Genomic DNA, 72,089 nt, shown 5'->3' on the forward strand with positions numbered 1-72,089 from the left:
CGTTTTAAGTCATTATCACTGTTTGCATGCAATGCTGTTCTTCATGTGATGTGTGCTTTTATTTTGCCAGTGTGTCTTAATTAGTTCATCACTGACTCTTGAAGTGTTTTCTATAACATTAACTATCTTTAGGGTACATTTTGTTAATTTTTAATGCATTGCCATTAAGTGGCCACATAAGCAATGTTTCTAAATATCAGACCTTGTTTTGATGTTTTATGGTGTGTGGGATAAGAAAGGTTTGAAGCTTACAGAGAACTTTTAGTTTCTAAAGAACATACTTTCCTTCACCCTACACATATTACTGAAAAGTTAAATTTCGGTATTTGTAGTAGCCCAGATACATCCAGAAAGAGTACCTCTGTACAGGTACTGGGAGTTTCATGTACTTGTAATGTATCCTGCTTGTCATCTTTGAGACAATTTTCATGAAAGTATAACCTTGGTCTTTTTCATTTAGGAGGAATTTGCTTTTCCTGTCCTGGTCCAGAAAGACAATAACCACCCCTTCTGCACTGCACAACAGTATACAGAAAACAAAATTACATATTTTAAAATACTAAGATTCTGCACAAAGCTTAGTGCTGATTTTGATAATTTGATAATCTATTTCTACTGCATTTCCTTTATCAGAAGCAAAAATAAATAGTTTTCTTGAAGCAGATGTTTGTAAGACATTAATACATGTATTTATGCAGTTTCTTTAGTATGTATTAAATTACATTGAAAATGACTTTTATTCAGCAAGACTGTTTACCCTTATGTTTTGAACTATCATACTGTTAATCTGGCTTCTTAAGTGGTCTTCCATAACTCAGACACTTTAGGTATGTTGACACAAACCTTTGTGATCTGATTAACTGATATACTAGGAATCCCACCTTTATGTGACTAACAGTTGAGTATTCTTTCCTGACAGTCTCTTTGGATATCTCAGTGGATGTCTGTCTGGACATGTCCCCAGATACCTCTGCAATCTTAGACGTGTCCTGAACATAGTCCGGCCATGTTCTGTTTGACATATTCACCTGGAGCAGATCACCTTGCGATTTGCATTTTAAACAACAATGGACATTGTTTACTCACAAATCTTAAAATAACTCCACTGAATTCTCAAGGTATTAACTTCCTTCATAACAGAAAGAGCTGTTAACATGCTTATAGTAGAACATTTGTCTTGGCGTATGTTTCGGTCCCTCTAGAATCTGATTTTAATTTTCTGGAGTCATAGTAGTAGATGAGCAAATCTTTCCTTTTAATCTATGACTAGTTAGTAGCTGAACAGGCACCTTGCACATAAGTATATATATTTATATTCGAACACTCTACCACTTGTACTGCTATCTCAACTTGACCATTAGGCTGTGAGTATTTGGAAATGTATGTAATATTCTGAAATTCCCGTTCCTCTGAAACATGTTTAAACCTGTCACTGACATGCTGAAATCATTGTGATGAAATGACATCTCAAATGCTATGTCTTGAGTACTCCTTTCAGTGAATTGATCAAATCATATTGCCACAATATGACTTCAGGAAACAAAGTAACACATTCTGCTGCTACTGAAACTTGGTGAAGACACTCCATTTTCAGCCAGAAGCTGAGCAGGCGCGCACTACTTCTCTTGGATATATTAAGTATAACACACGGTACATATAAACATGTTGCTCTATTTGTACAGATGCCTTGCCAAAACAGCAAAGCACATCAAGTTTTTTTCCCCCCTGGCATTTGATTATATCCATGAGACTAATCAATTCATTCTAACATTTTTCTAATCAACTGATATGACATTTAATAAATAGTAAAACTGACAGACTGGCAACGATCGCACCAAGAACCAAAAAATGCAATGCTAAAAACAACCAGGCGAACTCCAAGACTGCTTCTTCAGTGTTTGTGCTTAAAGCAATGGAGTTACACTGTTATGTCTGAAGAAGCAGTCTCATGACTGAGGAAGCGCTTACCGATTTCACTGTTTTTGTATTAAAAGTTAATTAAAAGTCAGTCAACAGTTATTTCATTCATTTGTTTTGTTCTTAGCCTTGGAGTTCGCCTGGTTGTTTTTTAGAATGATATGACATTTAGGTTATTTCAGAAGTGTAGCTAGGACTGGTGAAGAAGGTGGCGGTCCCATGTGCAAGAGGTTGGGGTGTACAATCATTTGCTAATGGGACGATGTTGTAGTACTGGTATTCAGAAAGCTTTCATGTGTAAGAATTACTTATTAAATCTGTAGCAAGAAGTTTGCCACATTTTCAGTCAGAAGACCGATTTTGTAACCTCATGTTAGAGAGGACATTTTTTTGGCTGCTCCACAGCTTAAGGGGTGCCAGATCAGGGAACAGGACCAAGCACTAGTTAAGTTAATTATGGCTCAGCTTTATCTGTCTAACAGCAAGCTTTGTTTGCAGCTAACTTTCTTTAAATGAAAAGTAAGTTTGTTTTTCTTAACCCATGGCAACCTTTTACTCTGGCCAGCATTTCATAAGCGCACCTCCTTTCAGCATATACATTTTTTTTACTTTCCTCAGTACATTTTGTCTTTTAGGATTAACTGCATTGTAACCCAGTTAACTTACAATTCATCTGAGCCAGTGCTGGTGTAGAGGAATAGTGCTGACAGTGGACCATGTGACCAGAGTTTGATTAATAGATCAGGCATTAGATATACTATTGACAGAGAAGGCTAGATATGCCCATCGGTTGGGGTTGGAGAGCAGAGGCGGCATGCAAACTGCAACAAACCATCAGAGGAGGGCTGGCAATGCAAACAGCATTTTTGGGGGTGGCTTTTCAGTTCAAGCTACTGCTTGATGATAGCCTTCAATATTAACTAGACAGGAATATGCACTAATAAAGTCAAAAGTACCGTGGGTCCCCTTGATGCACTAACAAGGGAGAAGGCATAGTGGGTGGTCTTGGTGCTATGGGTAGCTTATAACTGTATAGGAGCAGGTACTAGTAAGGAAGAAGGCAGAGTGAGTCCCCATTGAGCTGGGGTAAGTGTATAGGAATGTGTACTAACAAGGGAGAAGGCAGAGTGAGTCCATGTATGCTGGGGTAAGTGTGCAATCACGCGCATTCATAAGGGAGAAGGCAGAAGCAACCCTCATGGCTGCTTTTTTGAAGGTTCATCTAGATGGCTCTTGTCCTTTATAGTAGTAGAGTATAATCTCTCATACAGAGGAACAAATGGACTAAGTCTGACTGAAGATGGCTTTATGGTCAGACAGCCACATGGGCAAAATTGACCTAGAAATAAACTTGGAGTTCAACTCCAAGCAGATTTTCTTACTGTGGCATCTGAGTGTCTCAGTCTATCTACTATATATATCTGATTTCCCCATTTCAAACTCATGTCACATTACTGTATACATAGCAGCATTTTCTTGCATCCTGGGTACTGCCTTATGTGACATTATGAATGTTCTTCACAGTAGCTTATGGTCATGATTTACTTGCAATTGTTTCCATAAATACAGTGATGAAAATTTTCATTGCTATACACTAATGCCTCTTTTTCCATCTGAGCATATATTTTCTGAGTAAACAATCCATCTATACCATCCACCAGTTGCATTTCAATTAATTTACCAGCTAAGTATTCACATGAAATGCTGCAGTGTTGTCATTCTGGGCACTAACAGAATAGCTCAAAACTCTGCTCTTGCTCTTCCTGACCAGTCATGTTGTTTTGCACATTTTATTGATTTGACTTCCACATACAACCCTGCATACTGCTAATCCATCATTTAATTTTTTTTTTAATGAAGACAAAAGTAATTCACCTGCTGTTCAGATGTCTGCTTCATGTTATGCTTTCTGTTTATTTCTTTTGTTCCCTGCAGTACCTCATATGATGGCTCTTCTAACTCATGCAATCAGACCATTTGTTCCAGAATGAACAGAACCAGACATTTACAGGCTGGTGATAGCCCTACAGCCCCATCTGTTCCATCCTAGGATTCCCAATAGTCCTGACTCAGGGGTAGGGAGCAGGGCAGATTACTAGTGTGTGGTGTCCTACCTTCTCCCATCAATAGCTCTTCCAAGATCTATTACTGCTGTCTTCCAAGGGAAGTATGCTTCTGTACATGGAGTTCCCCATGGTAGTGGCCACCCATTCTCATCCTCCCTGACCAGTTACTACAGGCACCCAAGCAACTAACTGAACTTGGGTTGCCTGCTTCCACAGTCAAGAATTTATCCCTCTAAATCATGGAGCAGATGTATTAATATGCATCTTGTGTGATTATTGTATACTGAACTTTCACTCACTAAAGTGAGTCTGTGCTTCAGTATCATATTTTGTTAACGTAACTATCCATACTTTCCACAAGAACTTATACCCTCGTAAAGAGCAAATGGATGTGTCAGATTCTTTTCTTCTCTTTAAATGGCCGTTTCCCTACAACATGCAGATATGTGGCATGTTGTACCTTGTCAAGTTTTTCAGATATTCCATGCAGTCAAGTATGTCCATTTTTGGCCCCACTGTTTCTAGTTTTTAGGGAAACTGTCCTGCAAGGAGTACCTGGAGGTAGTAACTACCCTATTTGTCAAAAGAATAATGAAACCTCTCCTGGTTCACCATGCAAGATCTAATCAGAGCAACAGGTCCATCTTCAGTAACCTCTAGTACTGATGCCAATGCAACTGGGACCACTAGACAGTTAAACCCCCCTCAGACTGCTTGGAACCTCCCCTTTCCATCATGCTTCACTCATGTCATAATCTCCAGCTTTTCTTTGTCTCAGTAAAAAGATGCTCAGAGAAAAAATATCAGGTTTACCCAACTGTGTTTGCTGATTTTTTGCAAAACGTTTGCTAGGTATTGTGTGCCAGTCCACATTACTTCCTGCTTCTTTTCTACTACTTCTGTTTTTATTCACAATAACCAAAAATCTATCAGGACATCCTTTTCACTTTTTGCACCATTGGACCCTGACTCATTTGTTCAGTTATTTCTAAACCTGCATACAGATAGGATATTCCACCTTCTGGCAGGTTCATAGATGGTTACTAGGCTAATGGTCCTAGAGCCCTTACAGGCCTAGGCATATTTATCACGGATTGCCCTAATTGTCCTTGATTAGGTGAGTGATGTTCATGGAGCTGAGACTCTGTGGTTAATACCTACTGCCCCTGTCCATGAGGGACATGGTGCCACCCCCAGAGTGAATTTGCAGTCACCCATTCATTTATCTAGGTTGTGTTTGAAGAAGGTCATGGTGGAGCTTTGCTTCACGTGAATTGGGAGTTTATTACAGAGAAGTGGCAGTCTCTGGGAGGTGTACCTGTCTCTCTAGCAGGATATGTTCATGTCACAGGCTAGGTTAAGATCCCTAGAACAAGTGACTTTTGTGCAATTTGATTTGCAAATGTGCAGCATTTCCATTAGGGCAGGGTTGGAGACTGCCTTTAGGCCAGGCATAGGTCGCCTCTTAACAGCCTGTAGGATACAGAGTACAGTAACAGGGCTTTCAGTCTTTCCACATAAGTCTTGGCTTGTATGCCCTGTATTTTCTTGGTGAGAAACCTTTGGGGTCTCTCCAGTTGTTGGAAATGCCTGGTGAGGTACATGCAAAAGAGAAATTTGTACTCAATTATTGGTCTGATGAGGGCAGAGTATAATGGAGTTATAACATCTCTAGATCTGGATGCAATGCCTTTACTTATGAGAAGTGCCTCATAGAAGGCTTTCCTTACCACTGTGGGAAATTGGTGGTAAAAGTTGAGATTGCTATCAACCTGTTTACCAAGATCTCATACCACTGGGTTAATACTTATGGGGGTGCTGTCAATAATGTACTGAAGAGGGAATTCAGCTTTTCCAAAGGGAATAATAGTGCATTTTGTTGCATTTACCTTTAATCCATGGCTTTGGCACCAATCATTTGTCTGTGTTAACCCTTTCTGCAGTATGTTAACATTGCTGGATTCAATGATTGCACCCAATTTGCAATTATCGGTGAACTTGGTCAGCCATAGGCCATCCATGTTTGTCTGGACTTCTAATAAATTCCAAAGAGTAAAGAGCCCAGCACAGAACCCTGTGGTATGCCACTGGTGACTGTTCTTCTGCTAGAGGAGAAGTCGCCTACTTTGACAGTATGTGTTCTGTCAGTGAGGTAATTGGCTGCCCATCTAGTGATTGAAGGGTTAATTCTCAGTTGGAGAGAGTTTCTCTATAATACCTGAGTGGGAGATTGTGTTGAATACCTTGGCTAGGTTGAGGTAGGTGGTATGCTCTCTTACCCTAATCCAGAGCTTTGGTGACTTCGTCGAAGAAGGCATCCAGCTTTAACAAGAATGATCTGCCCTTAATGAATCCAGACTAGGTATGATCTATAGTTTGAACATCACCAATGTCCTTGTTGATAAGTTCCATAATGATTCCTTCCATGGCCTTGCAGATGAAACTGGTTAGGCTTATGGGTCTATAGCTCCCAGGCTCGGTTGATGGCCCCCCCTTTGTGTAGGGGGAATACAGTTGCTGTTCTCCATTCCTCTGGAATATAGCCAGTTCTCAGACTGTGGTTAAAGAGGGCACCAAGAGGATCTGCTAGGTCATATTTTTAGATTAGCAGGTATACTCACTGACATGTTTAAGGGAAGCCCATAGTTCCTGATGGACTTTTTGAGATTACTTTAACCAGCAGAATTAAGATGTCATCAAAAACTTCAAGCACATTTACTGTCTTATGCTTTGTTTGCCACCCATTCAGAAAAAAGTTATTGAGCTGTGAGGCATGGATCTGCTACTGGCACTTGAGTCCCGTGTGTTCAAACCCATAGCACAAAGCCAGGGACTAGAACACATTGTAGTTCAGCTGTTGCTAACACTCAAACTCAAATATGAGCTTGGGCAGTCAACCGTGGGAGGGGGATTTCAGGATTAGAGAGCAGGAAGGGTGATTTAAGTTTAGGAAATTATCCTGGAAATTCAGTTTAGGGAGGGGAGTTGGAATCTTAGGTTTAGGATAAGGGAGTAGAGGTTTAGGGTAAAGGGAGTGAAAGAGACAGAATTAGGAACTGGGTGGAGATACAGGCTTAGGGTTTAGGTATGGCTATGGACAAAAGGGAAATTATGCTATTGGGAGTTAGAGCACTTGTTTTTGAACAAGTGACAGTGAGCAGGTGTACCTTGAGCTATGTGCACCTGTAGTAGACCTACCTTGCTCTTCTCTTGTAGGTTCATAGGAGGTTACTAGGCTAATGGCCCTAGAGCCCTTACAATTATCCTGAGTTGCCCCCTGTTGTCAGTGGTTAGGTAAGTGAAGTTTCCAGAAGTATGGGTCCATGGTAGTTAATACTGACTTCCTCTGTCTAGGAGGGACATACCACCTAAGGAGTGAATTTGTGGCCAACCATCCATTGATATAGGTTGCATTTGAAGAGGGTCAGGGAGGGGCTCTCGTTCACATGAACTGGAAGCTTGTTTCAGGGAAGTGGCAGTCGCTGGGAGATGTATGTATCTCTCCAGCATGACCTCTTCATGTCAGAGGCTACGGTAAGATCACTGGAGCGACTGACCCTTGTGCAGTCTGATTTACAAATGTGTAGCTTTTCTATCAGGGCTGGGTCAGAGACTGCCCTCTAAGCCAGGCACAGGTCACCCCTTAGCAAGCTGTAGGAGACAGAATATGGTAACAGGGCCTTCAGGCTTTCTGTGTAAGACTTGTTTTGTGTACCTTGTAATTCCTTGGTGAGAAATTTCTGTGGTCTCTTCAATTGTTGCAGGTGCTTAAATGCAAAAAGGAGCAATGTACTGTATTATTGGTCTGATGAGGGCTTAGTATAATGGAATTATAACATCATTAGATCTAGATGTGATAGAAGGATTTCCTTACTACTGTGGATACGTGGTGGTAAAAGTTCAGATGGCTATCAACCTGAGTACCCAGATCAGGTACCACTGGGTCTACTTGGGGGGGGGGGGGTGCTGTCTATAATGTGATTAGCAGGAATGTCAGCTTTTTCAAAGAGAATAATGCATTTTTTTGCATTTAGCTTTAATCCTTGGATTTGGCACTAATCATTTGTTTGCATTAACCCTGCTTGCTGTATACTAACATCATTGGGCGAATCAATGATTGCTCCCAATTTGCAATCGTCAGCGAACTTGGTCAGCCACAGGCCATCCAAGTTTTCCTGGACTTCTGAAAAATTCCTAACAGTAAGAGGCCAAGCAGAGAACCCTGTGGTATGCCATTGGTGACTGGTCTTTTGCTAGAGGTGAAGTCACCCACTTTGACAGTATGCTTCCTGTCAGTGTCATTTGTCTACCCATCTGATAATGTAGGGGTTAATTCCCAATTGGGAGATTTTTTCTAATACCTTTGTGGGAGATTGCGTCAAATGCCCTGGCTAGGTCAATATAGGTAGTATGCATGGTCTTTCCCTTGTCCAGGGCCTTAGTGACTTTCTTGAAGATGTCAACCATGTTTAACAGGCATGCTCTACCTTTAATGAATTCAATCTTACTGAGAATGCTTTTTGTTTTCTTCTGGCACAGCAAATAGTTGCTTACAGCTTGATTGCATTCTAAACCGAGATACTTTTATTTTTTTAATGTCATGAAACACACTGCGCAAGGAACAGGAAATTGCATCAAGCATATTATCATAAGTAAAGTGTTCACCAGAAAACACTGACATCTTGTGGCTAAACATATTACACATAACTGAAATATATTATGCACATGTCAATAGTAGTTGCTATATATATATATATATATATATATATATATATATATATATATATACATATATATATATGTCTAACACCCCCCCCCCAGCAACTACTACTTAAGTCAACTTCATTTGTGATCTAAAATCTAGAAACTTTTTTACTGTGAGTGTCTTTGCCATAGCATTAGCAATCATTTTATCAGTTTCACAATATGAAAGCACAATCACTTTTTGTTCAACCATGTCATGAATGTAATGGTATTTGACATCAATATGCTTGGCTCTTGCATTGATCTTCTCACTGGTTGCAAGCTTAATGCATCCCTTATTGTCCTCATATAAGACTGTAGGCTTGGACACTGCTTCTCCAAGACCTTCAAGTAACTGCCACAACCAAATGGCTTCTTGACTGGCATAGGCAGCAGAGATATATTCTGCCTCTGTAGAAGACAATGCCTCTGAAATCTGTTTCTTGTTGGACCAGGATATAGGACTGTGTCCTAATTTGAACACGTAACTACTTGTAGATTTGCATGTGTTGAGGTCACCCACCCAATCAGAGTCCACATGTTCTGTGAGGTTTAAGTCACCAATTAAAACACAAAGAGCAGAAAGAAACTCTTAAGACCTGAGGTTGTCCCATAACCAAAAAAATAATAGTAAAATAAAAATATACTTGAATGACCACCACGGCTGATAACAGAGTTTAATAGACTAAAACGATGTAACTTGTTAATACAATAAAACAATAAAAAACACCATAGAGCATATAAGAAAACAGGTAAGCGCTTCCATGGATAACACATCCGCTTCATCAGCATTTATGTGTTTCTAGCTGCATACTACTGTTTTTATTTCTGTTTTTCATCTTTAAAGCAGCCACTGTACTGGACATACTTCAGTGTATATGCTTTTTGACTTGCACTTGTATTCATCCAGTAGCTTGTGTTTAACATACTCTAATGTCAGTTTGTCATCTTGATGTGTATCAAGTGCTGTAACAAGTCTCATAACTTTCAGGTACACCACTAAGTTAAAGTGCTGCAATGTAAAAGTCTTTTATATCCTCCCCGATACCTCTCAGCCTTTCACCCATTATTTTTGGCTTTCTCCAGATTTCTTGCTCTGAGAGATTGAGAGGTATAGTTTGTGTGTGTGTGAGATGTTGATAACACAGCAGAAAAATACAGCCAGTGTGCAAGAAAATCCAGTGACTACAAAAATAAAAACAAACAAGTAAAATAGAAGTCACTGGAACCATGAGCAGCTGGTAATGAAGTGTTAACATTTTGCAACGCATTCTAACCTAGTTGTGTCATGTTGCAAAACAGCACTGTTAACAGGTGAGTGTGAGCAATCAACATCAAACAAGAGTCAAGAATAGTAGTTATATATCTGAGTTTCACATTTTATTTCTGACAAATAAAAACATACATCTTGGCTGGATTTCCTTTGTAGTTGGTGAGGAAAATGTGGCTTTCTCACCATGGTTAGCAACTGGTTATCCCGGGATAAACAGACACACACTAACACACATATATCCAGCTGCCAGTTCTGTCCCCTATTCTCTGAGACTGACAGGCAGTCAGGCACTGCCTCACAAAACTAATGTCATCATGTTAATGACATTGCGGGCCATGCTGACGATGTGTGATGACGTTAGCCATAACTTAAAATTGTAAATAAAAATAAACAAAAAAAAAAAAAATCAGGAATTGAAGGGGCCACTTGGAAATTCATGGCACCCCATTATTTTGGGATCTATATTAGATCACCAAACGCTTAAAAAAGCGAACGATGATTAATCGACCTTATGTAAGTGAAAGCTTACAATCTCGAACTGTCAGAACAGCGATTTTTTCCTAGGGAAAAAAATCGCTGTTCCAAAACACATACACACAACACAAGCACACCAAACAGACAGCAATCCACACATACACCTAAAATCTGACACCTAACCCTACACTAAACTATACACACACCACTAACTATCCACTTACCTTAACCCAAACCCTAACCCTAGGGTCCGTCACTATCGCACACTCACCTTACCCACTCCCTAACCCTAACTCACCTAACCCGCCCTAACCCTCACATCCATACAATCGCACACTTACCTGAACCCGACCCGTAACTTTCCACCACAGCACTGAAAATACCGAAGCAACAGAAATGGACAACCAAATTCTTTCCCTAGGAAAAAATTTGGGTTTCTGTTGCTTCGATATTTTAAGCTTTCGCTTACATAGGGTCGATTAATCACCGTTCGCTTTTTTAAGCATTCGGTGATCTAATATAGACCCTTAGTTTGCCCTCAAAACTGGTAAATACTGAGGAATTCGGTATGGTTGAGAGGTATAACCACGTTATGTTTATTTTTATTAATGTCATGAAACACTGCACAAGGAACAGGAAATTGCATCAAGCATATTACCATAGGTGTCCACCGGCAAACACTGCCATCTTGTGGCTAAACATGTTACACATAACTGAAATATATTATACACACAGTAGTTGTTGCTATATAGGTTCATAGGTGTGTACTAGGCTAATGGCCCTGGAGCCTTTACAAGCCTAGCCCAAAAAAATTGCTCAGGCACAGTGCCACCCAATGTTAGTTCACAGTGCCTCTATCCAGTAGGGCAATTGGAATGATCCCTGGAGTGAACTTTCTGTTACCCATCCACTCGTTAAGATTTCTCTTGAAGAGGGCCAGCAAGGTGCTCTGCTTGACATGAATGGGAAGCTTATTCCAGAGTATGAGCAGTCTTTGGGAGATGAACCTGTTCCTCCAGCATGTTCTGTTAATTGTGGTAATGAGGTTATGATCTCTGGAGTGTGTGGTGTCGGGGGATTGGGATTTCTTTAGGTGTAGCATTTCAAGTAGGGCTGGGTCGGACATGGCTTTGTAAGTCAGGCAGAGGTCACCTCTAAGTAGACGATAAGAGACTGAGAACAGCTGAAGTTTCTTGAGTCTGTCCATGTAGGACATGTGTTTAAGACCTAGGATCCTTTTTGTGAGGTACATTGTGGCCTCTCCAGCTGTTGTAGGTGTCTGGTCAGGTACATGCCAAACGGGGCGTTATATTCGATGATTGGTCTAATGAGGGATGAGTAGAGAGGAATGATGAGCTCTTTCTTCCTGGATGCGAAATTTTTGGTTATAAGATGTGCCATGTAGAAGGACTTTCTGACCACAGTGGCAATGTGGTGGTCGAAGGTGAGGTGGCTGTCAACCTGGGTGCCCAGATCTCTTATGGCCCCTTCAGTGTTCAGTGGGCTCCCATCAACATGGTAATTCATGGGAACTAGGTTTTTTACAAAGGGGATGATAATGCGTTTTTTTGGTGTTAAGCTTCAGGCCATGGTTCTGACACCAGTCATTGGTCTCAGAGAGGCCCTTTCTTAGGATGCCTGCATCACTTGGGGAATGTTGATAATGACTCCTAGCTTGCAGTCATCGGTGAACTTGGTTAGCCAGAATCCTTCTGTGTTGGCCTGGACTTCTGAGAAGTAGATGCCAAACAGGAGAGGGCCCAGGACCAAGACCTGTGGGACTCCATTCGTGACTGGTCAACAGTCTGACTTGGAAATTGCAACTTTTACTCTGTGGGTCCTGTCTGTGAGCCAATTTGCAACCTACCTAGTGATTTAAGGATTGATGCCTAGTGTGGAGAGTTTATCAATGATACCTGAGTGTGGAATGGTATCAAAGGCCTTGGCCAGGTCAAGGTAGGCTGCATGCACTGCCTTACCCTCATCCACAGCCTTGGTGACTGCCTTGAGGAAGCCAACCAGGTTCTGCAGGCAGGATTTCCCCTTGACAAAGCCAAACTGTGTGGGGTCAAGAGTTGGAGATTGCCTATATCTTTGTTAGGCAGGTCCATGATGATGCACTCCATAGCTTTGCATACCAGACTTGTCAGGCTAATGGGGCAATAGTTCCCAGGGTCTGTAGTTGCTCTCCCTTTATGGAGCAGGATAACTGTAACAGTGTGCCATTCATTAGGGACATAGCCGGAGGTAAGGCTGTGATTGAACAGGGCACAAAGATGTGCTGCCAGTTCATTTTTAGCTCATGTAGGATGCAGCCAGGGATATGGTCAGGTCCCATGGATGCTGTATTCTTGGCTTTGGACAATGCAGTTTTTAAATGTGCCACGGAAATGGTGGGTTCCAGACTTTCTTCTGGTATTGTGATAGGGCCCTTGGGGGGGAAAGAGGGGGAAAGTTGGCACTGAATCTGTCGGCCAGAATGTTGGCTGTATCTGTTGGCTCAGTATAGGAGGTGCCATTCTGCAATGACTCAGAGAAAATCTGGGTATTGCCTTTGAGTTTTTTGATATAGCTATAGAAGGCTTTGTGGTTGTTTTTGGTGTCAGCCAGAATTCTGCCTTCATAGCTGGCTTTAGAGGAGTTGATAAAGGATCTCAGCTTTTTGTTGAGACTGATAAGGGAGGTTTTCCAGTGTTGTGACTTCATTTTTTCTGCAACAGTTTCTTCCTTCTGTTGTAGAGTTTATTGATGGCTGGGGACCACCAGATTGGCTTCATTTTTTGGAGGAGAGTGTCTTAGTTCTATTTGGAATGGCAAGGTCCATGCATTTGTGTACATGCTTGTACAGTGCATTGGTGTATGATTCAGCAGTCATGCAGCTATTTTCCATTGGCATAGGTGCTGAGAAGTTAGCCACCTCTGTTTTTAGGAGCCCAAAGTCGGCTTTAGCAAAGTTTTTCAGGGTGGTCACCTTAGCAGGAGGTGTAGGTGAGATAATTTCCATGTTGATCAGATTGTGGTCAGATTTAACCAAGGAGGAATTGACTATAGGTGTGGAGCAATGGTCTCCCATGTTGGTGATAACCAGGTCGAGGATGTTGCTTCCTCTAGTGGAGGTCAGAATGATCTGGTCCAGGGCACTGGAACTGATAAATTCCAAAAGGCATTAGACCTGTATGTTGATACTTGAAGTCACCCAGTATGAGAGTATTGGGTTGGACCTTGATAGATTCCAAGGTGCTTAGGAAGTTGGAGTGAGAATCTAGGGATATGTTTGGGGTTCTGTAGCAGGATATGGCTTATATCGCTGTCTTATCCAGTGTTAGTTGTACATGAAGTATCTCGGACGCATTGTGCTGGGCTACCAGTCTAGAGGTGTGTGTATCCTTTAAGGATATGGAGTCACCACCGCCTTTGGAGCTTCTGGATGTATTCTGGGGCTGAAAGGTATGGAATGTGTTGTAGCCTGGGATTGCAGGGGTGCTTTCTGCCTCTTTAAACCATGTTTCTGTATATGTTTATAGATTCATAGGTTAGTGCTAGGCTAACTGCTCTTGCGAGCCATTGTAAGCCTAGCCAATTATCCCTTGTGAGACTCAAACCCTGCACCTTGTGTTTATAAGGCAAACACCTTAACCATTAGGCCACCCTCCCACCCATCTAACACTTTTCCTACTTCACCTACTACTACGCTGCCAGCAACTGATAAGAGCTCTCTAGGGTATTCTGCTTCTTGTTTATATTGAAATAAGATTTCTTAGATGCTAATGAATCTGTCCAAATTTATAATATATCTGTTATGGAATCCACAACTTCCACAAATATGAGCAATCTTGTGGTGTGTTATGTATACTCCAACAATATATGCATCTAGAGTATCATGCTTGGACACTGATGTCCCAGCATTTCTGGCTGCATTTTAGACTTCAATGACGCTGAGTCACTTTTGGAATCCACCTGCCTCAACATCTTGTTTTATAAGAAAGTTAAAAGGTATGTGGAAGACCAGAGAAGGGCCCCCACTACATGGGTGAGTTCCTTCCTCCACACCTTTAACTGAATGTAGAAGTGACAGTACTTCATGTGGTTTATATGTGCCACAAGGTAGCAACAGGAGAATGCTGGAAAGAGGATAAAAACCTTGATATGGGACCCAGCATACCTTGATTTTTTTCCCATTGCTTGACTGCCCTTTGTGAAGGCAGTTGGGGTCAATTCTACTTTTCATTTTAGAAAAATACTTCCAAGGACTAGTGAATAAGGGAAATATTCAGAAACTATACTAGCCTGTTTATCTTCCTCCAAAGTACCATTGCCGAACATACCCTCCAAAAAGCAGGAGGCAAGAAGGGTAGTAGAAAAAAAAACATCATGGACCTCATTAGACCAGAAAAGCTTTAGGAGATTTTCAGACTGACAACCTTAGGCCCATCATAGATCTAATCAGCCTAAACTATATTCCAAAAGTGAAGTTTTGGATGATCATAATGAAGACTGTCATTCATTTCCTGTCAGAAGGAGACTGGATATGCTCTTTAGCTTCCAAGACACTTACCACCTCATCAAAATCATAAGTCCATGATTTTTCTGTACTTCTCAGAGCCCAGTCATTACCAGTTCAGCACTGCACTGTAGTTTTGTCTCTGCCCCCCCGAATGTTCAAGTACATGTCCATAGTAGCTACTCAAAAGCTACTGCAAAAAGCCAAAATATTCTAAAAAATAGAAGACTGTCTCCTTTTGGCTCTCTTTATGATGGATCTAGTAAATAAGGGAATGACTGCTCAAACTGTGCATTTTCCTGGGAATAATACAAAGGCTTACAATCTTCCACTTAGTTAGGATTATTCTCTACAAGGAAAACTTCTCTGCCTCAGGCTTTTCTGTCCTATGACAGGATTCATTTTTTTCTACAAACTTTTGGTGTTTATGCTCTGTTATGTTAGATTTCTTATGAGGTTTCCTTATTGGAGTTCGGGTCTAAGGATCATAAGATATTGAACCTCTTTCAATTCTAGTTGAGTGGATCACACCTCATTTGAACCTGGAAGCCCCTTTTGTCTTTAAACACCTTCAGCATTAATTACCCAAATTAATCCACTCTAGGGAAGGAAGACACCAGTGGGCACCAGTGGGTTGAGACTTCAGGGTGCTTGGTCATCTAGATTCTTGCCTTCACATAAATATTTTAGAAATGAGATCACCTCTTCTACCTTGCTACCCTTTAAAATCTCTGCTTCAGGGAGTCGTTTTATTCATTTGGACAATATGGAAGCTATAACACATTAAACATTAAGCAAGAACATACCCCCTACTCCTTGGAATCAAGGGACTATGAGAATATTGCAGTTTTCTATCAATTCCCACACCACTTTTTTGATAGTGTATCACATCTCAGAAAAAAAGTCCAGTTTTCTTAATGTACTCATCTGACGAGTTTTGATGCTTCAAGAATTTCCTCTTCCCAGAACTCCTATCTGATAAAAATGTATGCCTTTGTCACATTTCAGCCTCTGTGTCTGAGAAATGCCAAGTATCTCAGCTTCTGTCAGAGTTTTCCCCCTCTGGGAAATCAGGCCAAGAATGCTCTATCTCACTAACTTATGCTTTTCCATCACGTCCTATGATGAAGGAATTCATCTCAAAAGAGAATTATCAAGGCATAATAGCTCCCGGTTGACCCAAATAAACCTATCTCCCCCTATTGAACCCTTGTTTTTCCCATAGAAGCTACTGTCTGTGACCTTTCAAAACACTATTTGCCTTGAAGCAAATCCCACCTAAACTGATATAGTTTATTCAGACCCATGTATAACTATGCATCCAGTCTTCTTTGGAGAATGTCATTTTCATCAGATAAATGGACCTGTTTTTTAAATGCCCGGGCATTCAACAAATGGATAGATCACTCTACAACCCCTTTTCCCTTGGTCATGTCTTAATACTAATTCCTATTTCCTTTCTGGGATAGATGCCTCTGTTTGCTTTTTTGTAAAGTCTGCAAAGCCTTCTTAAATAGTACATTTTTCCTTATGCCTCCTATAAAATATATTTTCCATCTTTGAGATATTTACCTTGTACTGGACAAGCTAACTTTTTCACCATTCAAGCCTGCTGGATCTGTAGACCTGAGTTTTTGATCTGTAAGACCCACCAAGAGTGGAGGAGAGACCTGTTCTTTGAAGCTTTCATACCTTACAGGGGAAAGGGGGGAACTCAAAACAAACATTTCCTTCATAGGTCATAAGTTCATAGGTGTTTACTAGGCTAATGATCACAAGGGCCTTTTTAAGCCTAGTCATGCATCCCAAATCTCTGACAAGTTCTGATACCCTTGATGATTGTAAGGAGGGGTTTGGGAGATGAAACATTTACATGCAGGGTCATGGGAAATGAACCATTTACAGGATGCCTGTGTCCATTAGAGACATAGGTGCCAAACCAGGGATGAATTTCCTGTTCCCCATCCAGTTGTCCAAGTTAAACTTGAATTGGTTTAGGGAGGAACTCTGCTTCACATGGATGGGGAGCCTGATCCATAGACGGGGTAGTCTCTGGGATATATACCTCTTTTTCCAGCAGGTCCTTTTTATACCACAGGCAAGGTTTAAGTCTTTAGAACGGGTATTTCTGGTGCTGTTTGTTTTGTCGATATGCAGGAGGTCCATCAGAGTAGAGTCTGACAATGCCCTGTATGCCAGGCATAGATCTCCTCTCAAAAGCCTGTAGGAGACAGAATATAGGGATATGGCCTTGATGCGGTCTGCATAGGACATTTTACTTATGCCCTGTATTCTTTTAGTGAGGAACCTCTGTGGAGGTTCCAGTTGTTGGATATGCCTGGTTAGGTACATACCAAGGGGGGCATTGTACTATAATTATGGTAAATATCTTCACTGCATGGATGCCCACAGCTCAAACTGTACATGGATGGAACAATGTGTTTTCACAGGGATAGCTAATCATTTGTATTTTATTCTACATCTAAAGTTGGAAAGAAAGTTTTTAACCTTATCCTTTACAGATGGCTATCTGACCATATGGAATGCTTTCACAATAAATTCAGAAAAGTACTGCATTTAATTCCTGTGGCTCATTTTAGTAGTTACAACTACTTCTACTGCTGTCTTCCATAACTGATAGCATTTTTGGCAGACACACCCTGGTCTTCTCTAAACACAGTTGTGATAAGTTGGACATTACTTCCAGATCCAGGCCTATCTTTGGGTCTACTGCCCTCTTTGGCATGCTGTCGTAATGATGGTCACCAAGAAGGACTAACTAGACTCTGTTTAGAGGCCTCAGAAAATAGGACATCCTATTAACAGATAGGAAATGTATATACTTAGCCTTATAATAGTTGCATAAGAACATTCCTGTGCAGTATTATTCCCAACCTGTCATATAACAAACTGTAGACCACAAGGAATGAAAGACAGGATCCACACTGTGTAATATGTTTAGCGCTTTCGTTTTTTAATAAAAACTTCTTCAGAATGACAAACAACACAAAACTGACCCTTTTTATAACCCACACTCAACAAATTCATTAATTAATGACATCATAATTGATCAATTAACCCTTTCATACATTAAAAAGCATTTTTATACCCTAAAATGGCTAAAATCACTGTACTCTTTATCAGAACTTACAGAATTCTTAAAGTATATGTGTGTGAAAAATGTGTATATAATGATGTGTTGTGTGAAAAAAAAATTTTTCTTTTATTTTCTTTTATATGACAATTTTATAAATAACCTTCCATTTTTAGCCTAAGGACAGAGCTGATAGAAATACTGGTGTTTAACCCTGGGAATTGTGCTGCATTAGTTTTTAACTGCCATCTAAGTTCCCTATTTTCCAAATAGTCATTCAGGGGACCCCCTCTGTCCCCCAATCTAACTTGTTCAAGAATTGAAAATCTAAAATTATGTCCTATGTTGTTCTTTATATGGCTAGACAATACATTTTTCATGTCCTGCTTGTTGATGTCGTAGAAGTGTTGATACATTCTACTCCTGAGGGCATTAACTGTCTTACCAATATAAAAACAAGGACACTCAGTGCACATCCCTATATACACAACAGCCTTACTACTACAAGTATATTTCTTTTTGTAGGTGTATTTCCCATAATTTGGAATATATAGTTCCATTCCTTCCAAAATGTGCTTACATTGTGAACAAAACCCACATTTGTACATACCCCTAGTCCCAGAGTAGACTTTTTGTGCTCTTTCAAGCATATTTTTAATAGTTGTGTCCTTTTTGTATACTATATTAGGACTTATTCCTACAATGTCCAAATATTCCTTATTGGTGTTAAATAAATTCCAATCATGTTGTATTATATTACTAATATTTGTGAACTGCTGGTTATATTTGAAAATAGCAGCTCTATTAAATGTTTTATTCTCCATTCTATGTTCCCCTTCAAGAGGAGTTTCAGACCCTTTTCCTAATAAAGGAACAAATATCCCTTGTTCCCTCTTGGTTACTACCTCTTTTAAAATGTTGTTGACAAACCCTTGGGGATACCCCCTGTTTGCCAACATTCCTTTTAAGGTAAATATTTGATCTAAAAACTCAATATGATCAGACACTATCCTTGCCAGTCTCACTCCCTGCCCTTTAACTAATGCCTTTTTCTGATGGCGGGGGTGAAAACGGGTAAAGTGCAAAAGTGAATTAGAATACGTAGGTTTTCTGAAGATGGTAGTCTCAAAACAATTGTTAAATCTATTTTTACTAATAGTGATGACCAAATAGTCTATTTTATCATATGAGATGGTGTGTGAAAATTCTAGAAAAGTTGTACTTTCTTTAATGAAGCCAAGAAATTCATTTTGTATATCTTCGCTGCCATTCCATAAAATGACTATATCGTCTAGGTACCGCCCATAGTATTTCCAAAACTTTTCATAAGGACTAGTGAAAATGTATTCTTTCTCCCAAAATGCTAAAACTAAGTTAGCAAAAATGGGTGCACAAGTAGCCCCCATAGCTACACCTTTACATTGTTTAAATAGTTGTTCTTCAAAAACAATGATAAACCTGTCATATCTTGTTTTGAGATTTCTATTAACATTTGGCTTTTTCCTTCACTGAGCTTCATGCTATAACCATATGTCTCAACTTCTTTGCTTTCAAATCCTGGATGAATCTGCACATAATCGGGGAGCAAAGGATCAAAATCAGCTCTGAAAAAAAGTTACTAGAATATCATGTTTTACATCAACATGTGTTTTATCCTCAGATTTACTAGAAAATAAAAATTTTGTGGAACAGGGCAACATAAGGCAAAATTAAGGGCAATCGAGAACTATGGTTATAACAAGAAATAGAGAGTGAGAGTTACGTTATGTATGACAGGATAGGAGGAAGGTTCCAGGAAGTTTGGTGAAAGCTTTAACTGCTGAGCAGTCTGAATGCCTGTATCATATCAATACTGAAGGTCAGTGAACACGGACCTTCTTACAGACATATGACACGTGCATAACTTTCAGGTGCTCAACAATTGAAGAAAGAGATGGACCCAATGTGATGTGCTACTAACTCCATCAGCTTTTCTTTCAGACTGTGCAACTATGTTCAGGAAATAGATTCACATCATGTTAAGAAAGCAAACTTCTTAAAGAAAGATTCCTGTATTACAGTTGCTACAGTCCTCACAGGCTAGAGAAACACAGCCATCACCATATTGCGCAAACATGATGTTCACTCTATACTCTTTCATCCTGTTTGTGAACAATAAGAACAAAAATGCCTCCAACAGCAAATCTTGTGGAATAGCAGGGTCTGTTTTTGCCATGCAGCAGACTCAATACACTCAGTCATACAGCTAACTTGTGAAACTCTTAAGTTCATGATAAAGCTTTTTCCATGCAAAAAGTCAGTGAAGACAGGATGATAAATGGTGTCAAATGCCCTTGTTACCAAGTTACTATGCAATAACATCAGCTTTATTATAGCTGTTTTGGTAATGCAGTCCTTTGTAAAACCATCTAGTGTTTCAGAAGAATGTAGTGCTGATTCAGATAAACATTGATAGCTTATAAGGGGTATTGTAATAATGAATCTATGGCTTTCCATCTTAGAAATCTTCACTTAATAATAGGTATATACATTTTATCTGATTATAAAACTTGGCACTTGGCTTTAAATAACTCTCCTTTTTATCAGAATAATGACATGACAAGTGAGGGATGACCCTAATTATGGAAAGATAAGTAGGTAAAGCTGTTTCATGCTCCTTTCTTTTAGGATAACCAGACTCTGTGGTTGGTTAAAATCAGCAAGGTGTAACTGCAAGTCTGTCTCGAGCACTATAAATTTGCAAAGATTAAGTAACCATCTCTGAGAAATAAATTTCTCCAGTCTCTACTACAGTCTTTCTCGAAAAATTTGAGAAGGGTGCCCACACGGGTTCCCCAGGAGACTATAGATGGAGTTAAAGAATTTTGCAAATTTACCCCTGTTCACCTTGATAGATATAAATTTCTTGAAAGTTTAATTATCAGACCTATTTAGCAAAGGTGCTGATGAATATTTTTGCTTTGGTCACCATTCTTAGCATCTTTCAGTTATCATGCATTTAACACCTAAATCTGTCAAGGGGAGCAAATGAGCCTCAGTCCATAAGCTGTTGTCTTGTAATATCCATTAGCAATGTTTATAAATATATTACCTGTCCCATCAAAAGTGGGGGCTGCACTTACACTTTGGGCAGTAGTAGTGACTGGTGGATTATTTAAAATTTGTCATCTGTATAATGATTGTTGGGGCTCAAATAAGTTTATATACAACATAAAATGGTGGACAATTTAATATACTGAGCAAGGTGCCCATCTCCTGAAAAGGTCAAATCTTTAATGATCTAATCAAGTCATGGCTGAAAACTGTCCATAGACTAGCCTGCTTACCTGGCTAACAAAATAACACATACTGGCTGCACAAGCAGTTTTATTAATGCATATCAAATCGCCAACTGCTACAGTCTTAGATTTTCATAGTTAATAGAAATGGGCCATGGGATGTTAATGCTTGTCTTCTAAACAGTTCTAAATGTCAAATATATTTTTTCCTGGACATTGGCTTTAAACACAGGCAATCTTTGGCATCTGTCTGCATCTGTATGGAGTGATAAGAGTGATACTCCAAGAAACTCTCTTTGTATTATTTCTGGGTACTGCCTCTAATATTGGCAGGAAGTAAAAAAATACCCTTATTTAACACATTTATTAAATGATCACTTAAGACATAGGCAAACATGCATTAATATGCAAAAAAAACAAACTATATTAACATATTTCCAATAATATACATTATACATTACATATGTTCTTTTTTTATAGCTCAGTTCAACATTATATATATTGTTCAGTTCCTGCTTTCCTCTTAAACTTACTCCTCCTCCTGAACATTATTCTGCATGCAGTGTTCCCATTTCCATTTATTTATATATTTGCTCCTTCCCTTTTATAAAGATCCCACTTCCAGTTCTTGTATCTGTTACAATATTAAATACTTCAAATGCAGGGGTCTATATTAGAACATCGAATATTTAACAGTTTGAATCACTAAAGGTCAACCTTTAGTGATCGAACTGTTAAAACATCGAATGTTCAGAAAAAAAAATAAAAACAACAACAAAAAAAAATAAATGGTGTAGGCAAGGGGGCAAGCCCCCCTGTACCCCCCACACCCCCCGCTACTTAAATATACCAACTCCGAGACCGCAGTACATTGAAGTAAATGTAAATCTCCCCTTTACAGACATTTCTGTTTACTTGTTCGATGTTCTGCAGTTTCACTATTCTCGTGTTGACAATGTCAGATTTGACATTTTTGGTGTTTTAGAATGTAATATAGACCCCAAATGCAGTTGGTTTACATTTTGATTTCCATTTTATAGTAATTGCTTTTGTGGCAGCCACCAGAATTAAATGTAAGATTTTACTGTGTGTAGCTATGTGTAGCTAATTCAGAACCCGTATCCCAGCTCAAAAGAATCATTTCCTTATTGCTCACCCTATATTTCTGTAGGGAATTTAAAAAATCTAACTCACTGCAATCCCAAAGCAAACTTTGTCACTTACCTCTTCTCTATCACACCGCTAACATTTGTCATATACCTGTGGAAAATTCTTTAAAATCTGCTTGGGGTACAAAAATAACTATGCAAACACTTACAAAAAGAAAAGCCAAACATTGTGGACATTATTGTATATTTGGGAGCTATACATATGTCCTTCAATTTTTTTCCTCCTGAATTGCTTATCCAGTCTCTCTTTCCAATCTTTTTTAACCTCCTCTAAGCCTAATAGCTATTATATGCCCTTATAATTATACCTTTTTTAACAGTGGCTTCTATTCTAGATTCAACTAAAAACTCTACTAGGGCAGGTCTGTCACTTAGCATTCCTCCATCCCTTTCTGTTTTCCTATACATTAATATCAGTCCCTGACAGGGAAGTCAGTTGCTAGCCTGCAGACCAAATGTCATCTTGGTCTCATCCCACTCTATTACCTTTCATTCTCCAGTTACTTACACCTAATACCTTGGTTCTGTTGCTATTTTTCTCAAATAAATTCTAACCCCCTCTTGCCTATTCTCTGTATCCTTACTTGCGGTAATCCCTGTCACCAAAACCTCCATTTTCCATTTTTGTGTTGGTTTAATTCTTACAATAATTTCTGCTACTTTACGAATATAATACATACAGCTGTTATTACTCTGCTCAAGGATCTGCATCCAAAATCTCACTCTTTTCTTATTTCTTAAAGTTCTACCCACTTTATCATTGCTTTCCACTATGGATAATAAACATATGTTTGTGTTACGTATATATGTCTTAACTGTGTAGGTCTAAAATATCCCTTCAGTTTAGATAATCCTAAACCACCTTGTTATATTGGAATGATCAACTTATCCTAATTATCTCTTTTCCTAGCTAAATTCCTTCAACTCTAATTGTCCACAACATCTTTAGTTTATAAAAAATACCCCACCTTATATAAAACTAAAGGGACTAAAACATTTGCAGTGTTTGAACCTTACTATCCATATCTATAAGCAGCAGCTTCCAGTTTTGTTTTTTGTACAATCATTTATTTAGTCTCCTCACATAACCTTAGCTGCCATAACAGAAGCCTTTTTAATCCATACTCCTAAATACTTCAGCTTACCATGTCCTCATCAATAAGGGTATTGCTGAGCCAGTTCATGTATAGGTACATAATTTATGGCTAAAGTATTTGTTTTATATTTAATATTAAAACTTCAAAACAGTCTTAAAATGTTCCACAGCACTATCCTTTTCTGGATTTATGAGGTACAAAATATCTGGAAATAATGTCAACTTTAATTTACCATACCAATTATATCAACCAATTTCTGAGTCAAACTTTCTTGCCAATGGCTCTCAATATAAAACAAATAACAGAGGGGAAAGAGGAGACCTCTGCCTGGTTCCTCTGTTAAGACACAACCTATCAAAGAGGAGCCTTCCCACTTTAATTCTTGCCTCCAATTCTTCATATATCCTCCTAATTAACCTTATTATGTTAAGAAATGTGAATGCTTTCTTTGCCCTACTCATAATATCCCAGCTTACTCTGTCAAATGCTTGCTCTTCATCAATATCCATTAACAACAGTGGCATGCTCTTACATTCTGCTTCCCTCTGAATCATCATTGTTCTATTAATGTTGTCAAATGTTTGTCTCCCCTCCACAAAACCACATTGATCAATATCTATCAATTTTGGCAACAAATATTCCATCCTTTTAGCTAGTATGGAGATAGCCTAGTTTAAATTTGAAATGGGTCTATATGAAGGTAGGATTGATGGGTGTTTACCGTCTTTAGGTATTACAGCCACCACACCATTCTTTCAAGATGTTGGTACCTCCCCTCCTTTTGAAATACTGTTAAACAAAACCTTCCAGATTTTTATCACTTTCTTCTCTCCTAACTTCACAGGAATATCTGCTCCTGGAGACTTTCTTGCATATTGATTATATGTCACCATTTTTACTTCATCTCCTCATCTTAACTGTTAATTGTGAGCCTCATCTACCTCTAATGTTGGCATAACTAAGTCTTCCATAAATATTTTTATTTGTGTTCTTGATTTCCATATTTCTCTGCTATAAATTGTTTTTATTAAATGATCATGTATGACATAGACAATCATGCATTTCTATAAATGAAAAAAACATATTGACTCAATTTTAGTTGTAAACATTATATATCACTTATCTATCCAGTCATTTTCAGTCAAACATTGCATAGCTCATTCAAATCTTGCCTTCTTTTAAACCTCATTCCTCCTCTGCATGCATTTCCCACAATTCCCATTTTTCTATGTAATTTGCTCCTACCCTTTTCTAGTACAGTTGGTTTAGACTTTGATTTCCATTTTCTAGTAATTGTTTTTTGGCAACCACCACAATTAGTCTCAGAATGCCTTACTATGTCTAGGCAATTCTAATTCTGTATCTTAGCTCAAAAATTATTTCCTTAGTCACACCAATTTTCTTACTCAGTCTCTCTGGTAGAGTAGTCTGCAGGGAAACTTTAAAGTCTGCCAATCCATTACACTCTCAGAAAATATATTCCCAATTACCTCTTTCTTCCCTATCACACCTTCAAAATTTGCTATCTACCCGAGGAAAAATTATTTGAAGTTTACTTGGGTTTTAAAAATACCTCTATAAACACTTTCATCTGCTATATAAATTTTTGTATATTTTTGAAATATTTCTTTTCATACCTCTATAGGATTTCTAGTTATTTTTCTTGTTATAGGTTTCCAAAGTTTGGCAACAACCCTTTCTACTTTCTGTTGCCTAAGTCATAGTGCTAAACATTTTTTTTACTCTGGAGGTATCAAAGTTGCTTAACAGCAGTCTTTCTAAACTAATGCATATTATCCAGATACTCCCTTATTTTCTTTTTTAGCACTCAACAATTGTGCCTTTTGTTCTGTGAGATTCCCCTAATTTTGCATTATTTAACCTTTGTTAGCCCATCCAAATAATTCATATTACTACTCAACCATATCTTTTTGTTTTATTTCTACCCTACCTTTAAACTCCATTTTCATTTTATTCTACTCATTAGCTATAAGTTCTGTAGAAATTTGTATCTTCCTAATAACTCTCAAATTTCCATTACCCATTTCTTAAATTCCTCTCATAACAGGTAGGTGGGGAGGTGCCAGTGCCTCATTTTTACTTCATTACCCTGCATTTTATCTTAGTGTTTTTATTGGTACATGATAAGATATAGTTATTGGATATATGTCAAAGCTTTCAATTAAATGGGCATGTTCCTGTGAAATACAAATTCTGTCCATTCTAGCCCAGTTATTATACCTTGGAGAATAATCTGTAAAATTCTCCAAGTTCTTGGTACTGAAGTAACATCTTCTGCACAAATATTTTCATAACTTTTTTTCAGAAATCTACCTTCTTGTGTTATATTTTCCCTTAAAGGTCCCCCAAATCCATCCTTACTGTTGTTAATCAAGTTCTAGTCACTATCTAGTAGCAATATTCCCTGCTGAAAGCTGCTTATTTCTCCCCAGACTTTCTTAAACTCCATAATAACAGTTTTTGGTGGAATATAAATACATGCCAGTATAATCCTTCTCCCTTGCCAATAGCCCCTTACTACCACAAATCTAATATTATTTTTTCTCTTCTACCACTGTCGTAGCTTCTCTAGCAATTAGTATAATTACTGCCCTTTTCCTTTGTCCCTGATTCTGCTGAAGATCCATCCTGAATTCCTTTATCAAATTCACATGCTCATTTCTTTCTAAATGTCGCCTGGATCATTGCTATTTGCATTCTGCATTTCTTAATGTAATTCAGTACTTGTTCCTTTCTGTCTATGCCTGTAAGGCCATTTACATTTCAAGATAATATAGACAGCATAGCCTTTATGATTAGAAGTTATTGTTCCTACCTATTATGCATGGCAGTTTTTTGAATGCATATTTCCAATGTTTCTGTAACATGCACACACTGTTTGGCAGGCTGGTCCTTTATACGGTTGTTTCTTGTTATCTCCATTTGAACTTGTGTCACATTTTAAGACTTTTTGTTGTAATAAAAGCCCTCAAACAACTAAATACATTTTCAGAACACCCCATCCCTTATTAACTTAGAACAAGCGACATACACATGTACATCTTCAAAAAATTAAATTTAACCCTCCAGATAGGAACAATTGCCCCAAATTGACAGCCACACCCACAGGAATTACCTAACCTAAAATTTAGGTTACCCATGCTAAAGTGCATGCTACATAGCCTGTGCTTCCACTTACATGGGTGTCTGTTCTTTTATATCTTTCCCCTCTCAGATGTGAAAAACAGCTTTTATGCTTTCATAAAAGATTAATTTTTAACCTAAGAAAAAAACACACTGGTAACTTTTAAATAAAACTAAATTATACACTGCTCTATTGCATGCATTTAAATATTAAGGTTGCTAGTGAAGCTGCTATCTCTTTTATCCATTTCCAATAATTTCAAAATTCATTTTTCAATGAACTGCTTAGTCTTGCACCTTTAAATTTTGCATTTCCTTCAGAATGCTCAGAACTCTCGACATTAACTGCTTGCACCAGACAGCTCATCTCCATGGAAACAGTAAAGTAAACAAAGCTAACAACTATGCAGAAGCTTGAAGGTATCTTTGTCATTTTCACCCAGAATAAAACACAATGTGCAACTGTCTTCAGCTGCAGATTTTTTGACTCCAACTGAACATTTGCTAATGGAGGAAAAACAAGCTAATATTTTATGCAAAAAACTTGCACTTCTTAAGGCTTTCTTCGTTTTGATCATTTTGTCTTGTATTTCAAGCCTACTTACTTACAAAAACACTTGCTCATAGATTGAGCTAAGGGCATTAATCCAGGCATTCACCTTTGGAAAAATAAGATAACACCTCAACTCTACATATAATCAGGGCACTTTTACACCCTCACCCCAGTAATCCAAGATCACACCATATTAATTTATATTTGTTTTTCTATAATATAATTCAGTACTATTTCCTTTTTGTCTATGCCTATAAAGCCTTTCTTCTCTTGTTACATTTTAAAGACTATATTTCTTACAACTAAAAGGTACTTGTTTACTTCAATATGTTTAGGACATAAATAAATGTTTGAAAATACTCCCTCACCCCCACATTTAAAATACCCTTGACTAATACTACACAAATCTGCTATACTATATAACATACAGTTTATATCATTTGCTTTATACAACTGCTATTAAGAACAACATTTGTTTTACGAAAGTTATTTTTTGCTTAGTGTCCTTCTAAACATTAATTACATTAGGTGGGTTATATGCTTTATCATTCACCCACAAGTTTAACAAAGTCAGCACAAGTCCATTCCTTCTTAGCCACTTTTTTTGCAAAGCCATATTTCACAAATGTGTTTGATGCTTTAAAATTTCCTATTTATTCACTAAATTCAGTGTTTCTGACTTTTTTCCTGTTCATCTCCATCTCCCAAGAACAGACTCATGACCAAAGTACTCTTGATTTTCTAGTCAACGCCTGTGCTTTTTTTTCTGTTTCAAACCTTTTCATTTGAAACATTGGAAAAGGTTTTACTGGCAAAGTGTCTGAGCTTTGTCAGTAGAATGATGATCAGACTCCTCTTATGTTTGGCTCACTTTTTGTTGGATAAGCTTTTGTATTTCCTCCTTAACCTGTTCCACATCAAAAATGTGTTTGATCCTCTCACAAAAAAAATTTGAAGACAGCTGGATAAAGCAGCTTGAATCTCACACTTGTCTCTCAACATTCCTTGATTGGTAGGTTGAATGTTTTTTTCTCTTCTGCCTGGTGTATTTTCCAGAAATACTCTGCTGTATCTGATTTTTTTATTTTTCAGTTCTTCTACAGTTTTGTTAGGATCAACTCTTTCTGTTGGTGTAATTGCATCATTACTAATACAAGTCTTGGCTGTTTATTGCATACACTTGATGTGCCCTTTCAGTTAACAAATCCTTATGTGGAATAACAGTGCTTTCATAAATGTAATAGTCTGTTTCTATCAGTTTCTCTGGTATAGCAGAATATCTTAGGGTTTCTCTGCTTGCTCTGTCTAACTGTACCATTTTTTTAAACTGCTATTCCTGTTAAGTCTCATATCCATCAACCTTTTCTTCATTTTGGCCTTTGATTTTTTTTGCAGTTTTATCAGTTCATCTAAAATGCTAGTTAAAACTTCTATTTTTCCAGCCTTTTGGCATTTGAGTTAATGTATTCCTTCAGTATTTGTGATTTATTTGAATATTCTCTTAGTATATTTGATTTTTCTTCTAAACTATCAGAAGCCATTTTTTTGTACCAAAGCTGAAGCTTTAACTGCTTTTTGCTAAATAGCTGCAGGATTCTTCACAGTCAGTATTTTCTCTTCACATTTTTTGTTGAATTTCTTTCAAGTTGTCTAAATTTCTTCTTCCAGCCAGTAACTGGATTTTACTCAAGCTGGCAGAATTACTAGGTGTTATTTCTCAGTTTCTTTTTTCACACTAGAAAAGCTGAAATTAATCTGCTGATCAATGTGCAGCCATCTTGGAAGTCCAAAGTAAAAATACCCTTGACAAGAACTACTGCATCTCCCCTAGAAGCTGGCTTTATCACATATGTGCCACTAAATGATTTTATTGTCAGTGAGTATGTCCATGTCTTTTCTTTAGTGGCAGTGGTGACGATATTAGCATATCACAGTAATGAGATATGGAGGTCCAGCCACAGCATGGTGCTCATGTCTGGAATTTTGATTTCCACAAACATTTTGTTCACTTTCAGTTATTAGCCTATTTTTCAATCATTAAGTTGTATTGGATTCAACTTTGAGAGATTAGATTTTGTATAAGTATATGTTAAATTCAGCTGTTGCTGCTTGGTCTCCCTTGAGGTAACATTTACCTTAAGTTACATACCATTTCACTTTCTGCTAGTATAAAATGGTAAGGTTATATCTCTCAGTAGTAGCAAAAAGGTACTTAATTTTTAAGATTAATGGTACTTTTTGAATTTTGTATTAATATTTTGTTTTTTTATGGTTCCAACAAAGTCCAAGCATTGTAGAAAGAAATGCATAAATTATTTTTGCTCCTTGAGACATTTTCAGAGCAAATATGAAGATGTGATTATGACAGACATGCAGATATTGAGGGTGAGGAAAATAACAGTATATCTTCACCTTAGAGGGAGCTTCAAGTTTTATATCGGACAGCTTGGCTAATCTTTTAACTGTGGCTGCCTAAATAAAACTTGCTTCTTTTGAAAAACAGACTGTCATTCTACTGCTGCTTAAGGGACAGAAGGTTTGCATGCTGAAAAAAATGATCCATCTCACAATGCGGGAACTCATTCTCTCAGCTTAGAGAGTGTAAGGGTTATGCTGTCTTACAACAGCCTGCTTGAAACTGGCATAATTAGGAATTAAATCTATATATGTTGAATTGTGTTATGTGCCCCGAGACAAAAACTGTGGTCAAGAAGCAGTGTGACTATTCCGCTTCTAGGAATTCAGGCAAACCACTACCGGAAGGTACTGGGATTTGAACTCACAATTAATAGGCTGACAGCTGTTGCTAACTCATATTGCAATACTCTTGTTAGCTTGTATATAACACTGCAGTTTTCTCAAAAAGTGGTAGAACACAAAGCCTAAGCAAATTTTATGCTACACAGATATACAATGTCTTTAATTCCTAATCTGCTTTGTTTCTACATCGCTATCCTAACATAACTGGCTTAAAATGAAAATAAGACTATAGTACAGGCCATTGCTGATTATTAGAAATGCTGCACATGATTCACGTAAGTAAAAGCATTTCAATCTGCAGCCCTTTCATACTACTACTATACTCTCTATTTTCTGCCACTGTGTATTATGATTCAAACTCATAACTGTGGTCTTAATCAATAATCCAAGCTACAGTGAAATAGGATGCATTCTAGGCTTGGAGAGCCAGTAGCTCAGTTACAAATATTGTAACCCAGAGTAAAAAGTGTGTCTGCTGGTGCAACAAGCACTTAAATTCTAAGATTTAGGAATACTGTCTGGTGTAACTCCCTGTATATAAATAGTGGATATTACCTTTTCATAAGTACACCCAAAGTTCTCTTTGATTCATTTGAACTTCCTCTCAGAGCAGGCTGAGGATAATGCACTCCCACAGAATCACTAATACTGGGAATCTGTGTGATATACAGTCTTTTGGTGTGTGTGTATATATATATATATATATATATATATATGGTTCTAGGTCATAAGGTCGACAGCCACTTTCACCGACAACAGAAACATCGACACCACATTATCGACAAACCATAAACACGACACCTCACATGCCCAACAAACAAGTAACCGACGGTCCACAAACACGAAACCCCATACACTGCACACACCACAATAACAACAATCAACTAACAAAACACATCCCCTTATCCAAAAACCACACACAGAACACAAGCACACCAAAATCCTCACAAACCCACACTAAACCTCACACACGCAACTATGTCCAACCCTAACCCAAACCCTTACCCTAAGGTCCGTCACTATCGCACACTCAGCTAACCCGCGCCCTAACCCTAACTCACTTAACCCACCCCAACCCAAAAATACCACTACCGACACTTACATAACCCGCTCTAACCCTAACTCACTTAACCCGCCCTAACCCAAAAATACCACTACCGCACACTTACCTAACCCGGCCTAACCCTAACTCACTTAACCCACCCCTATCCCCACAGACTGTCACTATCCACACTTACCTTACTCGCACCCTAACGTCCGTCACCACCGCATACTCACACAGCCTTCTTTCCAACTCACTATCCCTGGCGTCGGCATGTTCATCCGTAGCGTCGGTCTTCCGAGTGTCGATTATCTGGCGCCCGCTAATCCGTTGTCGGTTATATCGGCTGTCGATCTTCTAACCTAGACCCATATATATATATATATATATATATATATATATATATATATATATATATATATATATAAAATCACTGCACTTGTACAATGGTAACCTGTGCAGTGATACTGATTTCACATTCAGTGCTAAGACTGGTATTAGGTTACTACAGTCACATTACAATCAGTGTTGGAATTCAAACCTGTAGTCTCTAGGATAGAAAGGGTATGTGAACCTGAATTGTTTTTAATTTGTGACAAAGCATGTTAAAGTGATAGTTGCAAGACCCAGAGGGTAGGCTTCAGACAAAGACCATCCTGTACTTGGAAAGCCCAGGAAAATTGCACTTTCATCTGTTACAGGAATTGAGCCTACAACTGCAAGACAAGAGCCCCTCGCATCACCCAATCCAGCAACACTGGAATCGTCAACTAACAAGACAGATATATTCAGTCTCAATGTAAAGAGCCTTGCTTCTCACCCCTGATCCACAAATTGTATAAAAATAAATCCTTAGCATAAGGGATTATTAGTGAGTTCGGCACCAACATTTTATAGCCTCAGAAGATACTAGAAACATATTCTTATATTCATGACAATTCTAAGAAAATAAACATATGATAGGGACAATATAAAATCTTATTCAATTATATAGTATCCTATTTACTAGTCATAGGATCTGAACTTATAACATAAAATTTCCTTGAAACAAATCTTACTTTTGGGATTTAGTGAATCTGAGGTTTTACATAACTGTTTAGTCTATATTTAGACCTCTAATCTCTAAATGCATAGATATAGCATACCTTGAAATGAATCTGCTCATTGGTAAAAAAAAAAAATCAAACCTAGAATCTTAGGGTCCTGCACATACATCAGAGACACTGAGATTTGTATCCTACACTCGCTAGGTACAGAAATTCAATGTATTACCAGCTCTGCAGTACTGGTTTACAAACCCATAGTCTCAACGAATGTTACCCAGCAGTGTTAAGACTCGCTTCAGGAGCAGAACTGCATTGTGTCTGCATCTTAATAGATGGTGCTTTTCTGGGTTTGAATTCACAATACCAATAAATATAGAAATAGTGTACTATTAATGGAGCTTGTCATACCTGGATTTTAAACTTCATTTTTATTTGGGATTATTCTTGTGAAGTCAGTCTTGAATCTCATAGTTCAGGAATGCTGCTTGCTAAAATCAGCATCATCTCCAGGAATGACAGGACCGCTCTGTTTTTAGCATTTCCTGTGAAATACCTTGTTACTGCATGATGTTGGTTCTTGCTTTTGACTGGCAGATTCAGATATGTCTCAGTTTACTTGCTCATTGGTGTCCTTTCCATCTGGTTTGATGACATCAATGACCTACCACTCTCATCCTTCCCTAGTGTTAGGGGTATTTAAGTCAGGTCAGGGGCAGATCTGAGTAAATATTTTAAAGAAGAGAAAGAAACAGCTTTCAGTATTTCTTTCTTTCAGTTTCTGCCTAGACTTAATTTTTTTTGCAACACTCACACCAAATACTAGAAGATGCTGCAGTTTCACCTCCAGGTCCTGTTTTGTATGCTGTCTGTTTCAGTGCTGTTACTGTCCGGAACCAGTGGGGCACCAATGGGAGATTCGTTAACTGACCTCCTTCAGCAGGATGGCAAAGAGGTAAGTCTAAACCTTTAGGCTTTTTCCCTGAGTTAACTGCAAACACTGAATCTGCAGCTATTAAATAAAGTCTGTCTTCTTAATTAAAATAAGAATGTAATAAAGACAAATATAAAAGTAGTTCACGGAAGATTTCTTAAAAAGGAAATCATTTTCCTGTCTTGTCAATTTGATAGCCAGATATGACAAGATAGGTTTAAGTAATTGTTTTTAGAGTCTGTGTCAAAGGACTTGAGAAATTAAATGTCTGGCTGCATAGCATATATGAGTAGACACTAAAAGAGCCAAAATGTTGATGCGCTTAATTTAATCAACTTGTTTGTATTTAATTTTTCTTTTAACTAGTTTATAAATTATCTTGATGTAGAAGGCTAATTTTGTTGCTATTTCTTTGTTTACCATCCAGCATTCTGATATAAAGAAGATACTACTCTTATTTACTATTGCAAAAAATTCTGTTCTGAAGCTATATTTACATCCAGATTTTTGAAGAATTTGCCTTACTCGTCAGGGGAAAAAAAACAATACACTAATGTTCACCAGTAGATTAAAAATTGGTAGTAGTAAGTTTCAAGTGATCTATAAGTGGAAATGGGAACGTGGTCTGATAGAAAGTTGTTAAGGCAATATTCAGAAGTGTATTAGGGAAAGGGGTAGTTTGGAATTAATGAAATGTTGGTGGTGTGGGCTTTAGCAAGGACAGTCATCTCTAGTTTTATGAATGTAGCAGAAATTTGTAACACACTGGATAAGTGACACAGTACTGATGCCGTGCAGATATCTATCTGAAATGCTAGAATAGTAAGATGTAACAGGGGCTGTCTTTAAGGAAACAATTCATTTTAATGGGTCTGTCATGGCTGTGGCACTCTTACGTACAGCTAAAATTTAGATTATATGAAAAGTTTCTTTATCTGGGATTTGACGAGTCCTTTCAGATTTTGTGCAGTGCTGCCTTGGGCTGAGATAGGAGTTGCCTTCATAGTTAAATCTTTGCTGGAGGCACTCAGAGATATAACTATAATGAAGGCTTTTATTGTAGATAATAAAAAGAGGAATTATTACCCTACGCATGGGGCTAACAAGGGGCAGACAAACGATTCAACATGATTAACAACACAGATGAGGACTGGAACTGAAGTTGTTGTAGATACATGTGGCTATGTTTACCCTACAGCTGGAATATTGCTCTGGCTCCTGAAAACAGTATTTGGGGGGAGTAGTCAGACTTTTATGACCATGATGCACTGAGTGGGACCATATAGTTTGTGCTTCATTTTCCTGTCATATTGTCTTAGAAAACATGACATGAGTATCTACATAAGATAACAAGTAGGATTAACGTGACAGACACAGAATGACAAACAGCAGTAAAAGCACATCCTGGTTTCTGGAGGCACAGCTAATTACTACTGAAGTCATGCAGAAGTCATGCAGGAATGCTGCTTACTAAAATCAGCATCATCTCCAGGAATGATAGGAATACTCTGTTTTTATGGGGTAACATAACTAATTTTCAAAGGTTATTAAATGCAAGTCAAAACCAAAGCAAACATAATGAGCGCGTATTCTGTGAACTCAGATGACAGAGCCATGCTGAAACCTGCACCCAGAAAGATTTTGCTGTATGTCTACATCAGAGAGGAAAGAGAAGCAGATGATGAAAAAATACATAGGGATGAAAAGAACAGATTCATGAAATGGGCAGAGCAAATCAATTAAAAGAAAAAAAACAGATGGTGTGAATACAAGATAAAAAATAAAGGTAGACTGGAAGCATGGCTGTATTTTTAAAAGCTACACATTTGTTTGTTTCGTATGAACTACACCTTGGCCAGGAAATGTACTAACATTATGGACCGATCTTAATCCTCGGTATTACAATGGTAAATGCAAAAATAAATTACAGTTAAAAAATCTTTTAACATAGATGCTTGTAATGCTGAAATTCCCAAGTTAATTTGAGCAACATGAACACTTGCACACATACAAGGAATACTTGACACTTATATCTGCTTAGAGCAAATGAGGAGTCTTAGTGAAATCTGGGCGTACCACATATTTCTGACAGTATGTGTACACTTCTTTAATGTGTTAAGTGTTTATTTTAGTCTTTAATACACCCATCTTTGAATCTCCCCTGACCTGTGTGTGTGTGTGTGTGTGTGTGTGTGTGTGTGTGCGTGCGTGCGTGCATGCATGCGTGTGTGTGTGTGTGTGTGTGTGTGTGTGTGTGTGTGTGTGTGTGTGTGTGCACAGTGTAACAAGAAATGAGATTGGAGATGCATGTATTTGCTGCAGGCTAACTATAAACATCAGTATTCTTTAGACACTTGGTTTGCTGGCTCTATAATATGATTATATGTCAAAGATGAATATAAATCTCTGCAAGAGTATTTATCTGTACATATCACTGACTGCAATTTGTATTTAGAAAATAGTATGAATTCATTTAATACAAGGGAGGAAAAATAACCCCCAGATGACCACCTAGTTAAAGTGTTACATGCATTTTTACAACCCCCAGATTATAGTGTTGCTTCCAGCACCATACAGACCCATTTGTTCCTTCTTGTGATGAAATCCAGACCCATTAGTTCCCTGATCAAGGTGAGACCCACCTAGACCTCATTCTTTCTGTGGCCAGGATGAGACTTCACTTCCCTATTCATTCCTTTCAGTGATAAATCAGGTGCTAACAATAGGCTATCAAATGTGTAGGGAGCCACAAATGTCTTTTCCTATCAAACTCTAGCATGATAGTGATGTTTTCTACAGTTGCTCTCCAAGGACACATGACAATTCCCTCCTTACTTGCAGCATGATTATCTCGCTGGCCCATACCACTGCTAGTCACACATCTCATACTCCTACAGGTGTTAACATTGTAGTGGACCATACCAGCCTACATCCCCCCAGAGGGGTCATCCTCTATCTGTTGTTTGTCCTCACTGTTTTGTTTGGCTGCATCAGAGTCCTGTGCTATTTGATTGCTGGTCATCTGAAATATAGTCAGGTCTTTATCCTTCTATACTACACAGCTGAACAGATATCTGTCTTATTTTTTACTCCTATGTTCAATAAATCAACACACTCTCATCTCTAAAACTTAATGGCTTATGTGTCATAGTATCATATTTGCATTAAACAAAGTACAAATCTTCCCTTGATCTGCTGTAGTGTGGCACGACAGCTCAGTAATAAGATCTCTGTCTCGGTTCTTCTAGTTGTGGGGTTCAATCCTGTTTTTTTAGTCATTATATGGAGTTTTGCATGTTCTCTGTGTCTGTGCAGGTTTTCTCTGCGTACTCCATTTCCTCCCACTTTTAAAAATCATGCTGTTTGGATGGTTGCACTAAACTGTCCATGCAGATGTTGGTTTTAACTTTATCCTTGTGGCCTGGAAAATGACTGAAAAGGATGCCAGTAGGTCCAAATCACTTGTTTCTTTAACAAAAGACTAAACAAAACTAAATGAAATGCTAATCAGAAATGTTATGCAGTATACTGCTGTGTGTTTTCAGTATTGCTGTTTTCATGCCATTAATAATCCTCACATTGCTTTAGGATGTAAGGCTAACATCCATATGTATTCATTTATCTGTGTGTGTAGACTGAATACTGTATGATGTCAATGCTTTACAATGATAGGCATCTCCAAAGAGACCGAATTTTAAATGTAGGTTAATTAGTAAACAAGTAAAAGAAAAGAACAATAGGATTTTAGAAAACATTTTTGGTGTACCCATGGAAGTAAATGAATAGTCCTAAACTATCCCTGACTTATCAAAAGAGCTGGCTAGAATTAGTCTTCTCTGCACTCAATAACAGAGGTGTCTTGAAATTCTGATCTTGATAATGTGAGATGTATTTGATTCTCACTGTTTTTAATGTGCTCTTGGTTTTCTTTAGTTTAAGCTAATTTTTCATTTCTTTAATTACAGGAATTGTATAATTACTGGGTATTTCTGTGCACTGTAATCTGTATCTAAACTATTTGATTTACGAACAAAATTGCATTCACAGGCTATAAAAAGAAACTGTATAATCTAAGGGAATTGCACACAGCTTATCCAAAAATAGCCCTAATGAAATCCACTGACTCACAAAGCTAAAATTATTGGACCTTGGATTCCTTATCGTATATACTATACATTATTGTTTTTATCCAGACAAACAGTTCTGGATGTGAAGCACAAGTTGACACCATTTTCCTTATTTTGTATCCACATTCTTATACTGAATTGTAGATACAAAAGAGGGTTTCTCTTTTCTTGTCTGATATCTCATGACAGGACTCTGTGCTCATTCTGTAGTTAGCTGCTCATAAGTAAAAAACGGTTTGTTTATGCTGTTTTCCATAGCCAACCGATTTTTTTGGTATTCTCGTTGCCACATTGCCTGCTGACCATTAAGCCTTCCCTTGTCAAACTTGGATCATTGATATGGAGTTGGGTCATTCACTTCCCTGTATTCATATCTATAGTACCTAGCGCAGGGGCAGGAGCCATCTAGAGGTGTTGTCTTCCAGGCAGCCATAGCTGTTGCTTGTGACTGGCTTCTGTGCATCTCCTAAGGAATGTTACTGCATTCACAGCTTGTTGAACTGTGATCATGTCCCATTGTAGCTCCCAAGCATCACTCCTTTATGGGACTGTCATATGATGGCAGTTTTTTGACCTCTCCCTTACTGAAGATCTTAATGCACTTCCTTCATTTGCCCATTGCAGCAGGTCAGACAGATGGGATGAAAACAAAGATCAAATCAGATGGCAACTCATTCACCATCTGCTTGTAGATCCCCTTTGATAAAATGAATCATGAAAAGATGTGTCAGAATTTGGAGGCTTATGGTACAGGAGAAAAATATTAATGTAATAAAATATTAATGTAATAAAGAAATGTTATGGAAATTCATGGGGTACAATTATGATAAATGGATGGGAAAATATTAACAGAGGAGTAGCTCATGAATGTACAATGAGTATGTGCTTTTTTGATTTAGTAATGAATGCAATAGTACAGACGTGTATGTATGAAATGAGGGAGGCAAGATATGAGATAGTATGAGAAAGGTAAAAAGAAAAGGGTAGGTAAGATGTTAGATGAAAATCATAAAAATGTATTGGAAGAAAAAAGAGGGGAAAGTAAAAAAAGGACAGGATGGAAGAATAACTAAATAAAATAAAATAATGGAAGTTAAAATTAACTGAGGTTGATGGGAAAAGAATATGTTTTTTGAAAACATTTTTTGGTGTACCCATAGAAGAAATTAAAAGATGAAAAATGGAAATAACAGATGAGAAAAGGTTTGAAAAATGTTATGAAGCAGAGGACTTTTGTGGAGAATTTTATTGGGCAAGTTACTGTGAAAGGGGATATGAAATACAAGGTGATGGAGGAAATAAAATGTATTGACTGTAGTGACGAAACAAATGTTTTTAGGATTGCAAAAAGAATAAAGAATGAGAAATATAAAAAAAATTAATATAGATGAGAAGTATTTAAATGCATGAATATGGCTTTATCTGAGAAGTATGACAAAATAAAGAAATGTAATATTGATAGATGGGATAGAGTATTGTTTGGGACAATATAGGTCATGTGAAAAAATATGAGAACTCTTGTACTAGTGGACATAAAATGATGGTTGTGGAAGAAGGCTGAACAGAGAATAAATATGAAAGGAATAGCATTATTTGAATTATTTTGTATTGATAATTTGTAAATAATTTTAAGTATGAATGTAAAAAAACTGTTTAAATTGATTTAAATTTTTATGGTATAAAATAAATATTAATGTTAATAATGCACTCCTGTGCTTTTGATCAGTTAATTGAAAAAAATATGTACTTGCTGAGCTTTTACATCTACAGTTCACGACAACGCAGTAAAATACATACACATCTATTTCTAGGTTGCACACAACCTGTCTGAACCTTGTTAACACTCATAACACAAACGCAAACACATACATATACATACATACACAATTTTTCTGTCATACATTTTTCCTGCATTTCCATGTGGAGCTGTGACCCGGCAACTTCGTACTTTTATATGACAACTCCGATGGTGCCATTCTCAATAGAAAAATGGTAGATTGGTACTCAGAAACCCCCCTCAATACCAAATGCAGATTCACAGATGTTGACTCCCCACACACAAATATAATATGTTTAAGTGCATGTTTCAACAGAATACGCTATGACAAAACCCATCACTACTTGTTTACTAAATAAAAAAATAAAAGGGGCAATTGGTTATGAAAAGAAGCATAGAAATTATTTTATATAACATATATGTAGATTTATATTATACAAAGTGCTTTAATCAAACTTGGGTTCATCTGCAAGCCCAGGTGCCATTTTGCTGCAAACTAATATGTAGAATTTTATCTTATAAGTGCAGTAAGATGGCTGTTGTGTGGAAATTGGGGATTTGATGAAACATGATAAATGTTCATTGAGCTATTCCAGGTCTGAGTCTTAGGGAGTCATCCTTTTTTGGACTGTATTCTCTGTTTGGTACCACAGTAACTTAATGTTGTTCACCCTTGATTTTGTTTACTTTCATATTAAAGATGTTGAAATTCAGGCACACACTTGCAGCCCCTTGCATATGTCTATATACACATTTTAACCCTATCATACCACTTAACTCAATAGTACTGGCCTCTGCCAGGATGGCTAAGCTGCACAGTTGAGCAGTTCTATGAATCACTGGAATATAGTTGCCTTCCTGGAGGCAGTTCCAGGGGAGAAAGGACATGGCTAATTAGCATGTGCCTCTTCCCCTAAACTGACTTATTACCATAAAGCATATCTGCAGAGACAGCCCACTGTGGTACTGCATGTCTTCATACAAAAGCACCATGTTAGGCCTACCTCTGAATTGGAAAAGGTCACCATGAGGTGTACGCACTATGTACACCTTGTGGTAACCTTTATGAATCCATCCCTTTGTTTGGTAAAAGCAACAAAATATGCTTTTTATAAAATCAATACATTTTTGGGAATTATTTCTCCCTGTAGCTCACCACTGGCTACCACCAGATCCTCTCCTTGTCCACCAGTACTACCAAGCTCTCCTACTTGCTCCCAGACTTACTCCAACACATACTTGGGGACAGCAATATAATTATGGCATTCCAGTGCAGTGTTATATTGCTGGTGGGGGCTGTCCTTATGCCTGCACTGCCTTAGGGGTATACATCCTAGCTGGAAATGTAGCTTATCAGCTAGCCTCCAGTGCAACTCAGCCAATGTCCCCCACCTATTTCCATTTTAAGATATGTCCCCTTGTCCTTGCCCAGTGTTCACCAGAGATGCAATGCTAGGATCATGCAGGCTTATGCCCTCCTCCTTCATTATAGGCATGCCTATCTTTCTCCTCCTGTGCCTCAGATGCTGAACTATCTGTGAATGCAGTAGCTATGGAGTTAGGAAGGGGGGATTAGATAGGTGTGTGAATACAACTGGTTGGTAGGGAGCTGTGTGTGTGTGTGTGTGTGTGTGTGTGTGTGTGTGTGTGTGTGTGTGTGTGTGTGTGTGTGTGTGTGTGAGAGAGAGACTAACAAGCAGTCTCCAGATCATTAGTTGAGGAGAGAACAGAGCCACCAGGGATTAACCTTAACTCTTGTGCTTTAACTGAACTGTAACTGTTTAGGGATCTGGGGGTGATGGTAACACTAAACATCAGATAATTTTGCTAACATACAATTAAAAGAAATAATATATGGGGGAAAGGAATTTGAATAATGAATATTTGACACAAACTACTGCATCAGCCTGCTGCATTAACTGATTGTTAGTAGAGCATGTGTTTCTGACATTTTAGGAACATGGGTATTATACAGTGCCTGCAAAGTACTGTCACATATGAGGGGGAGAAACAGGAAAATGTGCCTTATGAATTTAGTGAATGCTATGAAGTGTGAAACTTGAAAGTTTGGCATTCTGGACTTGACTGATCAATCTTGGATTACATAGATGGGGGACAAGGAGAACTCATGGGCACTCTAACAGCAACAGGTATGGGGTAAGTGGTTTGTGTGCATGTGTTTTACTCTGTGTGCGAGTGTGATGGGGTGTGCCTCTGCTTTCACGATATGGTTGCCAACAGTTACCCCCCATGGAGAGTGCTGATCTGTAGCTTGTGGTAGGTAACAAGATTCAGTGACATGCAAATTAACCCATAATGAGGTCTTTGCTCATTGTGGCTAATGTGTCTGTGAATCCCAAAATACTGCATTGTGTAAGAAGGGCCTTTTCTGTGCAGACCATACAGCCTGAACTCTGTCCCGTTCTTAGTCTGCCTTCATCTGTTTTCTTTACTTTGATTAATTGGAGGTGGACGTATCTAAAATGATATTATTACAAATGTAAAATAAAATAAAATAAAATAAATGAATAAATAAATTAGTGAGCATGATCACTCTCAAGATCTTGCTATGGGGGAACATTCTTTGACTGAAAAAGTGAATCTTGGGGAACTACATTTTTTTTCTTTGAATAATGGTAGTCTTGGATTTAGACAAGGGGCTGCTCTGAAAGAGACCACTGCATGACAAGAGTGTGTGTATGCGTGTGTGTGCGTGTGTGGGGATATTTCTCACACTAATTTTTCTATTTTCAATTTACTTGTGTTAATGGATTGACTTTAATTTACTCTTTGTCTAAAATCCATGTTTCACAAAGATTGTGCTATTCTGAATTTTAAGGATCAACCACAAGCATTGAATCTGTGAAGTTGCCACTATCCTATGAATAATTGTTTGCCCGACCAAGCTATGACTGCTGGATACAATTTGTATAGGTTTGTATTTAAAAAATGCAGTTATATCACAAATGAAGAATGAGCAAACTAAGCTAAAAAACAGAAACAAGAAAAGTCTGTAGTCTGAGTATATTTAGTTTATCCTTAGATTTTATCCTTAGAATGTCACTTATGGAGGGAAAAGACACTATATAACACAAAAATAAATGCTTTAGGGTAGTGATGACATCATACCTCTCAACTTCTTAGTGCAATAAATCTGGACAAAGCCAAAAGTAATGGGGGACAAAGGCTCATTTTTCTGAAGGATATGAAGTCTGAATCTAAAATGCCTGATGTTTATTTAGTAACTTTAATCCTCAATGATTTGCCTGAAATCCAGAATTATGACACTGACCTAGGCAAAAACCTGGGCATTCTGTGAAACTCAGAACAGTTAAGACATTTGGATGGCATTAAAGTGTCCTCTTATACAGGCCTAAAATCCCAGATATCAAATCTTTGTGGCAGTCCTTAGAGTTACAGAGGAATACCCAGGCCTCTACATATCTCTAGTAAGAATGGAAACCCCCAAAACTTTACAGATATCCCTTCCATGACAACTGAGGCCTCAAAACATCTATCCTCATCATGACAACCAAGGTTTCTGGCCACTTCATCTCCCTGTGCAGTGACATATGTGAGTCCAAGCCTCTGTATCTTTTTGATGGCTTATTATTCACCATTTTCAACTACCACTACAAAGACAGCTGAAGGCCAGACATGTATAACTTTTCCAGCTGTGATCCCTGAGATCCTAAACCTCTGTTGCTGTAACAAGTGAAGCACCTAATGTCTGTAACAATAGCTGGTGGTAAGTAAGACAACAATCAACTGCACTTTCAGCAAAGGCCAGCAGTCTCTGCAGTAACTGAGGTGCTGATATTCCACAACTATTCGTGCAGTGTCAGCAGAGACCCAAAGTATCTAACTTTCCTGACATTTGTCTAAGGGCCCACATATCTGCAGTAGATCCTTAAGTGATTTTATGGAGCATATTCTGCAGAAAGCTTTGCAGTAATGAGTACCTACAACTCAGCATTTATCCTTGCACTGACTCCTGATTTTCCAAGATGTTCAGTCTCTGAAAATTTACATTCATTTTTGTTGCTTCTTAGAAATTTTTTTTTAATGAATAGCTTAATTACTTGGCTATCCATCCACTTCACTTATCCAGGGCAAATGATCTGTCCAACAGCTGCTTTGGAGTTTAAGCATTCCTTTATTCCTTTATGACTGATTATGAGAGTTTGTCTTGATTTTTGGGACAGAAGGTTGTCACTTTAGGTTATCCGACTACTTCTGATTGAGATTGGGACATTTTTATCATCTCAGTCAGAAGTGCTTCTTGGCGTCCTTTCAAGATGTGATTTTTGGATTCTTGATGAGCCTATGGGGGGGGGGGGTGTACTGTTCATGCAGTACCATATGCTTCTACCTGTGGTGTGTCATTAAATGATGTTACAGTAGTGTGCACACACCTGTATATACTATGCAGTTTAGCAAACAGAACCAAGTTTCTGAGACAAGTGACCTACCTATTGTTACTGACAAAGATCTGGCAGTCACAAGGGCAGTTTCACCCTATTACATGTGGAGAAGGGATCTCTGTTCAGTCCTTTCTACTCTGGCCAAGTCTCTAGCAGCCTGGACTTGTTCTTAAACCTTGGTTGTCACTTATGTAGAATGCAACTTCATCTTGGGCAGAACACAAGCTGATGTTATATTGCTTTGGGTTAGTGGCACTAACTACAATGTTATATCATTATATCTCATCTCAAAGGTATCACTGACTGTGCAGATCCACACCTAGACTGTCAGCACTAGCAATATTGATGCAGTGTGGCAACTACCTCAAATTTACCAAAAACATATAAGTCATTCTGATTCTATGAGATAGGCAATTACTTACTCAGACAGGAAGCATATCTCTGCACATTAAGTGCTGTCAGTAAACTACAGTGGAACAACATACCAATGTATGTTGAAATGGTTAAATATGTCTAATCCTCCAAAGCACCCACCTAGCAAATCAAAGACACACCTATATCCACAGCAACACCAGCACCTTCATATACCTTTACTTGAATCATCAAGGCTGCAAGCCATTGGCCTAATATCTGTACCTGCAGAAAGTCAAAAAGTCCTTTTTATTTGTGATTCCATTGCTAGACATACTGACATTGCACACATTAAACTGGATAAGAACAGGGAAACTAAGCTGTTTCTAGTGCTAGGATTAAGGACATAAGGGTCTGCAGTACACTTCATGTCACAAATCATGAATATATCCTTGTGGTTGCCCACATGAAGGTGAATGAACTTATGCACTCCATCTTAAGGAAGATGGAGACATAGACAGATGATTAAGTTCTCCACTGACAATAAATCACTGGTACTTAGGTTCATAGGTTCATACTAGGCTATCTGCCCGAGGGCATTTACAAGCCTAGCCCATAGTTTTGTGGCTTACGCCACCCCTTTAGTATGGGGAACTATACCCATTATTTTGCTGTGCCTCTGTTGAGCAGTGACACTGAGGTAATCCCTGGGGTATATCTGCGATCTCCCATCCATTGGTCAAGATTTCTCTTGAACAAGGCCAGAGAGGTGCTCTGCCTCACATATACCGGGATTTTATTCCACAGCATAGGGAGTCTTAGGGTGATGAATCTATCCCTCCAGCACGTCCTATTAATAGCCGTGTCGAGGTTTAAGTCTCCCGCCCTTGTGGCTCTGACGGATCTAGATTTTTTGAGGTGAAGCATATTCATCAAATCTGGGTTTGACATGGCCTTGTATGTTAGGCAAAGGTCACCTCTGAGCAAGCGGTAAGTGACTGAATAGAGCTGGAGTTCTTTCAGTCGGGCAGCATAGGACAGATGTTTGAGACCCTTTATCCTTTTGGTGAGGAACTTTTGTGGCCTCTCCAGCTGCTGCAAGTGTCGGGTCAGATACATTCCGAATGGGGCATTGTACTCAATCATTGGTCTGATGAGTGATGAGTATAGGGAGACTATGACCTCCCTTGATCTAGATGAGAATCCCTTCATGATAAGGTGGGCAATGTAGAAGGTCTTCCTAACTACTTTAGCTACATGGGTGTCGAATGACAGACTACTATCAACCTGGGTCCCCAGGTCCCTGATAACTTCTTCTGTACTCAGTGGATTGCCACCTATTTGGTAGCTAGGGGTAACCTTGTTTTTCCCGAAGGGTATGAATATGCATTTTTTGGCATTTAACTTTAGGCCATGGCTCTGGCACCAGTTATCCGTTTCTGTGAGACCCTTCTGAAGGATATCTGTGTCAGATGTGTTTTCTACTATGGCCCAGTTTGCAGTCATCTGCAAACTTTGTCAGCCATAACCCTCCTGTGTTTGCTTGTACTTGGAAAAGTAGATGCCAAACAAGAGTGGGCCCAGGACTGAGCCCTGTGGTACACCACTTGTGACAGGCTTTGAGTCTGACATGGCGCCAGCAACTCTGACCCTGTGGGTTCTGTCACTCAGCCAGTTTGCAACCCATCTTGTGATGTATGGGTTAACATTTAAGCTGATGAGTTTTTCAATGATACCCGAGTGGGGTATTGTATCAAAGGCCTTCGCCAGATCGAGGTAGGCTGTATGGACTGCCTTTCCTCATCAATGGCTTTGGTGACTGTTTGAAAAAGTCAACCAAGTTTAGAAGGCATGATCTGCCTTTGACAAAGCCAAACTGGGATGGATCCAAAGTCTGCAAATTCCCTATGTCTTTATTTATGAGGTCCATTATGATCCTCTCCATGGCTTTGCAGATAAGGCTTGTCAAGCTAATGGGCCGGTAATTTCCAGGGTCGGTGGAGGCACCGCCTTTGTGAAGTGGGACCACAGTTGCAGTGCGCCACTCCTGGGTACGTATCCAGAGGTAAGACTATGATTAAACAGCTGTCCTAGCTGTGGGTTTAATTCCTCGTTGAGTTCGTGGAGCACACAGCCGGGGACACCATCAGGTCCCATGGATGCTGTGTTTTTGCTTTGGAGAGAGCAGTTCTCACTTGGGCGTTGGAGATGTTTGGGGGCTGCAATCGCTTGGTATAGATATCTCTCCTTTTGGGGAGGGGAGAAGTTTGCACTGAACCTGTCAGCCAGTATGTTGGCAATGTCTGTAGGATCAGTAATCTTCACATCATTTTGAACTAGTTCTGAGCATATCTGGGAGTTTCCTCCCAGGTTTCTAACATAGCTAAAGAAGGCCTTATGATTGTCTTTTGAGTCTTTAGCTATTTTTCTCTCAAAATTTGCTTTGGATGATTTTATGAGAGCTCTTAGTTTTTACTTATAGTGATCAAGGGTGTCTTACCTTTTAAGGATTTTGCTCTATCTTGTAGTAGCTTCCTCCTTTTGTTGTAGAGTTTGTTTATGGCTGGGGTCCACCAGAGTGGACGCTTGCCTTTGGTACAAAGAGTCTTTGTTTTGCTTGGGATTGCCTTATCCATGCAGTCCTGCAGGTGCTGGTAGAAGGCATTTGTAAGTGATTCAGCGGCTTGAGTACTGTTTTCCGTCGGCTCGGGGCCTTAAAGGAGACCACACTAGTTTTAGAAGTGTGAAGTCGGCTTTCGAGAAGTTCTTTACTGTGGTCTTTTATTTCAGGTGGGGTGGGATGAGGACCTCCAGCGAGATTAGTTTGTGATCTGATCTCACCAGTGAGGGGTATACTTCCGGTGTTGAACATTGTGCTCCCATGTTCGTGATGATGAGATCAAGTATGTTTTCTCCTCTTGTGGGGATGGTGACTAGTTGTTCCATGGCATTTGAGTTTATGAATTCCAGGAACTTTTGGGCTAGGGTGTTTGGGCTTGAGTAGTGTTCCCAGTCTATATTAGGGTAATTGAAGTCACCTAGTATGATGGTGTTTGGTGATACATTTATCCCTCTAGTGTTTTCAGGAAGGCCATGTGAGGTTCCTGAGTTTGTGAGGGTGGCCTGTAACATGCTACAATTTGCAGAGCAGTCTTGCCTATGGTTAATTGCACCTGGATGGTCTCCGATGCATCGTGCGTTGCCACCAGTCTTGAGGTGTGGGTGTCTTTGATGAATATGGATACCCCCCCTCCTTTCTTGGTATTGTCCGGATTTTGGGGCCGGAACGCATGATAAGAGGTAAAACCTGATAGTGCTGGGGTGCTCTCAGGAGCCTTGAACCAGGTTTCTGTCACTGCACAGACATCGATGTTCTCCATACTGAGAAGGGCCTCGAGTGCGTGCATTTTGAGATTTAGACTTCTGGCATTGAGCAGCATTACCCTTAGTTTTTTTCCTTTTTTATGTTCTAGGGTGGTAGGTTTAGAATTTGAGCCTTGCCTAAAAAAGGCACTATGGGGGTGGCAAGAGCCTTTGCCAATATCCGGAATCCCAGGGGTGACAGGTGCAAGCCGTCCCTTGAAGCAGCGTGGCTTGTCCAGCATGTCATCCCAGGCAGACAGACATTGGATCCCCTTTGAATGACACCAGAGTTTAAGCCAATTGTTAAAGCTGATCATCTTATCTCTGTATTGTGGCATCATTCGTGGTGAAGGTAGGATACTGCTCAAGGTCAGGGTCATACCTGCCTGGGCTACATAATCAGAGAGCTCCTCAATGTCTCTTTTCATGTAGTCCAAGGAGGTACGTCTCAGGTCGTTTACACCAGCGTGGACAATGACTGAGTCATATTTGTACCTGCTGTTGAGAGACCTGAGTGCTTGCGTTATGTGGCGGATTCTAGCGCCCGACAGGCAGCTTACTGTGACCTTCTCCTTACTCAGTCTGGTGAGCGGACGTCAGTGTGTCTGACTATGGAGTCACCAATGACTAGTGTGTCTGGCATTGTGTTTGGCCTTAAGGGCTGTGACTGTTTGACACTCTGACTGTGAGGTCTATGTGTTGCAGGTGTTGTGTTCTGAGGTGGTGGTTGTTTGGGTGTCTGCTTTGGTGGCCTCTGCTGTTTTGGTAGATTTTTGATCAGAGCCGCCGAGTATGTCTTTGTGTGTTTATGTGTATGATTTGAGGTTGTGATGGTACTATGTGAGACTGGGTCTATAGTGTGTGTGGTAACCTTCTCCTCCTGACTGGTCTTGCCAGTCCTATGTTGAGAGAGCTCAGCCTCCAGTTTGGCCGTATAGTTGCATCTCTCGCATGTATTTGTGTTTTGTGGGAGGAACAGTATTCTACCCAAACCAGTACTGATGCTGACATTAAATGATAAAGTAAATGGCTTCAGTAACTAGATAGTCAATTGGTGCCTATTTTTCAAGGTGGGAGCTAGTGTGCCTCCCTAGGCGCAGATGGTTAAACAGGCCCAACTGCTTTGCTAGGCATGACATGCACCTCTTGTGACTTGTCTCATGACTTTAGTGCATGTGGGCTGAAACTTTTTCTCCCCCTCTACTGCCTTTTCATGGCAAAGTTCATCTGTTGGATATACTCACTAAGCAAACTTTAATTTAAGCTATATCAAGGAAGCTCTGCTCAATGCCAGAAGCTAAAAAAATGTTTGAGCTTCAGACCTTCCTTACCATTGAAAATAATCAAAAAGTTGACAGCTTTCCTTTTTTATCTGGACACAGGCCATAGCATATATTCTCATCCGTAGGGAACAATGAGCTGTATCCATATTTATTCAGAACTTTATGTTGCATAACTCCAGACTGGAACTTGTTGAGGTTTTTGTGACCATCAGTAAAGCCCTGTACCACATCATTGCCTGCCATAGGTCCCTTCATCCCTATTGGAAGATGGAGATTACCAAATTCAATTCAAATAGTTCTCCAATAAACCTGTTACCCTTGTTATGGGAGACTGTAATCACCTTTCCATTTGCTATCAGATCTCACACTTAACAAACACTCCCAGAACTTTCTCACTTCTATTAATGCAAACTCCCTTCATCAAATCATTCCCAGCTCCACAGGGCATAACAGTCTTCTTCAGCTTGTCCTTGCCAAATGCTCCCCATCTTGTATCATCCTTATACCTCCTGAGAGACCAATCATCAGTAATGTTGATTCTTAAAACAAGCCTTGATACCTGAAACAATCTTGCTGTATTTTAGTATTTCTTATGACTTACCAACATTCTTAAACATAAATGCCACTGCCCTCCAAACAATCCAGATAGGTGTTTTGAATGGACATTTCCATCTGTCATAAGCATTTAAGCATTGTGATAAATTCCTGTGTAGTGAAATTCCTGTATTAATATACTTTATAATAAAAAGAAGCTGCTTGCTATTAGAAATATCCACTTCCCAATACAGAAGAGAGCAAGTTCCTTGCAATTAATTTGAAGTCTCCACTTCAAAATGCAGAGGAGATGTAAAGCTGATAAGAAAAGTCCTAATTGTACAATCAAGTAGTAAGCCAGTTATGAAATTAGAACGGCCAGTCATACTAAAGATAAGTATAAGGCCATCTTCACATACTATGTACCAAGTCTGGGGCTGCAGTACCTCAAGATATTCCCCGCTTCGGTGAGGTACAGTGACCCTGGAATTAGCATAGATATGCAGTAGGGTAAGGTAGGTGTAAGGGGAAAAACACTTTAATAGGACAAGCGTCAGTTTCAAAATCTGCTGTTTTTTCACTGAATCACCATTTAATTTAAGAATTACAAGAATCACAATTTCATGTCTTGGAGATGACAGGAAGCCTAATACCAGTACCAGCCTTGACTGCCATTTGAATTAATGCCACTATTTAACAGCATTACTACAGGTGTCATCCTTTTCTGGCATTGTATGTGGCTGCGGTGGTGCAGTTGTTGTCGCCTCACAGCAAGAGGCTCTCCGGTTTGATTCTCGGCTGGAGTACCTTCTGTGTGGCATCTGCATGTCCTCCCTGCAGTCGACTGAGTTTTAATGACATGCAGGTAGGTAAGTGTGCATGTGTCTTCTGTGAAGTTTGGGCTCCGCGGTGGCAACTTGACACTGTAAAAAACTCCACTGCCATTCAATCTGCTGACCGGTGACCTGCTGTGGTGAACCCTAATGGGAGAAGCCGAAAGATATTGCTACTAATACACACCATCCTTTTCTGCTATGAGAACTACTGTGTTGGTATTTTTACATAAATTACCTTTCTCTGTCATTACTACAAATACCGTCATTGTATTATATTACATAATGTATCACATTGTGCAGCTGACAATGATGATTCATAGATAATGTAACATTTAGCCACAATTTCTGTGATTTACCCATGAAGATGAAGCATGGGTGGGTAAGTGTAGACAGTGTGGTGGAATCCAACATTACCTAGTGACTAGCAGGATAGCACATGCTTATACAATAGATTTACTGTAAAAACATTGCTTTAGCTTACTATTTTAAAAAACTTTATTCTAGAATCTGACTCTTTCCTAATCTTGCAGTTGCCCCTCTGCTTCTGTAGTGTGGTACTTTTTGACTACAGGTTCTGATGTACTACACATCTTCCTGCGCACAAGTACAGCTTTGCATTGCACTAGTGGTGAGATGTGTGCCACTTATGGCTGCGTGGAATCTTTTCCCTAGGTTTTTTCTTGTATGTTCTTTTTGAATTGCTGCCTGCTGACTGTTAAGCCTCTTCCTATGTCTTCTGCACAGTCATTTCCTTGTTCTTGGAGAGTCTGTGGCCGTAACCTTCTTGCCCCTGCCCCTCCTCTATCAGAAGTTCATAGCTTTGTACCAGGCAGGATCAGGGTGATCATATCAAACTAAGCCATGGTGTTTTGTGTGTGGATTTGCCTCCCCACCCCCAGATGAGGGACATACTGCTTACATCAGGAGTAGATTTGTGGGAACTCCATCAAATCGTCAAGGCAGAACATGAAGGATGCTAATGTGTTACATTGTTTCACATGAAAAAGGACTTTGTTCTGTAGGTAGGAGATTCTTTCATCTTCCTCACACATTCACGTTCATCTCTTTCTTCCTGTTTCCCAAACACATATGTTTTACCTTTAGAACAGAAACCTTAAACCTGTATAGTCTATTTACATTTCCATATAAAAGTTTGCTTATTAAACTACATATTAGCAGTTCTTTTTTTTGCAGCTATAGGCAATACCCTCATTCTGCATTTCTGACAGTAAACCTTTACAATTCAAACTTTTGAAGTGATATCTTTCTCAAATCAAAGATAGTCAAATAGGAACATAAGACATGAGTATTACAATGGACTTTTCTCTTTATGACTCAGTCATTTAGAAGAGAAAACTAGTGTTTGCTTTATGCTTTGTCATTCAGCATACAAGCTGGCTGTGTTTCGCAAACCCTTACTATGCATTTGTATTTGCACAGTTTTCATATACTTTTTACTGACACTTCTGCATTTTACAGATGGATTCAGCTGACATTTGCACTTGTGGTTGCATAAAGTGCCAGAGTGTTGTCTAGCAGTAATAACATGATAATTTCAGACATATTTATTATTTCCTAGGCACTTTTATGTTTCCTTGTTTTGCACGAGCTATGTAGAGCATGACAATTTCTAAAGAAAAGTGAGATATATGGTATTAAGATTTTTATATGAATAAACACATTTCAGTAGCATCATAAGACCATTTTGTGCATATCTGTTAGTAGCTCCCCCGTATGGGCAAACATTTCCCCTTGCTTTTTCCATTGGTAAAGGTGCTACCCCCCCCCCCCCCCTTCTCTGACCTCATTGCTACTGCTGGTGTTCTCTGGTAATTATACTGGAATTCTGTCTTTTACTCTAATGCCATGCTATTCTGCCATTAATCTTGTACTGTTCTTATCTTGTATTGCTAGCAATACTATCCTTCCTTACAATTAATGTCTCATCTTTCTCTGGCAAAAGTACAAGTACTGACCTCCGCTGGTGTTATTACTGTCAGCAAATTGCTATTACAGGCCTTTTCTGTAATTATTTTAGTTACACCTTTTTCTGGTAATTTCATTACCTTCCCTCTTCTGTTTTTTCTGATAGCAATTTCAGAGCTACCACTGCCGCATTATCACTTTTCTATTTCAGTACCACTTCAGCTGGGCATTTATTTCAACATCATTTTCTAGTAATTTCAGCATCATGCTTTTTCTGGCCGATACTTACCTATCTTTCTGTAGCGTTTATTTCACTCTACCCTTTACTGACATTGCTTTCTGTATCACTTGTATTTTATATTGTTGCTATTAATACTCTTTCTTCACATTAGACTCTTCATGTGTTAAAATGATTGATGGGGGAGCATTTTGCTTACACTGTTCTTGTTTGACATTGGTATCATTCCTACCACCTTCTGATTATTACCATCACTATTAACTGTGTTAGGCACTGGTGTTAATATTTCTTTGCAGTGGCACAAGAGCCAGTATTTGTGGTATTAGTGCAACAGCACCTTTTCCTGCCACTAGTGTCAGTATTGCCCCTTTTCTGGACACTATCATCAGTGCTATACTTATCTTGCATTCTAGTTTGAGCTATGATTTTCTGATACTACTGAATGTACCTCGGCTTTAATATCTGTCATACTGTTTTGGTGCCACTGTCATTGTTACATTTCTTTGGCTCCAGTGCTAGCTGCCTGACTCACAGCCATTAGTGCATTATGTCCTGAAATAACATAGGTCACCACAGTAATGGTCTCCAGAGGGTCACTTCCTCTTCCCTTTTGCTAGTCTTCTGTTGTAAGTCTGGATATTTCTTAATGGTCTGTCATCCCTAAATGAAAAGGATTTCAGTATGAATACTATGCATTCTAGTGGCACCCTGTTAAAATACTTCATGCATTTCCGTGGCTTCTGACACAAAGGCTTTTTGTTCTAGAAATACGCAAGAATGGGGACAAACAATATGTTTGCAGTGAACATTTCAGTGTAGTGGAGGTGAAAATGTGAAATAAGTGGAAACTGGCTTTAGCTCCAAAGGGAGAAGGAAAACAAGCCATCTATGACATATAAATTAGTGCAGTGATAGAGTATGTTCACAGAAGAGCATTTTACTCACAATCTTAAGGATGGATCTTTCTGGAATCTTTGTAAACACAACTGGATTTCAGCCACTGGTTAGAAGCAGTGCATTGCATAGCATAGAAACAGTAGTCAGGATAAACATAATATTGGGGCTGCATGGGTGGATAGGTTGGGGGTGCAAGGAATTGTCCAGCAGTTAAAAGGAAACAGTATAACACTTGCAAAAATATCCCAGAAAGGTAATACATGGAATATACAGTATGTCTACAAATTCAGCTTAAGCACAATGTCAGCACAATGGTCAGAGACATATAGCAACATGATGCTAAAATGGAAACTATCAAAGAGCATGGTAATTTGTATGCAGAAATAATTAAACCACTAAGCATGAACATCCCTTCATGCAAGAAGTAGGGAGAAATTATTATGCAGACTTGTCAGTATACTCAAGTGTTTGATTCTTAATGTGGACAGCCACTTTACTGAGCTGTAGTTTATTGAATTTAAGCTGTCAAAAATACCAGTCTGTCAGAAAGCCACCTTATCAAGAGACAATATCGCACAACTTGTGCATTTACATTGAAAGGCAGGAAATCAGTGATAAAAGTTTAGTGCTGACCTCCACCCTTTAATTTGACATATACCAGCCTCTTTAACTGCACACTTACAGAAAAAAGGAAACAGTCCATTTCCTAACAGTGCATATAGGATTGCTCCTCATCATCAGTAACAGTGCATATAGGATTGCTCCTCATCATCAGTAACAGTGCATATAGGATTGCTCCTCACCATCAGTAACAGTGCATATAGGATTGATCCTCACCATCAGTAACAGTACATATAGGATTCCTCTTCACCATCAATAACAGTGCATATAGGATTACTCCTCACTATCAGTAACAGTGCATATAGGATTGCTCCTCACCATCAGTAACAGTGCATATAGGATTGCTCCTCACCATCAATAACAGTACATATACGATTGCTCCTCACCATCAGTAACAATGCATATAGGATTGCTCCTCACCATCAATAACAGTGCATATAGGATTGCTCCTCATCATCAGTAACAGTGCATATAGGATTGCTCCTCATCATCAGTAACAGTGCATATAGGATTGCTCCTCATCATCAGTAACAGTGCATATAGGATTGCTCCTCACCATCAGTAACAGTGCATATAGGATTGATCCTCACCATCAGTAACAGTACATATAGGATTCCTCTTCACCATCAATAACAGTGCATATAGGATTGCTCCTCACCATCAGTAACAGTGCATATAGGATTGCTCCTCACCGTCAATAACAGTACATATACGATTGCTCCTCACCATCAATAACAGTGCATATAGGATTACTCCTCACTATCAGTAACAGTGCATATAGGATTGCTCCTCACCATCAGTAACAGTGCATATAGGATTGCTCCTCACCATCAGTAACAGTGCATATAGGATTGCTCCTCACCATCAATAACAGTACATATACGATTGCTCCTCACCATCAATAACAATGCATATAAGATTGCTCCTCACCATCAATAACAGTGCATATAGGATTGCTCCTCACTATCAGTAACAGTGCATATAGGATTGCTCCTCATCATCAGTAACAGTGCATATAGGATTGCTCCTCACCATCAGTAACAGTGCATATAGGATTGCTCCTCACCATCAGTAACAGTACTCAGGCACACAGTTGAGTTCTGGCATTGATCATTAGGACACTTTATGAAAGGAACCTGGATGCCTGCTGTAAAAACAAATCAACGGTATCCAATGATCAGAAAGGTAAAATACCTACCAAGAGGCAAGACCAAAGTCTTCTTTTAATACTCCATGTGCCAGAGAGAATGTTTAATATTACATCATTCAAGGCAGAAGTAATAAGCCAAACAAAAACTGTGTAATCTTCAAAAGAGGCTGAAATAAACATGAGGGCACAACAAAGTCTTGTGGGGAAAGAACCTTAGCAAACAAAAGGCTAAGGGCATCATTCAGACTTGACGTCTAAGGAGGAAATATACCAAAGACAAAATGGCCAAATTAAAAAAAAAAAAAGGTAGAGAAGGTAGCTTAAGCAAGTGGACCAGAAAGAGCAGAGGAACTGCTCTTTCCCAGCGAGATGTGCTAAGGTTGAGCTGCAGCTTGGGAGAAGCATTTATTTTGTAATCATAACAGATGTTCTGTCCCCCAAAGTCTCATAATGTTACATTTATGAACATGAAAACTGAAACTGTATTTTTCTTAACAATGTGGGAGAATTTAAGCATCTGAGGTTAGAAAACAGACAACAATTTTATCTGTTTTCTTCGGCAAAAATTAGCATAATTTGCCTAAGTGCAGTACAGGATGCCACATAGCAATGTTCATGTGTTTACTAGGCTATCAACCACAAGGGCCTTTATAAGCCTAGCCATGCATCCCAAATTTCGACAAGTTCTGATACCCTTTATACATGTAAGTAGGAGCTTGGCAAATGAAACATTTATAAGCAGGGGCCTGGGAAATGAACCATTTACAGGTTGCCTGTGTCCATTAGAGACATAGGTGTCAAACCAGGGATGAATTTCCTGTTCCCTATCCAATTTTTCAAGTTGCACTTGAATTGAGTTAGGGAGGAGCTGTGCTTCATATGGATGGGGAGCGTGTTCCAGAGATGGGGAAGTCTCTGGGATACATACCTGTCTCTCCAGCAGGTCCCATTTATATCACAGGCAATGTTTAAGTCTTATAACAAGTAATTCTGGTGCTGTTTGTTTTGTGGATATGCAGGAGGCCCATCAGAATAGGGTCTGACAATGCCCTGTATGTCAGGCATAGATCTCCCCTTGAAATAATGTAGGAGACAGAATACATGGATAGGGCCCTGAGGTGGTCTACAGAGGAAATTTTACTTATGCCCTGAATTCTTTTAGTGAGGAACCCCTGTGGCCTGGCCAAGCACCATATGACCGTGGGCTACAAGAATATCTTTTGGCCAATGTTTCCAAGACTACACATTCTCATCCTTCATCTTGCAGAACTACTTCTGCTGCACTTGGATATGTCATACAGGTGATACAGCATTTAGCAGACTTTCTCACCTAGCTGCACACACTGAGGGCCTGGTTCAGTTCTTAGTCACATATGTTTCAGTACTAGCCCCAAAACAGAAATCCAAAGTACTAAGTGTTCTCTAGACACTGGACTAAAGAAGCTTTAAAATGATAGGCTCATATTAAAACATTTAGTGTTGAAATGCATGCATAAAGCTGTATGTAGGTAGTTTTTTGGAGTCTTTTGCCTATTGGCCATCATCCCACTCCCCATTATGGTTGTACTTACTTGTTCCCCTACTTACCAGAGCAACAGCTGATTAGCATTCTCAGGCAGTCATCTGGGGATTTTATTTTTATAGCACCAGCAGCTGATGTGCATGCTAACAAATGTGAGGGCATGCTGTGTCTTTCACTGTGCTGCTGCACATGTGCACTGAAGGCTACTTTAGAAATAAGGCATAAGGTTTAGTACACATCCCCGCTACATATGCTACACAAAATACAACCCCCCCCTCCTCCGGCAAGCACTCACTGCAGTATGTCAGCCTGTTCCCTCCCCCTAAGATGGATGATTTATTTTTGCACAGTTAAGAGTTAATTTTTATTTAATGACTTAACTTACTAACACTTTTTTTCTTAGAATGGGTGAGTTGGGACTGATTACTCAGTCTTACCCTCCCTGATTTAGTCCTGCATTGCCACATAACTGGTTGATGTCAGGTTTACCATTCGGGGATTTCCCCTCTACCACAAAGCCAGCTAATGAAGTATAATTTTAGCAACAAATACAAATGTGTTTCATTTCAACACCCTAAGCTGATGGCCTCTCTGCTCTTGGAAGAACCTTGGCAAAAGTTCTAGAACTATTCACAGTTCTGAACTGGTTGCTTAATAAGTCATGCTTCATTAAGTTCCCTATTTGCTCTAAGACTATAACCCATCTGCATTAATGGACTTCCCCTGCTTCTGTTTCCAATTCTTGTTGGTGCAGCATATCATTTTGGTAATGACTAGCTGAAGTTGTTTACAAAAACGTAACCGTAGTACATTCTATAAGTTAACAGCTATCGAGCTCCAAACTGTTACATTGTGGCATATCCTTACTAGGATTTTGTGTAACCTTGATATTTGCATGCACTTTCTGCACTGCTTTGAGTTGTGGTTTACTTCAACCATAAATTGAAAAAAAACAAGGTTAAGTGGTTTAAAAATACTGTCTACCCAGTTTCAGTACTAACTCGAGCATCAGTTAGTAAATTTTCTTATACTGTAGTATATTCTGCTTTCTTATGTGGAATATTGACTTTTTAGTCTGATTTAATGTTAAGTGTTTTGGGATAAAATAAATTAATAAAACTGAAGTGGAAGTATACTGATTTTCTATTTTCTTCTCTGGTTTCAAGGAGCTGTCCAGAGTCCTGGTTCTGAAGATGCTCTCGGACTTGATCAAAGCAGAGAATGAGGCATTTCCCAGCTCAATGGAAGACAGCGGCATTAGGGATGAAGTTGTGCGTCACTTATCACCAGCACGGGAGCGCAAGGCTGGCTGCAAAAATTTCTTCTGGAAGACATTCACATCATGTTAACAGTTCCAACAGCATGCCCAGAAAAAGACAACCTGATACTATCCTGTTGAGGTTTCCTCAGCAGGTGTCTTGCATCCGTCTTATGCATAAAATGTTTTTTTTTTTTTTACATTGAGGTATCTGCTTATTCACCTTCACTTTAATGAAAGACTATTTTATTATATAATCTGAGCTAAAGTCCAGCTTTTGTCTACTACAGCCTTCAACATAAATATGCCAACAGATTTCGTAAGGTATCTTATTTACCAGCAAGACTGTTCTACACTGTGCTTAAGTGATCCTTTTTTTTCTCTCTCTGTTGCACATAGACTGAGAATATTAGCAGCAGAAACACTGAGTGCCCTTTATCATTATTACTGTTTATATTTAATTTGTCGTAATCAGCCTGTGAAATGACCATTCTTTGTGTTTTCAAAAGTGAATTAAAAAGTGAATAAAGAACTTAAAACGTTGTGAATTTATTTTTGTCAAACCTATTTACAGTATCTTTCCAAGACTTATAATTTATTAATATGTAACCACTGATAAGCAGTTGTGTAGAAAAACTACCAGCACAAAAATTATCTATCAATAAATGCAGTACAGTATATTATTACATTTCCTTTGTCAGAAGGAGACAAACCTCTTTAGTCTACCCCTTTTAAGTGCATTTAACAGTCTATCTCCTGCCATCGTTACGTTCTCCTTTACATTTTATCCAGTTGTCTCATGTCCTCTTAAATGCCTCTGTGGATTACTTCTCCAGCATCTATTCTGATAGTCCACTGCATGTGTCTACAACCCTGTCTGTGTAAAAGTACTTTTGGAGATTGTTGGAGTAGTTAGTTCAAACAATCTACCACATTTAATCCTTTCTCTCTTTCTCTCAGCCTTCATATTCAGAATGACTTCTTTCCATCTCCTTGGCATGATCTTGTACAACAGTATGATGTCCCGAATCTTAAGTGAGAAGAGCTCTAGCTTCTGGTCATATCCCTTCCCCATCCTGTGGTTCTTTCTTGTAGATTTTCTTTGGATTTTGTCCAGCAGCCTAATGCCCTTTTCCTAATATGGCCTCCAGAATTGCATATAGTAGACTCAAGGTGTAGCTTGTCCAAGGCTATGAAAAGTAAAAATATTCCTTTATTTGTTCTGGAATCTATTCCCTAATGATACTCTCTAGCATTCAGTATTAAATATTAAACTATAATCAGTAGTTTAACTGTTTCAAAATGTATCATTTACAAAGGATGTAGTTTCTCACCCAGTGGCATTAATCACTCACATTTGCAACCACTGTATGCTAGCATTTCATTCTGAATAAATGTGTTCTATATACTTTAAGTAATCTTGGTATTTATTTCCAAATGAGAGTTTTAATTTACAGTGCTGTCTATCTTGCTGTTTAGCCTTCAAATTCTGTTTTCCCTTATTTGATTAACTTTGAAATGGGACCCTTTTCTAATATACATATGGTTTAGCTGTTAAATCTTGTCTTCTTAAATCATGTAACTCCTTGTGACACCATTGTTATGAAAATAAATGCCACAGAAATAAAAGCAAATGAGAAGAGTAAATAACTGATGTTACAATAATCTAATTTCCATGTATATTAATAAGCAAAAATAAAAACATGTAAAAGCACTACATGCAATTTGACAAAGCATCATGGACATATTTGTATTTTTCCTACGTGTCTTTCTCCATTAATTTGATAGATTCAATAAAGATGTCACATATTGTGATTGCTTATTGCTAAGGAAAATACTGAGCACATTCTTTGTCTAAGGAAGAACGTTTGCCATAGTACAACATCACTATTATTACTTCAGTGCTAATTTTAAATTTCTCAAGATGTTGTACATACACTTAATTACAAACAACATACATGGTATGGTGTATGTGAGATGTGCTCATCTTTGATGATCAGGCCTACTTGTCTATGCCACCTGGCATTACAGCATAAGCAGAGAATGTCATCAAAAACAGACACGTGGAAATGATAACCACAATGATAGGTATTTAATTTAATTTACTTATTTATTTAACATTTCTTGACCAGGAAAGTCTGACTAGGACAGAATCTATTTTCAGTGAAGGCCCGGGGAGAAACGCTCCCGACACATGTCTTTGGAATGTAGGAGGAAACTGGAGTACCCGGAGGAAACTCACCTGAACTCAAGGAGGACATGCAAACTCTGCACAGACGCCACCACAGCTGAGAATCGAACCAGAGAACCTCTTGCTGTGAGGCTGCACCACTGTACCACCCAGAATCCATTTTTGAGTCATGGGGAAATGCAGCCTACCCCAGCAAACAGCAAACTCTAACTAGAGCCAGATCTCTGCTTGTGCACACACACATACATATACACAATTATTCTTATCTTTGGGATAATTCAGCATAAATAATCAACTCATCAGCATGTTTTTGAAGTGTGGGAGGAAATCAGAGACCCTGTCAAATCTCGAAATTAATATAAGACTACTACACAAACTTTGCAGAGAAGGTACCCCATCCAAAATAAAACTAGGGATCCAAGCACTGTAAGGCAGTAATGTTAGCAGACTTCCCACACTCATCACCAATACAACACTTCAGAATGCATTCTCCAGTCAACACTCAGCTTTTCCAAAGTACACAGGTGACACTAAGTAAAGACAGATGTAACTAAGTGAAAGCAGTCAAGAAGAATTCTGCTACATGATAATGCAAAATGTTAGCTCTCATAATAAACAGATAACACATACTTAATAAAATGCACTATAGAAGATAGATTGAATGCAAAGATATTTGGCACATTACATTTGTTGCATAGTAAAACTAAGTTAAAATACTTAGTTTTGGTAATTGTGAGTCTGGGGAGAATGAGCAAGGGTATCACATTTTGCCATAATCTGGGCCTGGAATGGGACTTCTCATCCCACAAACCTGTACCTCTTTACTAATTAAGGTAAACCTTCAGTGCTTCTTTCTACAGCGCTTCCAAAAGAGTACATGGCAGGTTGCAGAAATCACAAACAGAATAAGTAGGTGACAGAGGTACACAAACTGCAAGATTCCGTGATCTTACTACATCACTCCTAGCTAGTTTATTTCCAGGCTCATTGGGTATTTATGTAATCAGAACAAGGAGTCAGACTCAGGCAGTTTTAAAATGTTATAATTCATTAGGAAAAGTGGTACGACCACTTTCTCACATTTGTTACAACTCATACTTATCAACTGTCAAGATTTTTGCCTCGTATTTTTGGTATTTTCCTCATAATTTGTGGTTTTCTGGCCAAACTGAAATCATTAAATGATGAGTCATTTGAGTTTCAGAATTCTTATCTTTCAGAAAATGCATGCTAACACAGATCTTGTTATTCCAGCAACTTACTAAGTTTATAAACACAATATTTGAAGTCTGTCCCTGTTTTTGGACTTTTGCCCCCCCCTTACCCATTATTTTAGGCTTTTTCCAGATTGAAAGGTATGCTACAAGTCACTTCAAACTGTTTGATACAGAAATGTGGACAGAGCTATATTTATACCTTCTCTCCATTATTCCTCTGTTTTACCAATCTTGTACAAAACATCTGTTTTTTTTTAAACAAGAAACATCTTTATTAAATTATTATGTATGACATAAGCCATGTTGCATTTATACGAATGACAATAAACCATAGCAACACTATCTCAGTTGCAAACATTATACATTCCAAACCGAGCAACACAACTGTAACTGCAAACGTTATACATCACTTTAACATATCCAGTCATTGTTAGTCAACCATTACATAGCTCATTCAAATCCTGCCTTCTTTTAAACCTAGTTTCTCCTCTGCATGTATTGATCCCACAGTTCCCATTTTTTCCTATGTACTTTGCTCCTACCCTTTTCTAAAGATCCAATTTCCAGTTGTTTTAACCCTGTTACTATCTTCACTACTTCTAGTAAAGTTGCTTTAGTCTTTGATTTCCATTTTCTAGTAATTGCTTTTTTGGCATCCATCATAATTAGACTCAGCAAGGCCTTACTATGTTTAGGCTATGTTTCATAGCTCAAAAAATAATTTCCCCAGTCACTCCAACTTGCTTACTCAGCATTTCCAAGAGAGCAGTCTGCAGGGAATCTTTAAAGTCTACCAACTCATTACACTCCCAGAAAATGTGTTCCCAGCTACCTCTTTCTGCCTCATCACACCTCTAACATTTGCTGTCTACCTGATGAAAAATTCTTTTAAGTCTGCTTGGGGTATAAAAAAGTAAGGACTTCCAGGCAAAGATTGGAAATCTTCTAGATTTTGTTGCATATTTGGGAGACATACATACATTGTTTCTTTGTGAATTGCTTATCTTATCTGTCTTCCCAGTCTTTTCTAACCTGCACTGATTGATTCTTATAGTTATCATGCAATATTTTATATGCACTAATAATTATTTCTTTCTTAAAGGCAGCTTCTGCTCTCGATTCTACTAAAAACTCTGCCAGTGTTGGTCTTTCATTTAGGACCGCCCTAAATCTTTCGCTTTGCCTATACTTTGATAGCAATTCTTGGTATGGAAGGCAATCTTTAGCCTGCAGTAGAAATACGTTCTTGGTATTTTCCCATTCTGTTACCTTTCCCCTGTCTAGTTATTTGCTCCCAGTACTTTGGTTTCTTTGCCAGTTTTCTCCAATACATTTACACCCCCTCGTGCCTATTGTCTGTGTTCCTAATGGGAGTCATCCCTATCAGCAGAATCTCTGTTCTCCACTCCCGTGTTGGCTTAGTTCTTAGAAGACCTGCTACTTTATGAATATAATATTCTGTATGATTAATGTTGTTCTCCTTAAAGGTCTGCATCCAAAATTCCAGTCTCTCCCTGTTACTTAAGCTTCTGCCCCGTTTCATCATCATCTCTTTCCACTTTGAATTATAGTTTCCTGCTTGTGCTATGTGTAGGAGCCTTAACTGTGTTGCTCTGAAATGCCCCTTCAACTCAAGTAATTCTCAATCTGCCCTGCTCTATTGAAAGAATAAGCTTAGCCCACTTGGATCTTGCTGTCTTCTCATCCCAGATAAAATCCTTCAGCTTTTTATTAATTGCTATCCACAACTTCTCCTCTGGGCTTCCTTTTTCAGTGTACCAGTGTCAAACAGTGGCACGTGGGCATATTATGCTTTGCAGGGGAGTATCTTAATCAATGGCATCACAGCTTATTTTTTTAAAGACATTTCTTGCATATCTGTAAGCTACAATTAAAGTTAAATATAGTTAACATGTTTAAAATATATGTGCAAATCTAAGAAACATGAAAGTATTAACCAGCACCACCCTGCAGTTTAACTTTCTGGCACTTGAAAACTTTGTCAGAGGAGAAGTGGCATTCTGCTCAGAAAAAAAGTTGCCTACCCTTGAGGCAGACTATATCCTTAGTTACGTATAGAATTGTTTTTATAAGGTACTTTAATAACTACATATTTTCTGTCTTTGTTGTGGTTTTATATAAATGCTAATGACTTTTGAACATCTTGAAGACAAATACTTAAACATGCATGCTAGTGACTTTCTAGAGCAATATACATCTGTTGAATGTCAGCATTCTTTTTCAGTATTAAATGCCAAACAATACAGTTGTAAGAATCTTAGAATCTTTTTTCCAGACATTTCAACAAATATGGAATATGCATTTTTCCTGTGGGGTTGCACTCCATATGCAGTTTGTACACTATAGTTTAACCATTTAAAATCAAATTTAACACTGATAGAGTCTGCTTATTCTGAACTGAATCTTAAATTCAGCATGGGGAGATGCAGAAGTGATTGTGGCTTTATAATAGCAGTGTAACGCTGTCACAATGATTTTAATGAAGCAGTTGCTGTATTTTGGAGATTTGGGTGTATAGACAGTGTGGGTGTTGTTATTAATGTGCTGATGAAGGCTTCTTCCTCTAAGCTGGAGTGTGCCTACTTTTGATGTTTAATTTTTTTTGTAGCTGATACGTAAAATAGTTATGAAAACATATTTTTTGGCTATTCTGTTTTCCCAATTTATTCAACAATTAAAACCCTTTCTTCTTCCTTTGCCTCATGTATAGCTTGTAAAGATTTGACCTGTCTTTCACATGAAAGGTCTTGCTGTATTACAGATGTTTTTGTTTTCCTCTATGCCTGCCAGCCACCAAACACTGTTCCGTGGATCTGATCTGTTCCTAGATTACAAATGTGTGGCAGAAACTGCTGCTGCGGGTTAGAACCAGCAGGAGAGAGAAATCATCCAGTCATGGTGGTAGTTCCTCTGCACTATGCCTTCTTTTCAGCTTCCATGAGTTCACAAAAGGCCTTTATCTCAGCAGTGCAAAGGTTTGGCCCCACCTTCACAAACAGAGCTGCCTGCATTTAAGGGCAGATTGTAACTTTTTGCAGGCCATGGAACTATAAAACAGGACCATCTTTGTTGCTGTCATGTAAACTGTGGCAGAGTACATTATGTACTTTCTGTTAAGCCCTTATCCTTCCTCTGCGGTAGTCTAATGTCTACATAAATCTCCCAGTACTGCCCTTATAGTTGATGTGTGCTTCCTTGCACTTGTCAAAATATGGCCACTGTTCTGACACACATCATAGTGGCTACAGACATTTTGGCCCTTCCTTATGAATGCTAGGATACATGACAACACTTGATGAAAAGAATGAGATTGGCTTTCCTCTCCCAAGGCTGGAGGAGATATCATGGGTCTTTCTTTCTTACTTCTTACAGAGGGCTTCTCCAGCATCTGGGTTGCTAATTAGTCCTAGGTTGTCTGGTGACATGCATAGATTATACTAGGCTAAATGCCCTTGAGGGCCATTTTAAGCCTAGTCAATCACTCCTTGTGAGAATCAAAGCCTGCACCTTGTGGCTGTAAGGTAAGTACCTTCACCATTATGCCAACCTCCCACACTAAATCCAGGCCTTTATCCTTCTGTGCCACTGAGACAGCCTGCAGCACTTGTAATTTGTTTGTTACCACTGCCGATAATAACCAAGCACTATTTTTGCTTTTTTTGTCTCAACCTTTCACAATGGCTATTTATTTCCTGGGTCATTTTGTCACTTGGAGAACAGACTGTAATACTGAGCTTGGCTCATTTATATTCACTATGTTTTATCATTGTTTTCTCCAGTAGATTTATTGCTAGTTCTTAGCATGAGATACCATTTTAATGTTTTGGAATCATTATGCTTTTGTGAGTTTTGATCATGTTATTGTTTTTAGATCTGGGACTGCACATAATCCAACCATTAGTTTCTTATAACCAGCACTTCTTCCAGAACATTTTGGTTTCAATAACTTTAATGTTAGTGTCAGGCCCATTTTTAGTAGAAGCTTCTGGAAAAACAATCTTAGTGTGCAAACATGATATGTGGGTGGGAAAAGAGTTTGCACCACATTTACATAAAGTATAGTATGTTATGCTGTTGAGAGCTCTGCTTAACGTTTACTAAGCTTTAGAAAGTCACAGTAGAAAAAATATAATTGTATTTTCCTTGCCATTAATGTATAATTCTGTCAGCATTATTGAAATACTGTATCAGGTAATACACTAATGTATTGTAAAAAAAAGTGAAAAAAACACACCTAAAGTACTAGCTAAGGCTAAGTGCAACATTCCTCTTCATAGGCATACACAGACAGCAATGGAAGAGTCTGTATTGCCGGCAGGGCACAACATTTCAACAAATCAGCATCTGTTGTATTAGGAGCACCTTTACTAATGCAGTTTGTCATTTTTATCTGAGCTGCAGCAACATAGTCTGCAATATAATGAAATTCTTACTGCTCTTCAATGTCTAATCATGTGGAAACATGCTATCCTTCTGTTATAGAGAGTCTAACAATAAGCAGTCACTGTTTACTTTATGCCCTGCATGACATTTCAAGGCCTAATATTTGTGAATGGCTTCTCAAGTCTTGGTCAGCTCTTACGTGAATAAGGTTTTAATTTGCTGAGTACACATCTCTGATCTCCAACTCTGTGACTACGTTTTGCTTGGGGGAAATCACATGCTGGCATGATTTCTATATGCATATAGGCAGTGATTAAATATTTTTAGGCTTTTCATTTTTCTTTTTAGTTGTGATAACATGGAGATAGTCTGTGTGTTTATATACATGTAGGTGTCATGGTCTGAGGAAGCGTATTTTTATATACGCGAAAGCGCTTACCGTTTCTGCAATAAAAGGTTTTTGGTATTTTGGATTTGACTAATTGTTTTGTTCGTGGTGAGTCTGAAGTTTCATTGTATGCTGCATCATCATTTTTCTAACCAAGGACTCTTCGGTTAGAGCAATTTATTTCTATTTTATATACATGTAGGTGTACTCAATTTAATTGAATGGATACAAGATCGACGTCCATAACACTGAAGTGAAAACATCTAAAATGTAATGCTGACAGGTACTACACATGCACTGAGGATTAACTCCTGAGCAGGCAAAACCACAAACAAGTGTTTTTGCGGTGGGGAAGGCCCCCATCCTGATTATATAAAGTAACTCCAAGATCGCATCATCCCTGGAGAAAGAATGTTCCCCTACTTACGGATGGTTGATCTCTCACACACGTCCACCCTCTGCTTCAGTTGACCAAATGGTATTGACCAAATGGACATTGATCTTGTGTCCATTCGATCAAAGGTAGGCAACCCATATCTAAAATATACAATATAATACTATATATGAGGGGGAGCCTGAATTTAATCAAATCTCCCTTTGGTCGACATCTCTTTAGTCAATAAAATTTAGTTGATTACACAGATGGATGACAGGTGTGTCAGATTGCTTAATTATTAGGGTAGAGAAATATGCCCTTTCCCTGAGAGCCTGAGATCGTGTGATCTCCCAGTGTGCGTATGTGTGTGTGTGTGTGTGTGTGTATATATGTATGTATGTATGTATGTATATATATATATATATATATATATATATATATATATATATATATACATACACACACACACACACACACACACACACACACACACACACACACACACACACACACACACACACACACACGCACTGTGGTGCAGGGGGACTTGTCCCTCCTACAAAAAAAATCATGTTTAAGGATATTTTTAAAAGTTTGCTTTGCGTGCGCAAAGATTTTTGCTCAGCATATGTGTAGTATTGTGTCAGTGCTTGCAAAGTCGAACTTTTCAACATCGATATTTGGATCATTCATTCTTTACCTGTAAACTGAGATAGATATACGCATTTTTATCACGTTATCGAAAGAAGAAAATAGCGAACGCTATTTCATTGCCCCCAAAACATCCAAACATGAAAACATCGAACATTCAGCATGGAAAAAAATTGCTGCTCCGAAACACATACACACAACACAAGCACATCAAACAAACAGCAACCACACACATACACTTAAATTCCTACATCTAACGCTATACTAAACTAAACATACACTACTATCTACCCACTTACCTTAACCCAAACCCTAACCCTAAGGTCCGTCACTATCTCACACTCACCTAACCCACGCCCTAACCCTAACTCACTTAAACCGCCCCAACCCTAAAGTCTGTCACTATCACATACACGCCTAACCGGTGCCCTAACCCTAACTCACTTAACCAGCCCCTAACCCTAAAGTACAAACAATCGCACACTTACCTGAACCCAACCCATAACTTTCCACCACAGCGCTAAGAATAGCGAAGCCACAGAAACGGCCAACTGAATTCTTTCCCGAGGAAAGAATTTGCTGTTCTGCAGCTTCACTATTCTTAGTGTTCGATGAATAGTGTTTAATATCAGAACATTCGAAGTTTTAATACTTCGATGTTCTGATATAGACCCAGATATACATATATGCTTACTTATTAAGGGGAGTAGGGTGTCAAAGCACAACCATATGGATGGCACAGGGAGGTTTGTATCCTGCAAAATGTTTTTCTTTTTTATCCATTTGCAGCCATGACCATTTTGTTTATATGTTCAGACCTTTGCCTGATTTCTTCTAAACATGATGCTGTAGAGCTTTCATAAGTTAATTATCTGTTTTTCACATATGTAAAAAAAATGACTTTCATTTGGCTATTGGTCATTCTTATGCATCATTTTCTGTGACTTGTGGGTTCTCCCAGTTCAACCATACTGTTTCAATTAAAAACTGAAATTGTGCTGATTCTTCTGCCTGCAGCTGGAACTCCAAGTATTCTCTCACTGACCTGCTCACACACCATACACTTTTCCTAAAATTTGCATGTCATTTACTTGTCGCTTATTTTAGCTTCATTTTTTTTCTTGTCCCATGGACATTGTTCACCGTTACTGGGAACACAGCCGATTTTCCTTCATGCCTTATTTTCTTATCTCCAAACTCAATGTGTAAAATGCTGGGAATTTTATCTTTGGTATCCCTGTATTGTGACGTTATCTTATGTGTATTAGTATTAATTTTTTAAACGGTCTCTGCTTGGTGAGTTTAATGATATGTTTTACTTTCCTATGACTGTCTAGTGAACTTCAGTTGTGTTAGAAGATACAATGTTCTGCAGCATCTGGCTAAGTAAATGAGGTGTGTGCTCGGAACATGACCCACCACTGCAGTGTGTTATTAGAAGCAGACTTTTAGATTAGCAACTATATTAATTTAGTCATTGCTTGAGTGCGTTGCACTCATAAAATCAGCTATGTTTTAACACCTCTGTTCCATCTTCAAAGTAGATAAGAAGCAGATGATAAAGTATGAAGCCTGCAACAAAACATACAATTTTATTGTGAGAAGTCAACAAAATACTATACACAATGTTACTGTACATAAGGTACAGAAAACGAGGGCTACAGAGTTCATATTACCTCATCATTAGTGTAGCAAATTACACACACTCACACACATGCACAGACACACACACACACACACACACACACACTCACACACACACACACACACACACACACACGCACACACACGCACACACATGCACAGACACACACACACACACACGCACGCACGCACGCACACACACACGCACACACACACACGCACAAACACACACACACACACGCACGCACACACACACACACACACACACACACATATAGAACCATCCCTCTTACGTATAAATTTAAATGAACATCATGTATCATGATACTGTTATGCATGTGCTATAAGAATAAAACTATGGCCATTATTGCCTTTTTAAGAAAGTGTACGATGCTTGAAATTGTTATAGCAGAAGAAAATCTAATTCTATTTTCATTGCCATTACTCTATAATTCTGTCAGCGTTATTCAAATAGATGCAGATACCTTTTTAAGAGTTACTAGGAAACATAGAAATGCTTTGAAACAACACAAAGTTCAAAAAAAAAAAAAAAAAACTTGCTGTGGATCATGCTTTCATGAAAATGTTCTCGTCACATATATTGGATAAATTACATATCTTTTATTTTACTGCTATTATGTTATACTTCTCTGCTGAGGTAATTTCAGAAAAATTTCATTTTGTTACAATTCTTGCTATTAATTGATATTCAAAAAGAGAATTAAATAATAACAATAATAAAAGAAAGTAGTGTGTCTATACAGCCTACCATTTGAGGAAACCTTCTTCAGATTCCCAGTAGAAAAGCTTTCACTCTGAAGAATAATTCTGTTTCTGATACAGAAAAGGCTACATAATAAATCAAGTTAATTATTATAAAAACTGATGCAACACACACCTGCTAGTGTCAGCAGCTGCAGTGTTATTACTGGCTAGGGGGAAAATGCAAATCTGAGTGAGGTGAATTCTTACTGCAAGGCACCAGTCTGAAAATTATAATACTATGCAAACTGCTATTAGACCGCAAGTGAGCACCCATAACAAATGTACAGAGAGCAATGAATCCCACTGCGTGATCTGGATAAATGATGCAGTCATTCTCAGGACCTCTTTTTCAGATATCACATTAAATTCAGTTCACACAATTGATCCTGATATATTAAAGAAAAGACCCGCAAGACATGAGTTAATTTTGTTATCTCATAAGTGTCTACAAAAAAAAAAAAAAACACTGCCTATTAACCTCTTTCTTCCTAGTAAGACATGTTACAGGATATCAGTTTCTGCCATGGTCAAAACTGTCCAAAAACTACAGAAAAATAATGCACATAAATTTTGAAATGAAATAAGCTGTAGAAATTATTGGAAAGGAACTGATATCTGGTCAAGTGTGCTTGCGCTCTATGAACTTTTCTCAATGATGTACGTGTGTGTGTGTGTGTGTGTGTGTGTGTGTGTGTGTGTGTGTGCGCGCGTGCGCGCACGCACATGTGAGTTTTTACATATATGCTGACCACTTAGAGATTTAGTAATCAAGTTAGAAAACTACATGCCAAAGCCACAGGTAGGGCAGGGCAGATGTTTGCTGCTCTGATTACAAGCTGTAAGAGGGGGCATGATTGGCACTGTTGGAGAGGTGCCAGTTCCTGCAAGTCAATGGTGTCACACTGTCATTGAACATGAGTGCTCACTGGTCTGCAAGTAGGATCAGTAATCATTTAAGTTGCCACAGTCTCAGTTACAGCTGCTTAAAATAGTTTGGACTGTCTGCAGTGTGTTAGTGTTTGAACTTTACCAAGGTGCTAGAGTACAGAAAGGTGTTTAGTAAGGATGTAGAAACATAATAGTTCTTTTCCCACAGGAAGAGGACTTTTTTTTTTGGTCATCAACTCTGGAGGATGTTTTTCAACTCATGTTCAGAGGGACATCAGTTGGAGGACTGCCAATTGTCCCAGCTCTAGTTCTGCTAAATGCTTACAAAAACATGAGTAGAAAATAAAATATAGGAGGAGATAAAGCACAAGTGCAAAAATGTATTTATTACAAGAAATGTGAGTGATTTTATCTGTATTTCAGACTTCTGCCAACGGCCTTAGTTCTGTGGTTTACTTACAATACAGAGTTGCAACACCAGATACTACTGTGTAAATGAAAAAGGTTCACAACAAATCTGAATCTCAAAAATAGAACAGAGCATTTTTTTTTATTACAGCAGATAAAAGCCAGTGCATTAAGGTTTTAGCACTAGCCACCTACCCTGAGGAAAACTCAACTTGTAAAATGAAGTTCACCAAGCCAAGGAAACTTTTTTTAACTAGGACAGAGATAAAGGGATAAGAATTCTAAATAAGGGTGAAAATGCAAAAACATCCTGAGAAGACAATGACCTTGTAATGAGACAGACATTTTTAGGTATTTTAAGGTTATAAATTGAAAAGGAGCAAGTAAATAACTTGGTTTTGCGGTCTCTGTGTGTGGATGGGGGTGGAGCAGACCAGTATCCAGAAGAGATGATCTGAATAGAGCCAGTTTTACATACTCACAAAGGAATATTCTCAGAACTCACTGGCTACTCCATAAGTCTTAACAGGAAGTAAACAAATGTTCCAGAAAAAGAAAGGAAGTAATGACTGATTATGGGGTGGGGTGGGTGAAAGAATTAAACAAGGTGGCACCATACTTAAAACATAACTAAAAATAATTAAACCTTGTGCAAACAAATGAGGAATGCATGTTGTTCCCAAATGGGTCAAAAAATTTAAAAAAATACTAGAATACTGGCAGAGGTTTGATAACATTAAACAAGCATGTGAACATAAATCTGAGTGTGACATCTATAACTGACTCCTGAAACCATTTGTGAATGGAGCTTTACCTTTCTCATCCTCTAATCCCTCACATCTACTTACACATGTAAACTCTGAGGTTACTGTCCCTCAGCGTAGAGCGAGTACTCCAGATTATTGCAGCCTTGGACTTAGTATGTATTCCCCAGCTCACATTTACTGTGTCACTCTTCCATGGCCCTCGGAATAAAAGGCACCTGTCTTACACACTCATCCTTCTATGGTTCTGAACACAATACCCAGGGATTTGATCTCTCATTTCAACCAAAATGCCCTTATTACAGGTTTATCTTTACATGTTTTTTTTTTTTTTTTAACAAATGGGAAATTAATGCAAATATTATAGTAATTCAGAGCAAAATACAGAACTAAAGGAAACAAGAAAACACTTCAGTCTTTTAATCCTGGATGTCTCCAACAATCATTGAACCAGTTCATTCTGCTTCAGTTTCTTTACATTTTTCTGTAAGTAGACAGTTTCACAACCGCAGACTCATTTCAGTCTCTTCAGTTTCAGGGCTCAAAGCAGAATATAAAGAAGTACTACATTTTCTCTAGGCTTTGAGTAAGTGTAGGCCTTTCCTGTCTTAATGCTTCTTTTAGGTTGCACACATCTCCTTGGGATCTCCTTGGGGTGCTCTTCAGAGTCACCAAACATATTTATTTACTTCTTAGATTTTTACCAATTCCTTCACTTAATTTTCTGTAGTTACCTCTGCTAGTGCCCTGAATAACAGAGTGATGTACACAAACTTAAATCAGTTAAAGCTCAAGCCAGTTAAACAGGTGAGGTGTTTATTAGATAGCGAAATTCCAAAAACTATTTGTGAGCTGTAGTTAGAGCAAGCATCTAAGTGTTACAGCCCTCTGCTCCCAGTCAGAAACCAGGGACTGAGTGAAGGAGGGTGCCAGGGTGGCAACTTGAGTCAGGGTGCCTGTACTGCCATGGTTAGACACAACCCACTGGGCAGCAGTAC

At 38.6% G+C, this 72,089-nt stretch overlaps 1 protein-coding gene across 1 annotated transcript; it reads left to right on the forward strand.

Moving 5' to 3' along the window:
* Positions 1–32,714: 32,714 nt before the first annotated feature.
* Positions 32,715–57,927, forward strand: LOC122806547 (somatostatin-1A-like). Its single transcript, XM_044077072.1, has 2 exons — positions 32,715–33,109; positions 57,304–57,927. The coding sequence occupies exons 1-2, from the start codon at positions 32,984–32,986 to the stop codon at positions 57,484–57,486; spliced, it is 309 nt and encodes a 102-aa protein (XP_043933007.1). The 5' UTR covers positions 32,715–32,983; the 3' UTR covers positions 57,487–57,927.
* Positions 57,928–72,089: the final 14,162 nt, after the last annotated feature.

This window comes from Protopterus annectens, chromosome 7.part0 (assembly GCF_019279795.1).
Source record: "Protopterus annectens isolate FY-2018-M chromosome 7.part0, PAN1.0, whole genome shotgun sequence".
NCBI classification, from domain to species: domain Eukaryota; kingdom Metazoa; phylum Chordata; order Ceratodontiformes; family Protopteridae; genus Protopterus; species Protopterus annectens.

Excerpts from the sequence above, each read along its gene's own strand:
- LOC122806547 (XM_044077072.1), top strand. The coding sequence starts at position 32,984 with ATGCTGCAGTTTCACCTCCAGGTCCTGTTTTGTATGCTGTCTGTTTCA. Across the intron at positions 33,110-57,303 it reads TTCAGCAGGATGGCAAAGAG|GAGCTGTCCAGAGTCCTGGT; the intron begins GTAAGTCTAAAC and ends TCTGGTTTCAAG.